At 32.4% G+C, this 67168-nt stretch overlaps 1 protein-coding gene and 1 long non-coding RNA gene across 2 annotated transcripts; both read left to right on the top strand.

The window, feature by feature from the left end:
- The first annotated feature begins 6441 nt into the window (after positions 1–6441).
- LOC123659069 (cytochrome P450 6j1-like) lies at positions 6442–40082 on the top strand. Its single transcript, XM_045594338.1, has 9 exons — positions 6442–6733; positions 13381–13579; positions 16793–17101; positions 18129–18247; positions 30493–30591; positions 33530–33742; positions 34499–34638; positions 35070–35181; positions 39521–40082. Exons 1-9 carry the CDS (start codon positions 6442–6444, stop codon positions 39700–39702), a joined length of 1665 nt encoding a protein of 554 aa, XP_045450294.1. The 3' UTR covers positions 39703–40082.
- On the top strand, positions 22316–23211 carry LOC123659070. The gene is made up of 2 exons (XR_006743972.1): positions 22316–22407; positions 22955–23211. It is a non-coding gene; the product is annotated as an uncharacterized LOC123659070 (long non-coding RNA).
- Positions 40083–67168: the final 27086 nt, after the last annotated feature.

Below are 67168 nucleotides of genomic sequence, written 5' to 3'. Positions count from 1 at the left end.
CTTAGCAACATTCATTTTTATTAATGTATATAGATATAGATAAATAATTGCAAGTTGTGTAGTAGCAGTCAGGTGCTTAAGTTCTTTAATATATCCGAAAGTTGGTTTGTTTCTTTTATTTTTAACGGCTCACGGCCTTAAAGGACGTTAACGTATTTTCATCCCGTAAAAAGAATTAGTTCCTTAGAGATTAGGCAGAAACTTTACAAGACAGCGTCTCCAAGTTTGATAGGCATTATGCATAATTTTCTTGTTGGCAGATCCAGTATTTGAACAGAAAAATCGCTTTCCTTTAAAACAAAATTCTTACAAAATCGAGTGTGCTTTATTTATTTATTTATTTTATTTATTTATTTTATTTATTTATTCTTAATGTACACCAAAATACAGACACATATAAAGAAAAATACAATACAATTTGTACAAAGGCGATCTTATCGCTAAATAGCGATTTCTTCCAGATAACCTTTAGGTACTGGACACGATACAGTAGCAGCGGTTAGAAGTGTGCACAAATTAAGGAGAAAAAAATCAATATTAAAAAGATAAAAACTACGATATGATAGACTTATATAATTATTAAAGAAAAAAAAAAACATAAATAAGTACATATTTTAGTGTATAATATATAATATATATTTACACACAAAATCGAGTGCGCTTTAGACCACACGACTGAGGTAAAACTTACGAAACGTAACTCTCAACTCTCCACTCCAATAACTCTCTCAACTTCCGTTCGCCTCGCCCGATCACACTTTCGTCACGCATTCACAAACTTACTCCCCAAGTAAAGCGTGCGAAAAGAAATTTTACTTCAAAAATAATGTTGTATTTTTCCATTCACCATTTAATCTACTCCATGTGTGAACCTGACAAACAACGTCTGTTGTAACAGCAATTAATTCTGACAGTATTAACATATCTTGAATTCTGAGTAAAAGGGATATATGTTGCAAGAGTGAGCTCATGGCTTGATCGAGAGTTTAAATGTTAACATCCTAATAAACGTGCATTACAACATACAAATACATATACATCATAAAATTGTACCAGGGACGGCTTTACGAAACGTTATTTGTTGATTTTTCTGTTATATAATAGACATGTATGTAACAATAATTTTGAAGATGAGTAAACCCTAGTGGAGGCCGTTTAGTGTGTGGCGTTTTTTTTAAAAAAGAATGTGACCATAGAAAATTAAAGATATTTTTTTTTCAATTAAGAATTTTTGCCATAATCCCACACAGATTTTGCATCACAATTATTGCGATTCCCGATACACCATTTACTTCCTACTGGGCCGTTTAACGTAAGGTGTTTATTAAAATTAAATACTGTATTAGATTACACTAAGAATCTTTCTCAAAATTATTTTATCGTTTTTATACCTATTAATTGTTGTTGTAATAAACTCTTCCTGTGGGTCGGTCGTAAGAGGCGACTAAGGGATAACACAGTTCCACTACCACCTTGGAACTTAAAAAGCCGACTGATGGCGGGATAAACATACAACTGCTGGCTTTCAAATACATAGGTCGAAGACCGGCAGCAGCGTCTTCGGCGCGATAAAGGCAGCCCTGCGGTCACCAACCCGCCTGCCCAGCGTGGTGACTAAGGGCAAATAACATAAGTTCACTTCATTTTTGGCGCGAACTTGTGGAGGCCTATGTTCAGCAGTGGACTGTCAAAGGATGAAATGATGATGATGATGATGATGATGATGATGATGATGACTTATTAATTGAAATATATGTGGCTAGTGATAGTTACGGTATTTTATGCTGCATTAATTTTTAACGGTAACTCGGGGAAACCCAAGAGTTTTTGTATGCATTAGCCTTTTTCTTACAGACGTATTATATTGGTTTGTATGTAAATAAACAAAACAGGTCCAATACTTTTTAGTTGAAAATATACTAACCGTTTTAATGAAAAAGTAATAATAATATGAGTACGCATAATTTGTTATTGAAATCAACTAAGACTACTTTTTTCTTGTCAATCTATGTTGAGTCAACACTTATGGGAGCCGCTGCTACGATTGAATCCATAACGGTGGTAAGTTTAACAATGAACTCAAACTTATCTACAAATGTGACCATCAAACACAAATTAAGCCTTAACTGTTTATGTCTGTGGAATCAAACCCCTACATTGTATTTAGCACTGATAAAGACAGACTTGTATTAACCTGTTGTGAGTGTGACATCACAACACAGGATTAGTTATCTAATATTTACCGAACTACAGTTCACTGACAGAGAATTTCAATGTGCTTCTTATAGTAATATCTACAATTCAACAACTAGTTCTCAATACTACGGCCGCCGGATCATTGAGGCATTACATAAGCAGCCGTCAGTAGGTCATCGCTTTCAAGTTTATATTTGCAATGCGATTAACCGCAGACTATAATAATACAATATCAGCATAACTAAAGTGTACGTATCTACAAATTAAATGTATTTGTATTTTCGAATTAATTACTATGAAAATAGGGTTCAATTTTGATGTTATTCTCGAGTAGATATGTCTTTCCTTTTTTTAAGTTAAATGCTTAGTTTTCTAATAGATTTTGCTCAATAACTATTTGTGTGTTAATGAAATACATTTAATTTGACCCGGATGAATTAATATTGAATTGTGCATGTCATGATGATTTTAAAACACCTTCTAGAAAAGTCACAACTGGACAGTGAATTTCTTAAAAATGAATTATATAATTATCGCATACAAAGGCGGCTTCAGATATTTGCATAAATATGCAAAAACACTTTACGTTCGTTGTTTTTAAAGTAATAACCATTAATAAATTCTATAATTTTCAATATCTGACTCGAATTGTTATGCGTAATTATTATAGTTACGCATAATAAAGTTTGCTGTTTATTAAAAAACCAAACAGAATTAAAAAAAATTGAAATTTGGGCCAAAAATTCAAGTAAAAAATTGGTTATCTGTAAAGTTGGTTTACGGATGATAGTTTAACGTAACAACGTCATAACAAAACATCTCCTCGGACGCACACGCCAATCGAGTGGAAGGGAGATAGATGCGGCGCAAGCGTACAATGAGCGTAACGGGACAATGAGTCATCCTTTTTCATGTATGCAGCCGTTCATCGATTTATTAGACATTGTCACGTCAAAGTTTTGACTTGTTCAAAACAAAAAGTTTAAATATATAAAAAATAGGTCTTTTGTTAATATGCAATTACTATATACTCGTATCTATAACATTACCTTAATTAATATCAGTTGTGTGACATTTTCCTCAAAAATCTAGCGTCATTGCCTCTTAGTTGTGGTCTGTACTTGAGCTACGTAACCCGTCCTTAAATTACGAAATGAACCAATTTATTTACAAATATCTTCGAAAGCTTAGTATACTAAACTTATCAATAGCATTATCTACATTTTTCATGATCATTTAATCTTATAGGTGTTCGTGTTTGAATTTTGAGTTATTTAGTTCTTCAGAAAGTAGTATCCAGACTACTTGGCAAAACTGTAAGTTGTCCTTATACAAATTCAACCAATCAGCGGCTATCGTAAAAACTCATCATACTTTTTTTTTAATTTGATATATAGAATCTGCTCCTCCGATCGTTATACATATATAGTAAATGTAATTTCAAATTGTTTTAAGCGTTAATATAGTCTTAAAAGCGCACGATTTTATTATTTCAAAACCCAGTATCTAACAAGTAGTATTTCAGCCCACTACAGTAGAGTATTAATCGTTTATACCAATGCGCTTATATGCTGTCATTACTCATTGATGCGTTTTCTTTTCTATTTTTAGTCAATTATTAACTATTCAGTTCTTCATATTTTTGGCGTGTATGAAAATTTAAATGTCTACGATTTTTGTGACTCTACAAATAACTCATAAAATTCAAACTCTCTTGAATTTATTCTAATATTTTAAAAAAAGAGTACATTCAAACGTGGTTAAGCGTTTAAAATCAGTATGTAATATGTATTTATGTGTTTGCAATAACGTTACTCGCGCTAAGTACATACAAAGTGCACCGGCGACCGATTGACACACAATTACTAGGGTTGATGAGCTGGAATTAAAAGCTAAAATTTTGTACCTTTAATATTAATGTGGGGCTGACATATTTATTTTATTGTTTTACGTATTTATTTGGAGGTATATAATATACTATGATGGATAGACATTTAAAACATTTGATTTGACATAACCTAGGTTTTACACAACCCAACATAGTTTCCAATTTTATAATAAGACATGGAATGAACTTGTAAAATGTAGAAAAAACAACAACAACATTTATTTAAAATTTATTTTATTGTTCATAAAATATAATCTATGACAAATATTAAGCTCGGTAATAATATATTATATTCTATCCAAAGACTAAAAACTAATGTACATTAATTCGGACTAAAATCACAACGCCAATAAACCATTAGTAAGTGAGATTTTTTCAGACAGTTGCCAGCCCTACCTAACAAACTAACGCATGTTAGACTAAGCAAGCAATCATTACAAAACTCCTTAAGCGGTATTTGTATTCAATCAAATATTTTAAATTGAGGTAGGGCACAGCAGGAAATTTTCTGCTAAAAATATGGAGCAGCCCGACGGGGGTAGTACATCGATCTTACAGAAGGAAATATGGAAGAACTCTGTCCGCCCATATTTTTTACACGATAAGTAATCTTCAACATGTCATATACTAAAACCTTCTCCGAAACACGCTGCATCTTATTGTATAAGTATTATTCCAATCTGTTCAGTAGTTTTCGCAGTATAACCGAACAAAAAACCGGCTCTCCATTTATTAGTATCAAAGATTAGTAGTAGTACTGGGTGGCTACGGTACTAAAGAATGTAGCTACACCCTCTCTTCCCGTGGGCGTCGTAAGAGGCGACTAAGGGATAACACAGTTCCGCTACCACCTTGGAACTTAAAAAGCCGACCGGTGGCGGGATAACCATCCAACTGCTGGCTTTGAAATACACTGGCCGAAGACGGGCAGCAGCGTCTTTGGTGCGACAAAGTCAGCCCTGCGGTCACCAACTCGCTTGCCTAGTGTGGTGACTATGGGCAAAACACACGAGTTCACGTTTTTTTGGCGTAAACTTGTGGAGGCCTATGTCCAGCAGTGGACTGTATAGGCTGTAATGATGATGATGATGAAAGATAAGTATAATATAAAGATATAGATATAAATATGTCAATATAATTAAGTCAATATAATTAAGTCAATATAATAAAGTTAATGTTGTAGTTACTGTATCTATTCTTTTTTATTAATGCTTGCAGAAATAACTATCCTTTTTACATCACAAAATGTGGCAAACGAGTGTACTGTCTGCATGATGGATACCGAAGCTTATGGAGCATTCCCTCTTCTCCTCTTCTCTGGACTCTATTCTCTCACATCATCTAAAATACTAAATAAACCGCTATTTAATAAAAAACAAGTTGTTTCATCATAATGAGTAAAAGTCGCTGTTCCTTAAACAGATGAAAGGCATATGACATCCGACTTATATCTAGATGTTAGTGTTAATACGAAGAACTATTCTTTATTTATCTTTATTATATTCTTTAAGGTAAGAATGGGTGGGATTAACTGTCAGTCATGTGAAACGGTGCTAGATAGATGAAGGTTGTCTGAAAAATTATTTGTGTTATCCATGTCTAGATAAATTATATCTACACTTAAAATAAAACTGTTCCAGGTCCAACTAAGTATATTGATCATATTTTGACAATTCTTTTGTTACTTTTTTGGTTTTCACTTTTCCTTTTTACTTTGGCTCCATTATCGTGTAAAACTGTAGTTTTTAATATGTAGGTTGTAACATTAACACCACATGTTCGAGGGTTACGCAAAGACATAATTTAAACCTAAATACAAAAAAAAAATAGAGAAAATAAGAAATTGTTTTTAAGTGTTTTATTTAAAGACAAAACGGATGAATGGTCAACCCAGCGATGTGAATCGGGCTTAAAACTAGTTCGCCGAAAATCGCATCGCTCTGCGGCCGGACAATCTTTAAACTTTCACTCTTACAGCATCGAGTTGCGCGTGTTTTGTTAACACATTCGGCCACTGCGCATGCGTGGGCTGTGGTCTCGTGCGCGCCAAATTCACTATTGTCGCATTTTTTATTTCTTGCTATTTGTTGCGAATTATTCTTGCGTGTTAATTTTGTCTAATAAAAGTCTATTTTAAAACTTAATTATAATTGATAAAATACTCTGTAATTTGTTTCGTTTGAGTTTTATGTTAATTAAAAAAAATAAAAAATAATAAGGCTGAATAAAATTTTACTTCAGTTCAAAATAATTTAAAAATGAAATATTTAGCGCCTACTGAAAAAGTGAAATACGAAATAAAATAAACGAAAATTTAAATTTAAATGTATAAAATAATGTGACGAAAAAACGTGAAAATGTTCGGTTTTAAAAATAGTTTGACTCAATCGGTGATATTTTTGTTGTGGATTTTACAAAACTTTACATCCGGAAGTGAAACACTTACATGCATATTGACGTTTTTAATATATATAAATTTAGTGTTATGTGTGCTTATGTATGATTATGATTACTGGGTGAACCGAGGTGTGTTCTCTCCCCCGGCTCTGCCTGTGGTAGGGCATATCGGATCTGTGGTAGCTGGGAAAGAGCAAAATGGAATATTCTTTAAAAGAATTTACGACAAATATAAGGATAAAAGGATATTAGGTATGTATGTTTTGCGTTTAGACTTACTGATCTGAAGAACTTTGTATCTCTAAAATCGTTAATTTTCTTTTCTTTTCTTTTTCGTTTTTGTTAATTTTCTTTCATATAGGAGTATTTTCATTTATATATTTATTATATATACAACTAGTTGTGCTCGCGACTTCGTCCGCGTTTTAATGCGAATTGAACAAAATAGATATTGTTCGATTCGCAGTTATAAAAAATCTAAAATAAAAGTAACCTAAGTTACTCCTTATTACAATTAGCTAGCCCCGTCAAAATCGACCCAGCCGTTTCAGAGATTAGCCGGAATAAACAGTCAGACAGACACAGAGAGAAATTTTTTAAAAAATATGTTATTTTGGTGTACCATGTACCATGTATACATACATATGAATTTAATAAAAAGCGGTTATTTTAATATTACAAACAGACCCTCCAATTTTATTTATTCGTATAGATATGTCATGACTTTGTTAGACGTGCTGTGATAAGTACGAGTACAGAATAGAACTTAAAGTATATTACGTAACATAACACACGTTAATGCTTTTGTAAAAATCGTCATGCCGTTCAGGACAAACATTCGTACATAGATCACACGCGACAATCGCTTTGGTGTAGTGGTGCGAGTGGTCGCCTACAACACAGATAGTTTGCGGCTTCTGGTATTTGTACAAATATTTCTTTCCGGTTTGGATGTCGGTTCTTGTGGATGTCCCCACCGTGCTTCGTAGAGTACGTTAAGCCGTCGGTCCCGGTTGTTATCATAGATACCTGATAGCGATCGTTACTCATAGTATAGAACATATCTGCCAACTCGCAGTGGAGCAGCGTGGTGGATTAAGCTCTGATACTTCTCCTACACGGAGAAAGAGGCCTATGCCTAACAGTGGGATGTTTACAACCTGAATGCGTGAATATGATATATATATATATATATATATATATATATATATATATATATATATATATATATATATATATATATATATATATATATAAAATACGCAAGCGCAGTGGTTATAGGTATTTTTTTTTTCTTGTGGTTATAGGTATTGGCTGATGCATATTGATGGTCATTGGTTTGATCCACTTAATAAAAATTCTAAACATCATATTATTATACTCTGGTTGAATTTTAAAATATATAATTTTAAGTAATATTATATATAAAATTCTCGTGTCACAATGTTAGTTATCATACTCCTGCGAAACGGCTGGACCGATTTTTATGAAATTTTGTGTGTATATCGCGCATGTCTGAGAATCGGCCAACATCTAGTTTCATACCCCTAAGTTATAAGGGGGGGATTAAGGGGGTTAATAATATATATGACAAAACAACGTTTGCTGGGTCAGCTAGTATATCTATAAATTTAAATGTAAATTTACTTCGGGCTTGCGGTGATACATTTCGAAAGCTATTTTTAGGGATATCAATAGGTTTAACTGCTAACCCAATGTAGAGCAGCACATCGGATGAGGCTACAACATCCTTCATTCAAGAAATAGAAATATGAAAAACGATATCTATAGCGTGTTAGGTTATTTTATATTATATGTTTAACGTCCATAATAATCTGTTTTTAACGGACTAGTATTCCTAAGTTAAACCTAAGTTAAATAATTAGGTAGTAGTAACTTGATGCCTGTGTTGTACCGCACTCAGATTCGGCGTTACATATTACATCAATGTACGAGAATGTAATTGAACTCACGATCCTCGGAGTTAAATGTAGGGTCACTGCCACATGTGTCGAAATAAAATTAATACTGACTTTACAAAAAATAATGCAGTTCGAGTTATGTTAGTTTGTATGTGGATGCAGCACGACTGCTAAAGTACCTCGAGCTTACAGAAGATTGTACTAGTTTGTTTTTTATTCACAAATGTCAATAATTTATAGTTGTTAAAAATTATATATTTTATTCAATTAACTGACTTATCAAAAAAATGTACCTTTTTATAATTTATTTTATTTAAATTTACGAACTAGTTTCGTAAAGTCTAAACGTCAAAATCATATAATATACTTTACATAATTCGAAAGTTTTTATACATTTTTATACTATTTGTCCATACCCAAAGAAACATATATGTCCACAAACCCCCCCTTTCTTTTAAACCAAGCTCGCCTACTTCATTATCGTTACGCTCTGAAACTGTTCTACATTACGTTATATACGTAATCATTGTCATAATAGAATTGACGATTAACAAGATATTATATACGGGTTTACTTGTGTCTAATTTTGATACTTTTTGAAGTAAAACTTCTTTACGAGCGCTTGACTTGGGGAGTAAGCTGGTGAATGCTTGACGAGAGCGTTATGAAAAGTGTGAACGGGCGAGGCGAAAGGAGCAAGAGAGAGAGCACACATTTTTTCTCTCTTTCTCTCATAGCAAGTTACGTTTTGTGTATCTAAGACACAGTGCAGGCCTATTGTGCAGAAGTTTTACTTCAGTCGTGTTGTCTAAAGCACACCCTTTTTTTTCCTATTAGACCATTAAATTTTGTAATTAACGTATACAGATCATCATTACAGCCTATACAGTCCACTGCTGGACATAGGCCTCCACAAGTTTACGTCAAAAATAACGTGAACTCTTGTGTTTTGCCCATAGTCACCACGCTGGGCAGGCGGGTTGGTGACCGCAGGGCTGGCTTTGTCGCACCGAAGACGCTGCTGCCCGTCTTCGGCCTGTGTATTTCAAAGCCAGCAGTTGGATGGTTATCCCGCCATCGGTCGGCTTCTTAAGTTCCAAGGTGGTTGTGGAACCTTGTTATCCCTTAGTCGCCTCTTACGACACCCACGGGAAGAGAGGGGGTGGCTAAATTCTTTAGTGCCGTAGCCACACAGCACGTATACAGATAAACTTTTTAAATTTATAATGTTTATTAGATACGTAATTTAAACATCTGTTGAGATCAATGACAACTGATCCACAACGATAAATTCTCGCATTCATTTTTATTAGCTAATGTTAGTGTCTAGTAGTTTTGAAATTATTAAAAATATTTAATTGTTCATTTCGACAGCTCTATAAATAATAATTATGGTAGTCTGTATATAGATGAGCATCTAAAGAAAAAATTACATAATTGCTACATTACTAAAAGCCATTTTAAATAAATTTATATATTTTTAAGCTCACAATAGTAGTAGAAATATGATACGAAGTTATTTTTGAGTGGTTTTCCCTGAAAACAATATGTTAATTTGGAGCGATTATTACTTTTACACGATTTTGACGATTTCGTTTTCTCTCGTAATGATATAGGCCACATCACTCAGTTATAACGTAGCATTGTACTGATGAAATTGAGTTTTGGAGTTTAAAAACAAATGAAAAATCAGATATTCCTATTTATAATTCTATGTCATTCTCTTTTATACATATACATACGTGTTTGTTTCTTTATCGTGACGTATTTTCGTTTCATCGAGTTTCGAACCATAGTATATGGCAACGTTAATCAAACAGATATACGCTAGAGGTGGCAGTCTCTTAACTAATTCGTAACTAAACACCGTTAATATGATTGCTAAACTCAACAGTGTGATTAAATAACACAGTCTGACTGTATAAAGCTAACCAAGAATTGAAAAGGTTTTATTTAGAAGAAATATTAAAAAAAATATTTAATTTTAATTTTATGTATAGGAATTGGTAAATAACTTTAAATGTCGTTTCTTTATTTTTCAGGTAGGTAAGGGTTTTTATAATTTAGTTTTGTATCATAATGTATAAAAAAAAATGTATGATAAAATCTTTGTTTTTTCAGAGCAACACATTGTATAATTTTCCGATTCCAATTTTAAGTGATCAACTAATGTCTTATTTATATATATTCAAAGTTAATTTAAAAAGTTTAAAGATAATGCTTTTTTATTTGATGCTTTCTAAAAGTGAAATAGAAGAGAATTGGCGTGAGTTTGCGTTTTGGTAGAGTATGTGTGCTGCACATACGTGTACAGTCATAATTTATATTGTAAAATATCAAGTTAACAGAGTTAAATTGAGAATTTTCCGAATAATATATTTATTTCTCTATAATGATTTAATGTAAAGAGTAAAGGATATAATTATGTGAAAAGCACAAAGCTGTACATGAAATAAATAAATAAAAAAGGTAAATTAAATACTGAATGACGGGAGGATACTTAAGTTAAAACAAATATTAATTTAGGAACAATACAAATTTTATTTTATTAATTATAATTTTTAATTTTGGCAATAAACATTAGTTATTATTTATCATAAAGATAAACAAAGTTAATATATATTTAATAATAAATACAAAGTCAAAAATAATTATAAAGTTTTGTTACGCTTTTTTCGATCTCTATCCTATCCCGCTATGAACTTCGATCCAAAAGATATTAAAATCAGTCAAATAATTTCTTGACAATCTTGACAGTTATCATAGACATTTAATTGAGATTGTTACAATATCTATAGTTTTTCGCTAACTTTCAGTCGAGCGGCGTTGATTAAACTTAAGCTCTGGTCCAATATAAAGCAGAGACTTGCGTGTACGGCTTTCTCTTCATACATGAGAACATAACAACATATTATAATAGTACACTTTATAAAGATTAATTTAGAACATTAGAGGCAAAAAATGTTGAAAGAAAATGTATGCATTTTCCTTGTTTGCAAACCGCTCTGTTGACTGAAACATCTCGGCGATTTGTGTTTAAAATTCATCTCATGCGCTGTGGCGAAGGAAGCATCCCGAGGAAAACCGCATTTCATGTGTCGGGAACATGTATATTGGCGAATCTGCTGCGAGGTCTAGTGAATCGAGCAACGTATCTTTACAAACAGCTGAGAAATGTTGCGAAGTATGTTTAGAATAGTAACTTATACGTGTTTAAAATATTATTGTTTGTATAAAAATGTCTTATAATATTTAGTCGCTTCGCGTCTTCATTTTTCATTTTAACTATGTGCTTTGACCATATAGTTCTAGTGAATTAGACAGCCTTTTCAAATTGACTAGTTGAAGCTCCGTATTTTATTATTATACACTTTGATTTGAATTAAGTTATCAGAACAGGCGTTCTTATTGATTCGCAGTATTTCTATCTGGTTAGAATAAAATTATTTGTAAAACGTGTGTTCTTCACAAACTAGCACATTTATTGTATTAAAAGGACAAGTGTATATATAATTTCTACTCCGCTAATCAAATAAATTCGTACTATCCTCCTTTCATAAATAACATACATACATAGACCCAAATACACAACAATCGTTACTTATATGATGAAGTTATGTTTGTTTTAATGGGTTTTAGTTGTGTTAAGTGAGTGAAGACGATCTAAGTAATGTTATGTAGGACGGAGGACACGGAGGAGATTGATCGGTGCGACCGAGATTAGGACGTGAATTTAATTACGAGGACGAACTAAGCTGAAGGAATTTCATCGCCAGTTCTAAGCGTGTATTATTGTAAATTTATATACACAAAAGCGGAAGGTCATTCACTCGTGATAGTGACGAAGTATCGAGATTTTTTTTTAATTTTTCGAAATATACTGAAGTTAAAAAGTATATATTAAACGATTCGTTAGATTAATTCGTTCAATTTAAAAAAAAAATGTCTTGTTCGAAATTGAACGATTCGGCTTAAAAGGAAACTTAAGTAAGGGATTTAAGGAGAATCTATCTGTAAAGCAAAATAAGAGGATAACGGATGTGACAAAACATTAATATGTGATATATATGTTAATGTTTTTTGTGTAATCTTGTTATTTATGATTTAAGTACTTTAAGTCACATTTTTGACTAGACGCTGTATAGAATTAAAGTCACAGTTTTGACTAGACGCTGTATAGTAGGTCATCGGATCATGTTCAAATTTAAATAGGACAACATGACAAGTATCAGTTTTGGAATAAAAAACCGGCGAAGTGCGAGTTGGAATCGCACACTCAGGGTTCCGTATAAACTGATTTATTAAAAATATTTTTATTATATGATGTAACTAAAAATTTATGCTTCATAAGGTTTTCTATTTATAAGGTTATAACACCATCTTTTGTATATCACCAGGAAAGGGATATCCACATAAACATTACGTAAACGGAAAAAAATCGTAAAACGGGAACAATATTTTTCAATAGTCCATCATTATGTTTGAATTGAAAGCGAAGGTTACACGATTTTGCATCAATTATAAACATACATGAACACAATTCAATATTTTCAGTGAACAAAAACATGAATATTTTATAGACAAACTTTACAGAAATATAAATATACATAATAATAACAATGTCAATTTGTATGTATTTATCTGTTATATAGTTAATGGTATCTTGAGTTCGTTTTAATAGCAGTAAAGTTGTCTGGTGGAGATCGCTACATACTTAGCGATAAGGACGCGATATTGCATATTACAAGTTTCCTCCTAGTAATTGAGCCTTTTGTTTTGTAACACCTAATAACATGGTCTGAATTAAAGTATTTTATTATTCTTATTAAAACGTTTAAATATATATACACTAACTCTATACTCTATATTTTGACTTTTCACAGCCAAATTTTGTGAATCCTAATTCCATTTATTATTTCGTATTTTTGTACCACTTTCTAAATCAGTTCATATGAAAACGCTAATATATTTTTTCAGGCGTTCACCAATTCTATCGTCGAACGCTCGTGGTCTGCGACCCTGAGCTCATAAAGCGAATGTGCGTGAATGACTTCGCTCATTTCACAGACAGAGGGTTCTTCTTCGATAGGGAAGTGGACCCTCTGGCCGAGTCTGTGCTCTATCTGCGAGGGAATGAGTGGAAAAAACTAAGAGCTAAAATATCACCGATATTCTCGTAAGTGATTATTGGTTATTTATTTTTTATTAAAATAAATGATTTCTAAAGTTTTAGATTAACCTTTTTCCTTTCACCTTTAAGGTGAATTTATATTTGACTGTCGTATCGTGTCGTGTCTGTCATGATGTGATGGCTAGCATTTACATTATTATGTCGTGTTCTAACGCATCAGAACGATCATAGAACGATATTTTGAATCAATACAGCCGCAGCTCTAGAAAAGGTCAAACGGTTGAAATGATCTCCTATGAGTCATCGGATTCTGATTCAGATTTTGAAGAAGATATTCAATATTTAATGCTCGCAACTCTTAAAAAAAAAAGGAAAGAGAAGGAGATTTTGGAATTATCCAATCAATAGACAAATATTATATTGTTTATGTTTAATATTATAAAAAGCATTAAATTGTCGTACAATTTCAATTAAGTCATCTATTTTTAGGTGCCAAATAAACTATTATTTTACAATTTACGTAAATAAACAAGCGACGCTGATGCGTCATAACACAACACTGTTCACATCAATCTGACCCGTTCAGCACCTTTTCAGTTCAGTTTCAGCACCCCCCGCAACCCGCTTATCTGACGCGATTCGGGATCGGTTCTGATGCGACACATCAGAAGCCATCACGACATGACATCAAAACATCAATCACACATCACAACACATCAATGAAAACGTTGTCATATAAAATGTATGATACCGATTCTATTCTGATGCGACACGACACGATACGTCAGTCAAATATAAATCCGCCTTAAAGTTTCATATATTACTGTAATGGTAACTAAAGAAGTTTTACTTCAGTCGTGTGGTCTAAAGCATACTCGTTATGTAATTTTTTATTAAAATCTCAATAGACTAAATTAGTTCAAATTAATATGTACGATTTTATTTTTGTATTACCCACACATTAGGAATTCTAAACATTTTTGAATATCATATCAAAAATTGACCGCTCCAGCGGGGTTCGACCCCGCGTCTCCGACTGACCGTGTCGGCGCTCTAGCCAATTAAGCTATGGAACGAACGTTCCATAGTTTAATTGGCTAGGAGCGGTCAATTTTTGATATGATATTCAAAAATATTTAGTTCAAATTAAATATTTTACGACGCAAATGTCTATCAAGTTGCTGAGGAAGTAATATAAAATAATATTCAATTTCTTCAATCACATAATGATTGTAACGTGATCCAAATATCATGTTACAGTTTTCTCTTCACGTTTCATAACACTTGCTTTGAATACTTCAATAAGTATTTTAAGAGCCATTTCACAAAAATCGGTAACAATCCGCGAAATTGTAATATTTTGACGTCGTTAATCTCAGTGTTGGATGCAATAATGTAATTTATATTCTTGAAATATAATAGAGCAACCTTTGTTGTAGTCCATAGTCAGATCAGAATTTTGATTTATATTATGTGTATAAAATTATTAACCTTTTCATCAGCCTCCTCCCTGGGTAAACGGTCGCAATGTGTACTTTGAAGTCCTACTTTTCAATAACCTCTACGTTAAAACAATTTTAAAAAAATATCATAATATGTGGAATATAATTTTGTTGTCCACTATCATAGATTTTTATTCCATTTGTATCTCTATTAAACGATAAAAAAAATTTAAAGTTACGAATATTTTCCAAATAAGTACAAATTTAAAAGCGATATTTCTCTTAGAAAACTAAGAAATTTTAACGAACTATCTTCATCAAAGTAAACTTACATCATTAAGGAATACAAAAAAATAATAATTAAAAGATGTAATTATTTTTAATACATTTTATATTAAATAATAAAAAGATAGTATATATTGCCACGCATCAAGCCCGGTAAATCAGTCGAGCGCTAGCGCTCTTAGAGGTAAGGTCCACGCCAAATTCTGCGCAGCCGTCTCTTTCGCTCACACGCGCCAAGCGCCTGTTGTTATAGCGGATAAAACGCATTTGATACTTTCATAATAAAATAAACATATTACGAAAATGACTGTAAAATAATATAATGATAATTTCTGTAAACAAATGTATAATTTAATTTTCTTTTCTCACACTATCAATACAAATAGGCATTTCAATCTGTTTGTCTTGTTATTTGTTAATTAATATGTTTGTCGGTGTCGATGTCATTAAATACTTTTTTATTCATATCGTAAATATTAGATTCATTCGTAAACTGAAAAAACTAAATCAATTTAAAAAAATTGTTTCATAAAATTGATTTTTTTAATTTTATTTTAAATTTATTGACTGTTGTTATATAACATACTTGAAATTTTTAACAAATTAATTATGTAAAAAACATTTTATACCATAGTTATAATTTTTATTATACATCAGAAAATGATCACGATGGTTTTTTGGTTGTCACACTATACGTACTAGCACAAAGATCGCGCGGCTCGTACGACTCGCGCGATGCGACCAAATTTACCTAAACTTGCAGAGCGTAAAATTGTGAAATGGCTCTTAAAAGATTTGTCTACTTTTTTTCTTTGATTGATTAAAGATTATTGTTTGATCGATGAAAATAAATAGGAATTAAACTTTGATGAGCTTTTTTGAGCAAAATAATGAATGCTCTTATGATATTTGTACCCTCACGGAATACTGCGTCAACTCGATTTGTCGTAGATATACAGAGTAATAGACGTAGTGACGCCGCGTTGGCGCAGCGGTTACGGTCATGGATTGTGCCTGTTGCGCTGGCGGTTGCGGGTTCGATCTCCGCACATGACAAACATTTGTATTGGCCATACAGGTGTTTGCCGTGGTCTGGGTGTCTGTGCAGTCCTTGTGGGTCTCCCCACCGTGCCTCGGAGAGCACGTTAAGCCGTCGGTCCCGGTTGTTATCATGTACACCTGATAGCCATCGTTACTCATAGTAGGGAATATATCCGTCAACCCGCATTGGAGCAGCGTGGCGGATTAAGCTCTGGTCCTTCTCCTACATGGGGAAAGAGGCCTATGGCCAATAGTGGGATATTACAGGCTGAAGCGATACAGAGTAGTATCTAGAGAAAAAATGTCAATCATTGCTGTTTGGTAAGCTCCATAGTACGAAACACAACATTAAGACAATTCAAACAAAATGAGTTATTTGATCTTAAAACTGAAAATCAGTTGACGTATTTCTAGGAAGTGTCGATAACTAAGAATTGGAAATATTACTATTAATATACTCAGTAAAATTTAATTACTTTATATATTTCAGACCTATAAAATTGAAGGGAATGCTACCAATAATAGAGAACACAGCGAAGGAATTCGTTCAGCGAATACGAAAACTATTAACGAATGACAAAACGAAAGCTAATACAGAATCTAATGATAATAAAAATAACAATAACGATGATAATTCAACAGTGGTAGATTCTGAAGAACTGGTTGGGAGGTATACCGCCGATGCAATAGTACCTTGCGCCTTTGGAGTCAAGAGTCATGTGATGGATAACCCTAATGATCCATTTGCAGTTGCTCTTGGAGCCTTCTATGAATTATCGTTTTATAATATTTTTGAAAAGTATGTTTTTTTCTATTATTTTAAAGATATTAGAAGTTCTTAGACTATAGATAGTGTGAATAGTTCTTATTCCTTAGTTGTATTAGAGCCTGTTTGTAATAGATAGCGTGGCCTCTGATGAAGGTGATGAAAAAGTGTAAATACAGCAAAAAATACTGTAACATATAGAATTAGTGTAACAAAGTCGCAACATAGTTGAAATCTTAAGGCTTGTTTAGTAAAAAAAGAACCATTACATATTATCTACTTATTTGTAGAAGTAAATCTTTCGTTGTATTCAAATAAATTTAAGCTCAGTTGCTAGATTCAACAAACAATTCGTTTTGTGAAGTTGTCTTGTTCGGAATGAAATAGTTTGTTCGGAAAAATGATCGTTTTTGAATTAATCTCTTAGTTGCAGTTATTTTATATTTGATTAAAACTCGTTAATTCCATCAACGCGTTTTGTTAAATTAGACTAGCTTGACAATCACAAGTTTTCCTGATGTGGAAAAACTTTTAATTGAGGTAGGGCACAGCAGGAAATTTCTGCTCAAAATATGAGCAGCCTGACTGGGGTAATACCTTGACCTTACAGAAGACCACAGCTAAATAATACTGTTTACAAGAAGTGTTGTATACCTGTTGGTGAGTAGGTGACCAGAGCTCTTGGGGGGGGGGGGGGGGGGGATTGGGGATGGGGTCGGCAACGCGCTTACGATGCTTTAAGTGTTGCAGGCGTTTATAAGCTACGGTAATCGCTTACCATAAGGTGTGCCGTACGCTTGTTTGCCGATCTAGTTGTATAAAAAAATTTTCACATATTGGTTTTAAAAGTTTAAGACGAGATATTTACCATTTGTTTTTGGTTAAGTTCCTAATTATATTTGCGCAAAAGTCTATGCAGAATAATTTGAGGATTACATACTATTATACTACTACTATAGTACTATAGTCTACATCATACGAATCACATATAAATCATAGTTTTAGTATCGGTAGTCATTTGTTATTAGTTCAGAAATGAAAACTCAAAATATTTTTTCAGAACGATGCGACACTTATGGCCGACGTTCGTGTTGTTCTTTAAAATGCGAACGATTCCAAAGAAAACTCATGATTTCTTTTACAACATTGTGACGAACGTCATCAAGGATAGGAAAAATGGTAAGAACATTGTTTTTACACGCTTTTTTCTTACATTCACCTGTACGTTTGTAAACGACTCATTTGGACTTCATTTTGACCCACTTCAAACGTTCAGATTTCATTTAAACTTAGTGGATTTATCGAGGGGCCGGTGACAATACACTAATTTGATAAAATTATTCCATTATCATAATTAGGATGGTCAGGATTAAATGATTTTTCTTTTAGGTTGGTTTATTTATTTCGGCGTATTTGTTTTTAGTTTTTTAAAACTATTATTACATTATTTATACTAAAGTGCTTAAGTCAATTGTATTGAAACATTTGCAAACTTCCCAATACATGGTTTGCCGTGACCATTGACTTTCTAGTCTTCTCACCACATAATCGACGTAATGGAAATCCAAATCGAATCAGAAATTTGGTAAATAATTTCCCAACCATGAGCAACGATCATTATTTTATTGCTATCAGGTATTTCTGATAGCAACCGGTACTGGCCACTTCACGTGATCTTCATGACATGGTGGATTGAATTTCAGAGATATAAACAAAGACAAGACAAACAAAATATGTGCACGAACTAAAACATCATTACAATGAAACAACTTTTTCAGACTTTATCGCGGTTTATTAAGTTTTTTAAACGCTCGACGTTTCGGATACTTTACAGCAACCATGGTCACGGGAGGACTCTCATGATCATATATCTTTCTTGTTATTTAAGTTCAATTCCATTGGTTAGCCTCGTTTTTAAATAACCTACTTTCAATATAAGGAAGAGGTTCCCATTTTAAATGTATTTTTTGTGTGTTACTTTATAACTTTTAATGGGTGTAACGAATTAACGATTATGATGTTACGAGTATATTATTCGAAATCGGGTGCTTTTTCCGCTCTTCCACTTAAATTTGACGCGTAGATTTTGAATCATTTTGATTGGATGTAAATTGAAGTCAGTTAATTTCGTTTGAATTTAAAAACAATTCGTCGAAGTTTGACCATAATTGGTTTAAACTATAAGTTTGAATATTAAACAATACAGTATACATGCGTGTGTCAAATACAAGGTATGCGTATGTATTTTTTATGCATTATTAAAAAAAAAATAGCATTCTGCATTCCTTCTCTATGTAAACTATAAGTGTGCGAAATTTCATACTCCAATAGGCCGCACAATTTTCGTAAAAGCCCCAAAGTTTTTGCTTCACGTATTAATATATAGATTGACGTTTTGCTTTCATTACGAGCATCTTGTAATAAATTATCACTTTTGGCAAGTTAAAATTATAGTTATATTACGATCGTAAATCTAAATAACATTAAAAAGAAATAAGATAACGAGTTCCAGTCGCAAAGTTTCCAGTCCGTCTTATCTTAATGGATATTTAGGTCTTTAAATAAGTCGATCGTATATAACCATAAATTAAATTGCTGAAATGAATCTTGTATACTTAGTTTCAGACCAAGAGAGATAGGTGCGAGCTCACGTTTTTTTTCTCTCTTTCTCTCATAGCCAGTTACGTTTCGTATATCTAAGACACGGTGCAGCCCTATTGTGCAGAAGTTTTGCTTTAGTTGTGTGGTCTAAAGCGCATTCGTTTTTTTGATAGCGGTCTTTTAGCGGTATTTCGCTCTGTGGAAGAAAATAAATCTGTCCTAATTGAGGAATATTGCATAATTATTATCCCGGGACCAAAAGTGCTCTTGCGCTATTCTTGACTGTAACCTATTTGTGTGCAAAATTTTTCTACTCATAAATTGTAAAAAAAGAAATGACCAACTAATTGTTATTAGTACTGGGTAATGACTAAAGTTCCGATTCTAAAGTTGACCTTGGTAAAACCGACCATCCAACGATTCCTTTAAAACCGCACAGAACAACAGAACGTAGAACTTTTAGTGGGAAAGTTTTCTTTGAAGCGAACTAGTTTTAAATCCTCTAAAGATAGTTCGAGAATCAGTTGGAAGTGAACGGATTTGACTCATTGGGTATACGATACTATAGTATACGAGTATTAGCACTACAAAAATAGTGAACCAGCGCTGTCACTTAACTTAGACACGCGCTTTGACTAATTAACTCATAATAATTTATGACTATGTTCAAAAGAATTTTACTAAAACACTCAATAGGCCGGAAATTAGTCCGAAACTTACCATTAATACTTTTTTTACATTACCAGGTCGGCAAATAAGCGTACGGCTCACCTGATGGTAAGCGATTACCGTCCTTCTCTTACTTTACTTACCCAGTCGTGCTGCTCCTGAATTTGGGGCTGTAACGCGCTTGCGATGCTTCTGGTGTTGCAGGCGTTTATAGGCTACGGTGATCACTTACTAACAGGCGAAACGTGTGATTGTTGGTAACCTCCGTTGTTACACAAAAATATACTAAAATATCTTTATTATAATAATTTTTTTTACTCTTTTTAACCAACTTCAGAAAAGGAGGAGGTTACTCAATTCGACCGTATATTTTTTTTATGTATGTTCGGGGATAACTCCGTCGATTTTGATAATTCTTTTATTGTTGGGAAGGAGATATCCCTAGTTTGGTACCTTTATAAAGAAACCAGAATCTGATGATGGGATCCCAGAGAAATCGAGGGAAAGTCTCGAAAATCCGCATAACTTTTTATTGGGTATACCGATTTTGATGATTTTTAATTTAATCGAAAGCCGATGTTTGTCACGTTTAAATTTCATCGAGATCTAATTATAACTTTTTGAGTAATCCTTGATAACGCGTAGTCACTTGACTATTTTTTGGTCTACCTACGTTGTATTACTTGTCGATATAATTGAAGTCGGTTTTTTTTCATATAGTTTATTAGACATTATACATATTTACAATTCACAACTTAAGAACTAAATATTTACAGATAGTTTTTTTTTTATAATTAAATAATAAATAATGTTAATAATCGCCTCTCACTCAACGGTAATTCTATTGTTCAGAAGTTTTACTTCAGTCGTGTGGTTAAAACATATTTACTTTTTAAACTTTTTTTTGATGTTTATATTTTTTTCCTTTTTAGTGTCTTTGTTAGTGTGTTATTTTATAATAATTATTTAACATTTTTTAAAAATTTTATTCTGTCATAAATACCGTAAAAATTTACCCTAGACATAAGGGGCTACCCGGCCGAATTTACTGTTTTTACATTCCTTATAGTATGCTTGAACGTTGAATAAACAATAAAGTTCTAAAGACAATATTTTAGCTTGATAATTGATCTGTAATTGTGTCTACTGATATATTGAAAAATTTACCTTATCACGAGAAAATGAATTTTTCGTGAACGCTTTTCTCGGTCTAAAATCCGTATAAACTCGCTAATTATGCAACGCATAGACATGAAACTTTAACCAGTAGTGAATAATGCATTACTCTTCAATACTGTCTGCCAATTTTTCAATTAAATAGATAATTTTTGAGAAATCTGTAATATTGAATTTCGTAAGTAAACCGGGCAAGCGGGTGTCTGCGCGGGCGACGAGGAGCATTCGCCTCTCGGCCGTTGTATGAGGAGCTTGTGTCGTTTGATGCGACGCGCGCGCATTTATTGTTTATTATTTTATTTTTATTGACCCCACAATTTTGACATTTGTGTGATAGGACACTGTAGACACTTTAGTTTTACAAGTGAACGAAAGGACGCATTTACTTATTTGCTTGTGCAAATACTGTTTATTTAGTTTTATAAGCGAGCGAAAGGACGAAATAACTACCTATTTGTTTACTTGTGTAAATTGAATATGCCGAAAGTATCAAAAGTGAAATGATATCAGCAACAAAGGCTCACGGAAATAAAAATCGCAGTGTAAGTACTTAATTACGTACTGATTTTTTATCGTAATTTTATATTGTATTGTAAGTTTATTACAATACAATAGAACGTATTAATAAAATTAATATAATATCAATTAAATTTACTAAAATTTACAATATAAATAATCATCTTATTATTTTATTTACAGAGCTCAAAGAAAAAGACAGGTACTACAACAACTCGATGGAAATATAGAAAACCAAGATTTAACTTCAGAAAATTGTCAACTTCGAACTTGCGATTTCACACAGTAAGTAAAATATGCTAAGAGTCACACCGCATTATTAGACACTTCCTGACTGGGCTTTGCGGACTTGGTGCGGTTATAAAAAAAGTAAATCGGTATGTGAACCCGACTGCTTAAATCGCTGTGGTGATTTAAAATCTAGATTGAGTACTGGACTTGTTTATCTTTCTTTTCAGTTTTTATGCAGTCGGTTTTTATTTATTTCTTTTAATTTCCTTTTTTTACTTAGGATTAGTTTAAATGAAAAATGAGTACCTAGCCAGGAAGTGACATTTTAATCGTAGGCATCGATTACGTAATAGTATAAGTTTTGTGTGTTATATGTATGTGTGTATGTAATTAAGTATGTATGTATGTATGTATGTTATATTGTGTATTCTTTTTGTCTTTATTCATACTATCTAATGAAATGACAGACCTACTTATAATCGACGAATAAAGTATTTGTATATGTATATTATTTATGAATGTATGTTTTAGTGTGTCAAACATACCTATATAGTACCAAAAAAATGCAGCAATAAGTGTACTAGTATTTGTTTGCGTGGATGTGTGTGTAGATATGTCTTTGTGTTATCTTAATTCAATGTGTACAAAATGTAAAATATGTTATTATCTTAGTAAATGTATATTTTTTTCTAGGACTACCTTCAAAAAAGTGCCACAAGGTCTAGATTTAACTACGCCTATGGCACATAAGAATAAGTTTGCAGAGTCAACTAATGGGTTTAATTCAACCTATTGTCAGGGATTAGAAAGTGAAGAAAAAGAGGTATTTCCATTTTAGTTATCACTGTATTATTTTACCTTTCACATTTTCATTCTGGTAAACAAATAAAATATGTGTTCAACTTTTTGTTCTCGATTCAGTTATTTTTTTAATTTCAGTATACTGTTACTGAGGAAACGGAAGAAATTATATCCGATAAACACGTCGGAAGGAAGATTGTGGCCATATCTCAATTCAAAAATTACTCAACTTTTGTAAACATGGCCATCTAGCGTATTCATCGAATGATATAATACTAACAGGAGAAAATCAAAATAGTCTGATATCATTATTTACTTTTCAGTGTAAAATGTATAACGTAACTCTTACAATCGAAAATGATATCTGTGAAGACAATTATTTAAATTTGAATGCATGTGCAGTAGCTGGTACCATCGCAATAGGATGTGGCCGGTCACAACTTGAAGAAGTGTTGTCGGCTATAAATTTGCCTAGTTTCACTGAAAATACATACGACCACAATCACAAGGTTATTGGCAAACATCGTCATCTCATTGAGGTGAAATGTCCCATTACAGCGCATAGAATCGGCATAGACGAAGCTATTAGGAAGAAAAAAATAACCGTCTGGAAAATAAATAAGAATGGTCAATACCACATTAATAAAAATTGGTATTACCAAATTCAAGGTCAATTACATGTAACACAAAGCAAAAAATGTATATATACGGTATGGGGCAGTGAAAATGAATCGCTAAGAATCGAAATTATTAATAAAGACGATAATTTTTGGCAGAAGGAAATAAAACAAAAGTTGACAAAATTCTATATTGACTGCATACTTCAAAAACTGATTGATCCGAACACATTATTTAAGAAATATACTCAAATAAAAGCAAAAATGTAACCGATTCATATTTAAAAATAAAAATCACAATTTTAAATCAATGAGTGTATGTTTAATCATGTGTACTCAATATAATAATTGTGTTTGCAGGCAAACGAAAAAAAACCGACTTCAGTTATATCGACAAGTAATAAAACGCAGGTAGACAAAAAATTAGTCAAGTAAATACGCATTATCAAAGATTACTCCAAAAGTTGTAATCAGATCTCGATGAAATTTAAATGTGACCACATGATAAACATCGGCTTTCGATTAAATCAAAAATTGTCAAAATCGGTACATTAAAAAGTTATGCGGATTTTCGAGTTTTCCTCGATTTCTCTGGGATCCCATCATCAGATCCTAGTTTACTTATCATGGTACCATACCTAAGATATCTCCTTTCCAACAAAAAAAAAGAATTATCAAAATCGGTCGATAAACGACGAAGTTATCCCCGAACATACATAAAAAAAGGTCCTCCTCCTTTTTTGAAGTCGGTTAAAAAGAGTAGGATTTTTTTAATTTATTCGGCCCGCTGACTAGTGGTCTCTTTACAATCGACTATTTGGCTAGTCGGCCAAAGCTATAATCAGCACATCTATACTAATTAAATTACTTACCAACAAATAGATATCCAGGTATTTCTTTTTAGTCCATCCCTAATTGCAAATTAACTCTGTAGCGTATTTAAATAATTTGCAAAGTTAGTATTCACATATATTTAGAAGTGAATTATAAATAAAATATATTTAGGTATTTTAATCTGTTTGCGTTATCAACTCTCGGCCTATAAAATCGATTGATGACTGCGCGTTGTAATAATACGCAACAAATCCGCTAGATGTCTTATTTTACCTCACGCGCTTAAATACGTAAAAGTTGTCAGGTGAAGAGCGGAAAGGGGGCGGTCAAGCGAGTTGAAACGCGCGAGGTCATTCAGATAGGGTACGCCCTTAAAGTTATCTCAAAAAACGTTACACTCGAAATACTGTTCTGAGTTTACGGAAGTTATTAAATTCATATTAAATTAACGCCTAAATTGATTAACTCTAAATAAATATAATAAAATAAGCATAATCATTTTTAATAAATATTCACTACTATTACTATTTACCTAAATTTATTCAAGACATAATTATTTTAATATTATTCATAATTAAATAATTCGTTGGATAAGTATAGCTGTCTATTCAAAATTTATTATGTCGTATAAAAAAAGAAAATTAAATTATCCGATTATTAAATACTTTCTATATATTAAAATCTGTATGTATATAACGTGTACGGTTTACTGCACACTCAGCAATTTAATGTCAATGACCTATATAACAAACATACTTTAAATTATCACAATAAATTCAGTGTTTAATCGATTTTCAATTTGTTTTGGTTATTCATTAACTTTCTTTCACGTGTCGAGTCTCACTCATATATATTTTGTGCACATTGCAATACGAATAAATTCATACATTGCAACTAGAATCAGGGCGGGAATCATACACTCAGGCATGTCTCACGGGTGGATAGCGCTATTTGACGGATGAAGGTATCCAACACATAAGTTTATGATTTTTTTTTACCATCGAATTGTAGTATAAGACATTTATATGCATGCATCTATATCTTGTAGTTTATCAATTTGAGGAGAAACAGGTCCTGGTGGCCAATTTTAGCTCCTGTGCTTAAAGTGTATTAGTAACCTATTTGCCATATATACGACGCGTTGGCGCAACGGTCATAGAACTGGTTTTTGGCTGTTGTGCTGGCGGTTACGGGTTCGATCCCTGCACATGACAAACATGTTAATTGGCAATATATCTGGATGTTTGTGTAGTCCTTGGGGGTCTTCCCACCGTGCCTCGGAGAGCACCTTATATTAGTCCCGGTTGTTATCATGTACACCTGATAGCGATCGTTACTCATAGTAGGGAATATATACGCCAACCCGCATTGGAGCAGCGTGGTGGCTTAAGCTCTGATCCTTCTCCTACAAGGGGAAAGAGGCCTATGCCCAGCAGTGGGATATTACAGACTGAAGCAAATTGTCACATAAGCCTTATCAAAAATTGGTTATGGTTATCTCTCAAACTCATATACAGGAAGCAGGATCAGGCTAATAGAGTTTAGAGGATATTGGTGCTACAAATTCCAAATCAAATATTCGTAAAGGCAAATAAGTGATAAAGGAAATGAGTCGGTCTCTAGATTGCGAAGTATATCGTGTTACGCTATTAGATTCGGTGAACCAATTCACTTTTTATTCCGTTAGCAATCTACTCGTCAATTACTCCACACGGGCGCAAACAAAATAGTTTTTACCAATTAGGTTAAAAAGAAATGTCAAAAGAATTCATTCACATTAATTACTGAATGCTTTTTTTACATACAAGTCCAATTTCTATGTTCAGAAAATGATTCGTTTTGCTCACGAATGACACGATAAAAACTTTACTTTATTAAAATGGTTTAAGAACACTCTTAAATTGAAATTAAATAAATAGTATAATAAACAAATAGTGTAATATTAACAAATAGTAAATATAAACAACAAAATGTATAATAAATATTGTTAATCTAACATCGGATTTAGAATGAAGACTGATGCATGCATACACACACACACACAAATACACACACATAAATACACACACACACACACACACACCCATAAGCACACACATGCACACACACACACACATACACAGGCACACACATGCAAACAAGTGCAAATACGTATATGTAGGCGGTTAATTCCACTGATCTCAAGTATTGTGTTCCTGTGGTTCGGGATAAGGTCGGCAACACAACACATAAACAACACGTCAGAACAAAGTATAGATGATTTAACAATTCATGTACTTTATATATTAAAATAATTTCTGTAGAAAGTTAAATTGAATAAAAAACGAGTGTGCTTTCTATCTAACTTATATTTCCCTCTTAACTTCCGTTCGTCTCCTCCGATTATGCTTTTCGTAACGCTCTCGTCATGAATTCACCAGCTTACTCCCCAAGTCAAGCGGGCGTAAAGAACTTTTATTTCAATAGTATAATTTATTTAAATGTTTGCGTCTAAAGGACTTTCTAAAGCGTTCTCGAACTATATAATTATATTAGGTCCTTTGTTTTTTTTTACTACATTATTAACGTCTCATTCAATTTGAATATGTAAATTGGTAAATCTAGCATATTCTAATACATCTAAAGCATTTTCAAGCGATAAAATTCTCCTCATTTCAATTTTATAAGTATTTTTCACTGACTTTATTTTTTTATTAACTGCCCTTTATTAAAATGTTGTTAAAGTTAAAATTACAATATTTATTTACATATGTTATAGAAGACCAAGACAATGTAGATTATCAGATTAATACGGTAATCGAAATTGTTCAATATTGTAAAGCACTAATGCATAAGTTATACAATAAATTAAAGACAAAAATAATTGTAAAACTGATTTCAATTACACCGACAAGTAATACAACGTAGGTAGACGAAAAAAATAGTCAAATAAATAGTCAGATCTCAATTAAATTTAAATGGGACCACATGACACGTAACACGCTTTAATTAAGAAAAAAAAAAATCATCGAAATTCGTCCACCCAGTTAAAAGTTCTGAAGTAACATTCATAAAAAAATAGAATCGAATTGAGAACTACCTTCTCTTTTTGGGAGTCGGTTAAAAGTAGTTCGATTTGAGAAAAAAAATATTTTACTTTTTTTTATTTTTACTAGCTCTGCACACATTGCTTTGGCCGTATGGATTCAATGTTTTTGTCTAATACGTTTTATGATAACGTAGCATTCTTTTAGTGAAAGAATTTTCATAATGGGTCACGTGATTAGTCAACCATACTCAAACAAAATTAAATTTGCTATAAAAATACCTATATTATCACAATAAATACTTTAACCATCGTCAATATTTCTCTAACATAAATAAAAATAATTTAAATTAATAATCGCTCGACAATGTTTATATGAAGAAATAATTGTATCTGACAGGATAAACGAAAAATAACCACAAAAGAAAAAAATAAATAGAAAATGATAGATCTCTCGATAAAAGGGCGTTTTATAAAAGGTTCAATAAAGTACATTAATAAGTACAATGTTCTCACAAATAAATGTCTGTAAATAATTTTATCGGAGAACAAATAAGTATAGGTTTCCTTAACAAATATAACATCGAGGCTGATTGAGGTCGGTTCTGTGTTTGACATCTGAAATGGTCGATACTAACCTTTTTAAATCGTATTTTCGCTTACGAAAACGGTCTATTTTGAAATTAAATTGCATTTTATACACATTATTTGTTTTGGAGATATTTTTATCGTTTCAATTTATAGTAGGCTATTTCTTAAAAAAGAGTATCATAATGTTATGTTAGATTAATTTCAAATGGTTCATAGTTCCCTTGTAGAAATTATCCTAAAAGTTTAAATTTGGAGATGAACATTTATAATATACACGCCTATATACGTTCTTCTATTCCTAAGATATTTAAACCAATGCTTTTATTTTAAAAGTAGAACAGCCAACTGATGTACATATCCGTATTATTTTGCTACAAATATATATGATACATATTACATACAACTTAGGCTAGAATCGTACTCACACGTCAGGAGTAGAAACTAGAATTACTGTCGACTACGCTTACGTTGCAGTCAAGTATGTTGGTATTGTTTATTACTTCTCTGGGACAGGATACAAATGAACCAATACTTGGCAAAAGTTTTTTAATTTCTTAAATTGATCAATTTGCTTTTATACAATTAATTATTTATGATTTTCGCTATTGTTGTATTCTGTTAAGATATTACTTCGATTTGGATGATATCGAGAAGTTTTATTGCAGTTAGAAAACATGATGTTCCGAGCCAAATTTTTATTTCTTTATCAGCCAAATACTTTTCTGGAAAGTTATTGGGCGTTGTAGATACTAATTTCTACATTAAATATAACAATGATTTTCATTTTAGTAACCGTTTATTAAAATTAATAAAGATTAATTTTAGTTTGTTTTTAATAATATATCAATCTCTAATTTTGGTTTTCATATCACTCTTTTGGCAAGCAAGCGTGTCGGAGTTTTATATGTAGTACTGTTGGTTTATAAATCTGACGCTGTTGCGTTAGCACTGCTGTTTCCTACACCTTCATTACTTTAAAGTTTCTCACCCCAGCCTCAGTCAAAAATTTAATTATTTCGCAGTAACTAAATCAAATTAACAATCAATTATAAAAAAATATTTTTTTAAAACGATAATAAAGGACCGCGATCTGACAGTACGGTGCATCAGATAGTAGGCGGATACCGTAGCTTATTGAGGCCTGAAACATCAGAACAATCTTTCTTTTACACATCTTTATCACTTTTGGAGAATCCCACGCTCGAGTCTCGAGAGATAATCTTTAAAGGGAGTTTATTAACCGACAGAACGGACTAGGGCATACCGAAAAGGAGGAGGTTACTCAATTCGATCGTGTATATATGATCGGGGATAACTTCGTCGTTTATGAACTGATTTTGATAAACTTTAGTACCATAATAAGGAAACCAGAATCTGATGATGGAATTCCAGAGAAATCGAGGGAAACCCTCGAAAATCGTAGTGACGACTAGTGCGTTTGTTAATTTTTTTCGTCTAGTTACGTTGTATTACTTGTTAATGTAATTGAAGTCGGTTTCTTTCATTTGCGAGCAAACAGAATTATTCCATAATCTGCTTTATTGATACAATTTAAAATACGTTTCATTTGAAGGTATATGTCGAAATGTCAATGTCAGCCTTCTAGCTGTAATAGGCAAAATCCGACATAGAATACTGAAATCGGCTAATAATCTTATATTAAATGTTTTCAGCTTGTTGTACTAATTTTGGACACTAAATCCTTCACATCATTTCGGCTCATATCCAATTACCAAATTTTTAGTGTGAGTAAATATGTCCAATTAGTAAGAAAACGTTTATTTTGTGTAAGCGAATAAATTTTCTGTTGAGGATATAGTTTTCAAAGATGATTTCATTACAAAAGGAAAATTAACATGTAGTATATAACTTTCTATGGACAGGGAAGTTCCATGAGAATTTTTTTACATGCGTATCGCTAATCGGCCCTCGGTAGATTAAATCTGTGTTGAGAGAGTTTGATCAAGACTGCACTTACTGCGAAGTATATAGCAACTTGTACCTCTTGTATTAATCTTTTTTTTACCGTTGAAGTATTTTATGTATAAAAAAAAAAACATGCTAAAGTTTTAAATATAAAACGCTCATATACACATAGACACACAAACAAATACACACAATTACAAAATGACCAATATATATTAATCTACCGAATTTAATAGCTTGAAACATCTATTTTTTCAATAATTTTGTTTCTGTTTTGTTTGTGTGTAAATCAAATTAATTTGTGAGTAGTTTTTTTTTAAATTACGAACATTAAAAATACTGCATATTTCATCTATTATTCCCCATATATCATATATCATATCCCAATGAGTAGGATAAAATTACATTTTAAATATCATTTCGTTATATAATTACAGGTGTACAAGAAAAACGCGGCGATTTCATAGACATGATGATGGCTCTAAGGTCAGAAGACAAGCCTGAACTTGAAGACAAGGAGAACGATGTTAAGATAAGTAAGTACTAGATCTAGGATCGTAGTAAACCTAAAATCTATACTAATATTATAAAGCTGAAAACTTCTTTGCTTGAAATATACTTATCTCTGGTACTACTGGTCCGAATTGAAGAATTAATTTTTTGTTGGATTGTCTATTTACCGAGGGAGACTGTGAGATAAAATATACTAAAAGCCTATATTAATATAATATAGCCTATATTATATGTTTCGCATACCCGCAGTGGGGCAGCGTGGTGGATTAAGCTCCGATCCGATAAGATTTTTTAACACAGAGAAAGAGGCCTATGCCCAGCTGTGGGATGTTACAAGCTGAATTAGTCAGTCAGTAATATTTTAGTAAATTTTTCCCTCAAATTAACGCGGATAAAACCGCGCGCCGTGGGAGTCTAAAATAGATAATATAAAGTACTTAATACTGAATAATTAAGATTGATATCAATTTCAAAGATAAGTTTGACAGTTAGAGTTAGACAGTGAAGAGGTCGTTGAAATGGAGTTTATTGCCCTTAAGCAATTTGTAAATAGAAGGGTGATCTTGAAAAACTGCCACGACAAAAGTTTTAAGAAGTAATAATTTTCAGATAAATGTGAAATTTTGCACGTAAGAATTTTTATGATTGCCATTATTTTGAAAAAGTATTTTTCTTAAACAGTATTATTCCCAAATGAAGCTATTTTGATAAAGTATTTTTCTTAAATAGTATTCCCAAATGTAGCAGTAATATTTGCAAATGATTTTATTTAAAATTCACATCAGAATAATTATGATGTGTTGGATGTATTATAGTAAGAACAGTCAGTATCAAAATTTTCAGAAAGTGCCCCAATACAGCGGGAAATATCTCTTGGTTGGGAGTAGGCTTTAATTGATATTAAAATTATGAATTACTTAAAGCTAAAATGCTAAATAAATTGCAATTATTTTAATCAATCAATACGTATAATAATAATGTAGCGGATCGCTGTTTGTACATGGAAGATATATGAGAAAAAATATTATGGGAACATTTAACAACTCAAACAGCACCCAAAACAATTATTGTTAGAATTTTTGTCTGTAATTATTTGATGTAATTTATTGTATCTGATTAAGATGTATTTTTTATTATTATATTGTGGTAATTTTCACTTAATTTAACTGACTTAATTTAGTGTTAGTTTCATGTCAATCGGTTCATAAATAAAAAAGTTATGTCAATTTAAAGAATTACGTTGAAAATCCAAATCCAAAATAAACCATAAGATATATCCAAAAAATGTTGTCCAAAGTCACTATTCCACGTGGACGAAGTCGCGGGCACAGCAATACTTAATAATATCATAAATGAAATGACTCAAATATGAACAGTGCACGAGCTTTTATAATCAAATAAAGCTCGTGCGAAATCCGCACTAATCGTATCCTTGTTCGATGTAAGCTCGTACGTGACGTATTACTTGTTATACGAGCTTTGGTAATGCAATGGTAAATATTTTTGAATCTCGTTTTTAAATTACGACGTATTTTTAAGATTTGATTATTATTTAATGTAAGTAAATATGTTATCTTTTGTAAAAACAGAAATTGAAAACAATATTTGGAATATTCAAAACTGCACGCCTTCACGCTCTTCTTTATAACTATTATTTAGCGCCCTCTAGTAGCTTTTTTAGGAACTAATGACCGACAATACACGATTTTAAGATCGACTACTTGGTTTGGATCTTGCAGGTAATCACAGATGGCTCTGATTCACATCGATATTTTACTATGGTAGATACCTACTTATTGTACGAAATTGAAGATTTTTTTCAGCCCTTATATTCAATAGGGTTCTTAGTTTTCTGACAAAACAAAAATAAAAACAGCTTATGTCGTCAAGGGTTCCCCGTACATCTATAATGTTGACGTCCAACTCAACTAATATCATTCATAAAACTTCAAATGATATTTAACTTATAGTTTGATGTGTATTCTGGACAAAAGTCTGTATTTTATAGTATTTTAATGCATTATTATAAAAATATAGAGGTTTAAGAGTAAGCGTTTTCCAAATTTTTCGTGCGTGCAACAATTCGTCAACATATTCGTACTCTGAAACGTAAGATAATAGAAGTGTAGGTTAAAGTTTTTTTACACTGACTTTTAAAAAAGGGGCCTCCCCCTTTCTCAATTCGACTCTATTTTATAACTTTTTACTAAGTGTATTAATTTTAACAATTATATTATTAATCGAAATCTGGTGCTTGGTAATCTTTAATAATTCGATTTTAATTAATATATTTTACGATTACCTTTCACAATTTTCGACAGTTACATCGACAAGTATTTACACAATTTGAAGGTTTCTTTCGTTTGCGTGCAAACAAAAATATGCTTACGAACTATTCAATTTTAAACAAGGTGTATTCAAAATATAGTCTAGGAGCCGGGCATTCATAATAAGATTGTCTAAAAAGATACTTCGAAGTATCAGTTACCGTAGTATGTGGCTACGGTACTAAAAAATATAGCCACCCCCTCTCTTCCCGTGGGTATCGTAAGAGGCGACTAAGGGATAACATAGTTCCGCTACCACCTTGGAACTTAAAAAGCCGACTGGTGGCAGGATAACCATCCAACTGCTGGCTTTGAAATACACAGGCCGAAGACGGGCAGCAGCGTCTTCGGTGCGACAAAACCAACCCTGCGGTCACCAACCCGCCTGCCCAGCGTGGTGACTATGGGAAAAACACACGAGTTCACGTTATTTTTGGCGTAAACTTGTGGAGGCCTATGTCCAGCAAAGGACTGTATAGGCTGTAATGATGATGATGATAAATTTCGATATTTAGGTAAACGTTAGACATAGCAGTTCGTGGTTGATAGTACTCTGTTTCTAATAATTTGATTTTAAGTACTTTAACAATCATAAACCTTAAAACTAAAAAAAACAATAAAATAACTGTTTTAGCGGATATGATAATAGCAGCAAATGCTTTTATAATATTCCTCGGAGGTTACGAAACTACATCCTCCACATTAGCATTTCTTTTCCTGGAACTGGCCTCTCATCAAGACGTCCAAGATAAGATGAGGATGGAGATCAAGGAAGTATACCAGAAGTATGGTAAGATGAGCTATGAAATGTTGCAGGATTTGACGTATATGGATATGGTTATACAAGGTGAGTGATGGTGGTAGATTATTATTTAAAAGTATATATTATGGTAAAGGGTGTTTGGTTCTAATTCTAGTGTTCTTTTAAACCAGATAGAATTTTGGCTTGAAAAAATAATACGAAAAGCTTAATTTCCATCAAACATTTTTTTATTCGAAAGATCAAGGCATATTCATTGAAAAAAGTTTTTGGGCATATAGTCGCCGTAGCTGTTAATGTAAAGGTATCACTGATTCAGAATGTAGCTTCTAGAGAAGAAGCGCTAAGAAATCTCGATCAATTAATATCAACTGGACTAGCTCTACTTACTTATAAAATCAAAATCTAAATTAAATTATAACCAAAATAGCTGTATTTAAATAGGCTTCAGATTCAAATAGGCTACAAAAGAATTATCAAATCGTCATTTTTTACTTGAAATTTTAAAAGTGATTATTATTTTTAATAAGCTACCACCGATTCTGAATTTAGATTCTGCAGGGAAGGACCGGCAACAAACTCCACAGTATTCTTAAATTAATATATAAACTGTGTTTTAGTGCAAAATTAGAGTAATATCTTGCATGAAATACAGCGTCACTAAGTCACAGTGAACTCGGGAACCGCCGAGTGTACCCGAGCGAGAAAGATACAGACAGCTGCTCTTTGCTGTTCACACAATGAAGTTTTTTTAATTATTTTAGAATACCTAATGAATCAACCTGCGATAATGAAAAATATACATTACATTGTTCTATTATGTATATTGAACGCTAATTACAGAAATACTGCGCCTCTATCCTCCCTTCCCCACCATACAACGGCTATGTACTAAGGATTACGAAATCCCTGGAACTGATGTGGTGCTTCAAAAGGATACTATCGTAGTGTTCCCTACGCTTGGTTTACATAGAGATGAAAAGGTACTGAGAAATATAATAAAATAAATAAAAAAATACAATTAAATAAGTATCTATATCATTTGCATGTAAGATATCGATTAAGTTAGCATAATTTTGTTCGGTGGACGCACGTCTGCATTAGGGATACTAAGTTAGAACAATTGGTTTCCTTAATGTAAGCTGCAGTAGTGTAGGTACCAAGTAACGATTATTAGCAAAAATAAAAATTGGAATAACATAAGCAAGGACATTATAAGCCTGTGGATATATCTTATATATATATATATATATATATATCACCCACATTGGAGTGATGCGTATCCGCATAATGGATTAAGCTCTAATTCTTCTCGTACACGGGAAAAGAGGCCTATGCCCGTGGGATATTACAGGCTGAAGCGTATATATTAAAATATTCTTGTATTGATATAGTAAATTTTGTTGTTCCCCAGTACTTTCCTGACGCGGATTCATTCCGTCCGTCCCGCTGGTCTGGTGGGGCTGAAGGTCGGCTCGCGGCTGGCGTGTATTCACCTTTTGGGGACGGACCACGGTATTGCGTTGGTAAGTTACGTATTATTTTAGACCTTCTTTCAGATGGAGCGCAATAAGGAGGACCTTTAGGTCAATGCTCTTAAAGAGCTTGAAATTAAAAGAAAACACTGAGTGACAACCATTCGACGGCTTTTTTGAGGTAGGGTACAGCAGGAAATGGCTTTCTCAAAATCTTGAGCAGTCCGACTGGGAAGTACCTCGACTTTACAGAAGATCACAGCAAAATAATACTACTTTTAAGCAGTGTTGTGTTCCTGTGGTGAGCTCCTGGGGGGGATTGGGGGTAAGGTCGGCAACGCGCGTGCGATGCTTTTGGTGTTGCAGGTGTCTATAAGCTACGGCAATCGCGAACCATCAGGTGAGCCGTGCGTTTGTTTGACGACCTAGTCGTGTATAAAATAAAGAATGAAATTCATTAAGACGACCGTTCTAGTGTAGTGGTGCGCGTGCAGCGTAGGAGACTAAACATCGGCGGTTGCAGGTTCAATTCCCGCCCTCAGGGTGGATATTTGTATTTGTACAAATATGTCTTCCAGTTTGGATGTCTGTCATTGCGGACCACAGCGTGTTGCGTGCCTAGGAGAGCACGTTATCTTGCCAGTACAGGTTGTTATCATAGATACCTTATAACGATCTTTACTTATAGTAGGGAACATATCCGCCAACCCGTAGTGGAACAGCGTGGTGCATTAAGATCCAACCATTCTTCTACATGGAGAGTTCTTTCTTCTATGTCTAGCAGTGGAATGTTATAGGTTGAATAAAAAAAAAGTTTATCAGGGAACTCCACATTAAAATAGAAACATTCTTTATCTAAGAGAAAAGGAAGGAAAAAAAAACTATTACTAGTAATCACTATTATTTAAAAAAAATCTTTAAAACCTAAGCTTCCCTTGCCCAGTAGTGTTATATTTACAATTAATTCTACTACAGTAGTAACTCGACACAATACAGTGTCATCTGCAACACAAATGGCCAAACTGCATTAATTTCATTCAAATTGTCAAAGTTTGTACATAACTAAATAAGGTTACGGTTGGATCTTAACTTGGGTGTGTAACTTCGTTATTAACCACGGACGTTTTATTTGAGATTAAATTTGAATTAATTAATGAAATATGATTTATCGTACATCAAGAATTACAAGTAACTAAGGTTATGCGGACAGTAAAACGCTTAGTATACAAACGGGACCTCGTCGCTAACAGAGTGTACACCCACACACACACACACACACACACACAAACAAATATAAAAGGTAATATCATCTCTATTATTATCGTTCATATGCAGAATTGACGAGACGTAAGAAAAATAATTATATTGATTTTCAAACAATTCGTATTTCAAATTTTATAATAACAAGAAATGTATCAGGAATTAATCGTTCTCAGAAATAATTATTACTGTAATACTATAAGAATATTCATATATTAAGTATGTATGTCAAAGTAGGATTATCGTCAAAATTACGTAGAATTTTTCGAAAATATTTGTTTTGTCAGTCTATGCTTAGCATATAATTTTTAATTCAACTTTATTTTTTATATTGAGTAATTTGAATATAATTTAAAAGGACAACATTTGAAGTGTGAACCTGTAATTTAGTATAGTTAGTATATGATATATGAAATATCTATTCAAAATAATGTTAGAGTTAAACGGCTTTAGTATAGTTTCGACATTTTGACTGTTATATAGGTCTGAGTGTTGATGGGAACTGTCTATCAGCGACAAATTTAAAATAAAACTGAGGGAAACTTGAACAAATGATTTATTTGACCAAAACTAACTATGATTAGTGAAACCTCTGCTCTATGGCTGATCAATGCACCCAAAAAAAGACATTAATATCCAAATACTAAACAATCAAGGGTACAACCGTTCTGGCGTGCGTGCGTGGTTTGCGTGTTCAATTCCCGCTCGGGATGGATGGAGGTTACAAATATTTCTTTCCGGTTTGGATGCCTGTCCTTGTGGGTCTCCCCACCGTGCCTTAATTTAATTTATTTATTTAATAGACACACCATCGACACATCATAAAAAAATTGCAAATAGAAATACAAAGCTAGACATAGGTACAATACAGTATGATTTGTCTTTTAAGGTGTATACAGCAATTATTATACAATAGTTAGTGCGCCTTGGAGAGCACGTTAAAACGTCGTTCCCGTTTATTAATATAGACACCTTATAACGATCGTTAAAAATAGTAGGGAATATATCCACCAATTCGCAGTGGAGTTGTGTGGTGTATTAAGTTCCAAGTAGTGTATTCAGCTCCAATCCTTCCCTTACATGGAGAAAGAGCCCAGCTGTGGGATGTTGCAGATTGAATCGTATATCTTAATAAGTTGTACATTATTCTATTTGCAATTTAATATGCAACGTTTATTGAATTTTTATTATAACTATTAGTGACTAAGTTAAGTTATCGTTGCTAGGAATTCTTTGTAAGCGCTATTGATATGGTCTCTGGCGTCGTGTTACAAAAATAGGAATTTGTTTTGTATTGGAGTAAATTCTTTATTGTTTCGACGTAAGGACGATTTTCGCTTGTATTTTAAAACAAATTGAAATATCGCGAGCAATACTTGGAAGGAAACGTTAAACTGCTTATTCAGAATATTTGAATATTTTAATATTAGAACCGACTTTAAAGAAGTCAGTTCCTAGTTTCTTTTATTTGTTAAAATGTTTGTCTTGTAAATTAATTTTATTTCTAAATTCGATGAAACTCATATATCATTAAGTTAATAAGAATCGCAGTCTGTTAATATAATTTATTTTTGTTGTTAATTGACTTTGTTTTGGAGAGCACGTAAAACCGTTGATACCATTTGTTTTCATAGATCTTTACTCATGTTAGGTATACTACCCGCTAACATGCAGTGCAACAGCGTAGTGGATAAAATCCCAGAGAATTCCTTTCCAGCAGTGGGACGATTACATGTTGATTCAGTTTTGCTTATAAACATTCATCTGCACATGCTCAATATATTTATGATCTTATATTGAAATAACGCCATCTGTATCTGATTATTGAAATATATGACAAGAAAGCGGATTTTATTCAAATTTTAAACTAGAACTGTTCATTAATAGCCTGTATATATCTAATCCACCAATATTTTTAATTATTGAAATGATAAAGGTAAAACGCAATTTTCACTAAAGAAAAATCGTGCTCCATAACTTAATTAACTACCAAATACCCGCTAATTAAAAATAAACAAACGCCGCAGAGGTCTTAAGGACAATTTGTTAGGACTTTCGGAAGAAACAAACACAAACATACTAAGAACTACAAACAGCCGTGATTCCTTTACAAATAAACATAGCAAACACGTACTGCTTGTAAAAGTCTCAGAGGAAAGATTACTTGGTCTGTGAATATAAGTTGAAATGAACTTAACCGAAATAATAAGTATAAAATCAAAATCGAAAATCATTTTTGAATCTTTATTTTACAAATTAAAAGCAATTAGTTTTAACCAATTAATTTTATTTAAAAGTGGAGTTACCAACGATTCTGAATGTAGATTTCGTCAAAAATTAGCAAAAAATTCCAAAGTTTTCAAAAAAAACCTGTTATAGTTTTACTATCATTTCACTTCTAGTTTGAGGCATTTTTGTCTAAGCGGTGCCAGCCAGTGGTACAACCACTGCGTTAGTGGATACCTACCAAAAGTAACGATCAAAGTACAACCATGCTTTAGTGGGTAATTTACCTACCAAAAGTAACGATCCCTATTAGGAGTCTATGAAATCAACCGTGTCCGATTATTTTACGTGATCCCTGAGACATAGTATAGAGACTCAGTTGAGAAACAAATATTTGTCCAAATGGATACGTATGAGGTGAGGAAAAGCAGAAAATGATGTGTATCTGTTGTAGAGTTACTCGAATTTCTCAAAATGGTGAGTGTTAGTACCAAAAGTAGAGTGGATAACGGGCTTGTGATCATCCCGGTGTTGCTACGCATATAGGTTAGAGTAACCCATTAGGCTCAATGTATTGTTACTCATCACTCTAGTGTTTAAACAAACTTTCATTACAATCTTGTAATAATTGTAGCAAATTCAGAAACTTCTTATATTATTAAAAATTTAACTTATATATATTTGATTGCGTTTTCAACCCCACTCCTCATCCTCCCCAGGAGCTCTGACAACCTTTTAAACCGCAGAAACACAACACTGCTTGACAACAGTTATACTTAGCTGTAGGTTTCTATAAGTTTGTGGTACTTCCACAGTTCTTTTGCTCCAAATTTGAAGCAAGATACCTCAATAAATATTAATATAATAAGAGTATTATCTCTTATTTATTATAACATTGTTTCAGGTAAAAGATTCGCATTAAATCAGATGAAGTGTTGTCTAGTTGAGCTGCTCTCACACCTGCGAGTTACACCAAACAAAGAGAGCGGAACATTCGCCGAGCGAACCAAGCCCTTTGAAGTGAACAACCGAGCACCAATGACCTTACACCCCGCTGATTCTAAAATAGCCATCAGTTTATTATGATATGTGATAATTGTGTTTACTCGCAAAAGAAAAAAAAAAACCGACTTTGATTTACAAGTAATATAACGTGGGTAGTTCGAAAAAATATTATATACTCAAAAAGATAACTCAAAGATTACTCGTAGTTGATAAAATTTAAATGGAACCACGTGACAGGCACCAGCTTTCGATTAAAAATAGAATCATCAAAATCAGTACTCAAGTAAAAAGTCAAATTGAGAACATACTTCTTGTTGAAGTCGGTTAAAATAAATAAAAGACCAAAATGAGAGTTTTGCTATTCTCCTAAGATACGTTTAAATATCACTGTACCTAGAGATGTTTTGTACGCTTAACTTGTGTTAATTGTATAAATAAATAAAATTACCCGTAATAAATGATATTGTCGTTTTATTTTATTTCTATAAAAATACTTATAATGGATGATAACTACTTCTCTTCTTTTTTGACTTAACATAGCAAAAGAGTCAAATTATTTTTTGACTGTATTATATATGTTATTTTTTGAATGTCAAATTATTATTAAAAATTGTCTTCCTTTTTCCTACCGAGCATTTTCAATAATTATATATTGTCAGGGAGTAAGAAAAACCACAAGTTTTAATTACTTGAATATTTGTTTTAATATTAATTACATACAATCTTATAGCGGCTAGTGACTCAGATGACATTTCTAAGACTACTCAAAACATAGACATTAGCATATCAATAAATATTAAATGCTTACATGCAGAAAAAAACCGATCAAGTGCGAGTCGGACTCGCGCACGAAGGTTTCCATACTATTATTATCTATAAAAACGGCAAAATAATTATGTCTGTTGTATGGGAACCACTTTTGAATGTTGATTTTATTCTGTTTTTTAGTACTTTTAGTGATAGCGGCAATAGAACTATCAAGGTTCATGAGATACAGCCTGGTGACAGACGGACGGACGGACGGACAGCGGAGACATAGTAATAGGGTCGCGTTTTACCCTTTGGATACGGAACACTAACTCACGGAACCTCGTTCATTTAAACACTTGTTGATATAAATTTACATTCGATTAATGTCTTAACAGGTATAACATCTAGAATATTTACTGTAAATGAAATTGAGTAAATTGGTAAAAATTAAAAAGGATACTACAATTATGGTGATCCAAATGCCTCCTTGGTACATATAAGCCATATATTGTTAGTTATCTTTACTTGAGAGACCGCTTCAATTCGCTACTGCTGTTAAAATCATGTGTGGCTTCAGCACAACGTCAAAGAAGATTACATATAGAGCCGAAATGACAATTGAGGTTAATGTGTTTGCGTAATAAAGAATTTAATTTTTTATTTAACACCTTATTGCACATTTGAAACTATGTACATAAGGAAAATAAAAATATTATTATTAAAAAAATGCAAAGGCGGCCTTATGATTAATAGTGATAAGGCCGCCTTATAATTTATTTTAATGTACATTAGAAAAGGGAAGAAAAGAAGGAAAATAATTTTTATTTGATGACAACTAATAACAATAATACTTAAAAATAACAATGTATTGTTAAACCAGACAAAAAAAATGTGGATAGCCTCACACTCAACAGTCCATAGGATATGAAACCTTTTTTGGTTACACATACAGCACAATCGCACAGAAGATCACAGCTAAATAATACTGTTTTCAAGCAGTATTGTGTTCCTGTTGGTGAGTAAGGTGACCAGAGCTCCTGGGGGGGATTGGGGATTGAGTCGGCAACGCGCTTGCGATGCTTCTGGTGTTGCAGTTGTCTATAAGCTACGGTAATCACTTACCATCAGGTGAGCCGTACGCTTATTTGCCGACCTAGTGACATAAATCGCAAATTATAACTATCTCAAAAACTTTGAGATTTTACTACATAAAGAACATATCAAATTTATTGTAAATTTCTTCAAAGCAATACCTGGCACAATACATTCTAGTCTTGTATGCGAGATCACGGAGCTTTCCGAATCAAACCGCAGTACCTAGAGGTTTCCTCGCACGTTTCGATAAGATTCGTATAATACTTGCATAATATAAACTGTCTTCGGCTAGGAATCTTCCAATTTCACGCACTCCTTATTTCCTTTTTGATTTTGATGCCTTTATGTTACTGTCATGTTTTTAACTTACAGGAAATATCAGAACTTTTATATCTTATACATAAGATTTTCGTGTCACAATGTTACTTGCAATACTTTTCCGAAACGGCTGAACCGATTTTTATGAAATTTTGTGTGTATATATATATATATATATTGGCTGTGTGGTTACGGTAGTACAGAATATAGCCACATCCTTTCTTCCCGTGGATGTGGTAATAGGCGACTAAGGGATACGACAGTTCCACTACCACCTTGGAACTTCAAAAGCCGACCGATGGCGGAATAACCATCCATAAACTATATCTGTTTTCAGTAATTCGTCGTTTGCCTCCAATTTTTGTACTTTGTTATTAAGTATAATTTTTGATATTATGAGTAATATATCAGTGCGTAAGTAAATTATTTATTTATTTAAGATATTTCCACCAGTCTACCTATAAATGTCATTCAGATGTGTCAAGTAATTTTACGTCAGCTGACGAAGATCATCACAGCGTCTGGAAGTGTAAAAATGTTACTCAGAGCGAAAACTTTTCCCACGCAACAAAAGAGCTTGCAAGACATTCTTGGTACAGATATGATATGAAATTACAATGTGTCCTAAGTTTGTTTAGTTTACAAATCCCTACTAATATTATATGTGAATGTAAGTTTGTTGGTGACGCTTTCACGCGAAAATTGCTTAACCGATCATCATGAAACTTTGCACACATATTCTTGGAGGTATTAGAAGTAACATAGTATACTTTTTATTAAAAAACAAAAACTGAATGTGAGCGAATCCGCGGGTAAAAGCTAGTATACATATATACGTATTAATTTATATCTTTGTACTCATATTGCCATGGTTTATCTGACCTCTATGTTAACTAAATAGTGTAAAACTCTTACAGTATATGCCTGGCTTGGTTTTTTAACCGACTTCAAAAAAGGAGGAGGTTCACAATCGACTGAATTTTTTATATGTGTTACATCCTAACTTTTTACTGCGTATACCGATTTTGATGATTCTTTATTTTAATCGAATGCTGAAAGGCTATCTGGAAATCTGGTCGAAATCAGATAAGTTGTTTTATAATATCATAATTATATTATCCTATTTTAATTATATTTTTGAATACTTCGTATTTAAATTGCTTTTTTTTTTCATTTGCGAGCAAGCATAATTATAATAAGAATAAGTTAAATAATATTCGACAAATGAAGAAAGAAATATATAACGAATATTAATTTAAAACGATTTGAAATAATGAAACAACTGTTATTATAAATTATTGTAAATAATTAAAACAACGGCGTCTTTTTAGTGAGCTCAGGTTCACGTCGTTAATATTTAAATTGTAACAATCGCTCGCACTGTTATAAGTTCCGCTGATTCGTGTGGTCCTGAATGGGATCGACGTAACGTGCAAATGTAAACTTTCTGATTAATATTCGATGAGATTTGTGGCAGTTAAATTAAGAGATTGTCTAGGAATGGTTGAGGCACAACTTTGCTACAATGTATATTTTTCGCTAAAGCAGTGCTTATGTACTTCGTCGTCTCTTCATACATATAATAAATATATACTAGTGGACGCCAAGTTGTCGAAATTCGACCATAATTATATTTCAATTGTAAGTTTCAACATTATTAAGGTTCTGTTTTCAAAGACTATACTTCTATAATAATAAACAAAAGTGTGTCCAATACATAGTGGTGTGTGTACTGTTCTTTTTTATTAATTTAACGTATTTTTTATGCATAGCTTTATAAAAATATTAGCATTCTGCACTCCTTCTCTATATAAACTATTAGTGTGCGAAATTTCATACTCCTCCGTCTGCGCATTTTTTGTGAAAATATGTACAGTTTTTGTTTTACGTATATGTGTTTAATGTTATTGATATTTATTATTTTAATTTTAAATCAACCTCAATAACGTTTCTTGTATATTTTAATAAGATCTATTAGATGAGGATGTATGGTTTAAGCCAGCCTTTTCTTCTAATGAATAAGTAAAAAAATAAACCATTTATACTCAATGTCGTGTAGAATGTGATTTCCGTGTCGGTGATCTGTACACACGCAAAATATTATAAGTGTCGAGACCATAACAACAACAACAACAACAATCTGTAGTTCTGTACAAATATTCATGAAAAACGGGGACGAATCTGCGTCAGATATCACATTAACTACAAAAACAATTTGACAAATGAAGAATTTCCTCATGCTTGCAGGTACGATAATTAATCTACACAAGAAAATATAGTTCAGAAGAAATCTATTCAATGCAAATAAGACACCGCACCTGCGCCTTCGCTGCTCAAAAACAAACGTCACAGGCAGAATTCTTTGAGACCGCTCAAAAGAAGCGGTTCCAAACGAGGACATTTCAAAAGTAGGTTTTACCATTCCTTTCATGTCAGCCACCAACACTTACCTATCGTAATTGCAATCTTACGCCATGAAAGAGGAGATAAAAATGTGTCCCGTTTAGTCATTGTGGACGATCCTTTAATGTCTGGGGTGTACTTACGTGTAGCTTGGTGTATTGTTTATTTTTCGCCTGTTCAATATTTCTTCAGCGAATATGCACGGTTACGCGCTCGAATCTTTGAGCAAACGTGTTACAAAATTTGTACAGTCAAACGTGTTTCTGTTGATATCCTCAATACTAAAGCCATTTAATAAGATTTGGTTTGTGAAATGACTAGTTTTGAGGATTAGAACTTGCACCTTTAGTACAGTCTTTTCTCTATAGTAAAAGTTCATGTGAAGCGTATTGCCTATGGTCCCCCATGGTTTCCCATATTATCTATGGTCATATATTCGAGTCGGTTTCTATATTCAAAAAGTTATTCTTTTATCTCACGAACTGTTGAATTTCGAAAACGACATGTTCGAAATAAAATGTTTCATAAGGAAACCCGTATCGCTTTAATATTTCTTGAGTGTAAGACTTTTCAACAATCATAACTATTTACTTAGTTTCAATAAATACTAAAAATTGACATATACGTCGTAATTATTTATAATTACTCGTGTCATATTACATAAAACATTTTTTTTAAAGTTTACATTTAAAAGCATTGTGTTGACATTTTTACATGAGAAACACTAAAAAGGTCAGTGGCCACTAATTATGCCTCTCGACAAGTTTTGCTAAACAATGCATTATTATTTACTTATAATAAAAAAAAAAAAAAAAAAACAATACTGAACACGTGTATCTGTTTATTTGAGTTCAATCAGTCGCGCGTCTAACGTTCTTTTTAACCGACTTCCAAAAAAGGAGAAGGTTCACAATTCGAATAAATTTTATAAAATTTATAATATCTTAGAACTTTTGACTGGGTTGACCGATTTCGATGATTTTTTTTTAATCGAAAGGAAATAATGATTATGTATGTATTAATTCTTTACCGTATTATATTTTCATCCAGTTATCGTGGTTAGACATTTTTTTTATTAAATTTAATTTTATGACTTTTTTTCATAATAATTATCATGATTAACAATTTGATTCGATTTAAAGAAAATGATATTTAAATAAAAAGTAAAAACAGTAAATTCTTTTGTTAGATGTGGCACAATTTTGGAGTTTTACAAATAAAATTTTTACACTGTCACGACTTACATTATCTGGCTAAGCTTTAAAAAATCAAGGCACAGTAAGAACTCATAATAGTGACTTGTAATTTTTGTAAACCGCAGGTCCCATGTTACAAACGTTTTCAATAATCCATATACCTGTGGTTTTTCCTATTCCTGATAGACATTTGACAAATTGTATGGAGCTTACTTCAAAATTCTATCTCTAGTAAGCAAATTCAGAGATAGACCGAAAATTGGAACTTGCTTTTTGAAATGGTTGGTGATACTGTGATTAACATACAAATGACTCAGAGTGGGAATCAAAGTCGCTAATGTCGGTATTAAGGTAACTTACATTTATGTTCCAGAGCGGTCGTTGAAAAACAATTCTACCCTACAATGTATTTGTTCATTATTTAAAATTATATATTATGGGTATTTAAAAGAGAAAAATTACGACTACCCTCCGATATAATTATTTTTTACTGAATTATTTTTGTTAACTATAAAATTTATGTCATGGTATAAAAAAATACTAAAAACATATTTAAAAAGGTCTTATCGGAATATAAAACAATAGAATTGCTTTTGTCAAAGTTCAGCATTTTAAAATTTGTTTCGAATTTCGATTTGTCAGCGGTGTCATGATACGCGCTGCAGTTGTTTTGCTTCAATAACATTTTATAATTATCATCCACATTAGCAATCAACATTTTATAATTATAAACGTGTGCCGTGTGCTCCGTGTTGAAGTTTAAGAGAAATAGTAACTATTTACAAGAGTTGATAATAGTATTAAAGTGAAATAAGTCCAATTAAAGTGAGTATACGGATAAATCAAATTTTTATTATGTTTTAAATTTTATAATTACAAATATATACGCTAGGTTTAAATGCATATATAAATTTTAAGGATTTATTTTTCTAGTTTATTTTTTTTTGCAAGAAAATAAGTCTTTTACCCACTTAAATTACTTACGTTGTGCCATTGAAATGTATGTACACAAACATTATAATTATTTTAAATTAATAAAAATAAAAAAGTTATATATAATTATTGGTGCTAAGTACCGTGTTAATATACATATATTGTCAATATTTTGTTTTTTAGTGGTTTTTAAGTAGTTTTGTTACACTTACTGTAATAAAAAAATATCAATGTGCTTCTATTTCTGTTTTTAGAAAGACTAAAAAGGTGTGTTACATTGATAAAATAGACAAAACTATTTTAAGTTATAATTGCATAAATAGTTTAGGGCACGTGTCACTAGTTGTGTATGAAGTTTCTCCTGCACATGAGTTACGAATAGATTTTAACAGCAGGAGATATAATAGGCCATATGACCTGGTTATCCTAAATTAATAAAAACAATTGTTAGATTTATATTTCCGAATAGAAATATTTCATAAATATAGTTTAATTCGATCGTATAACATAATAAAAATTAAAAAATCTTATGTGTTCGGTACTGTTCTATCCGTCGAATAGCGTTATCCACAACTGCTGAAACAGACCCTTGATAGAAAATGCTAAAAGTAAGGTTATGTTGTAATGAATACTCAAATAAATAGTGATTTTTTTATTTTATTTTAAGGAATTACTTCTTTTTAGATATATAAAAATGATTGATAGTGATGAAGAACACGATGATATAATAAGATTATTTGATAATGAACAAAATAAGGTGTTTTCCTGCACACTAAGAAAGGGTGAGTAATACTTGTGTATTTTCATTTTTTTCTATATCATCATTACAGCCTATACAGTCCACTGCTGGACATAGGCCTCCACAAGTTTACGCCAAAATTAACGTGAACTCATGTGTTTTGCCCAAAGTCACCATGCTGGGCAGCCGGGATGGTGACCGCAGTTCTGGCTTTGTCACACCGAAGACGCTGCTGCCCGTCTTCGGCCTGTGTATTTCAAAGCCAGCAGTTGGATGGTTATCCCGCCACCGGTCGGCTTTTTAAGTTCCGAGGTGTTAGCGGAACTGTGTTATCCCTTAGTCGCCTCTTATGACACCCACGGGCAGAGAGGGGGTGGCTATATTCTTTAGTACCGTAGCCACACAGTACACCGTAGCCACACAGAATTTTTTTCTATATACAAAATCAAAATAATTATTTTCGAATATACTTGAAAAGCACCTTCGAATCGTCGTTTTTAAGATCGTTAAAAGTGGAACTACCACCGATTCGGAACGTAGATTTTGCCTTTGAAAAATTACGTACGAAGAACAGGGAAGAAATTCCGCAGTTATTCTTAAAAAAATTGACTGTGTTTTAATACAAAATTGTTAAATGATTTTGTATTTATTTTTTATATATACATTTTAACTATTATAACTTCCAAACTATTGTGTCGTGGTATAGTAGAGTTGTAATGCGTAACTTACATATATAGCTTATAAGCGTTGTATGCTGTGCAAAAACGTAATTTTGAGTTCTTTCTTGACGGTGCTGTCATATGAATTTGTTACGATATAGCAAGTAAGTTTGACTGTTCTGCGCATCGTTGGAATCGTATCTAGTTTCATACGGGTTTATAAACTTGGTATTACCATAAACTAAAATCAACTACGATGTTTCTAAGGTTTAATTATCAAAAATAAAAGCTTTCGAAATTCCATAGCCATTAATGTTATGATTTATATGTAGAACAGGTTATTTATATATATGTGCACGAACTAACCCACGAGCTTGGTGGTAGAATTAGTGATGAAACAACTACTAACAGACATGGTACATATCTCGTTTTATAAGTCGTAGTTTACAAATCATTCTTTTTTACAGATATTATTGTCGAAGACTTCAGTGAAGATGGAGACACCGAGCTTAAAGCGACATCGGGTTCACATACAAGTATCTCGTTAATGCTACCTGCGGCGTTTTATGATATAGATAATAACGTGAAACTTTTAGAACGATGCCGACCTCTCAGTATTAAGCTCGTTGATTGTAACAAGTTTCCCTGCTATAGTAAAAAACGTACTAATTCAAATAAACATAGTCATCACAATTCAAAAAGTTCTATGCGAGAATCAGATTGTATAGAAATATTGTCATCCGATGAAAATGATATTTATGATACAATTGTAGAAAGAACAGTTTCAAAAGATATTGCGGATATTAATGAGGAATTTAATATATCGCGTTTTATAGCTTATACCCCAGTATTAGAAAATAATTTAAGGAATACTGAAACAAAATATAAAATAAACAGTTGGCAAAATACAAACACATCACACGTGGACGACAATGGAAACTGTGACAGAGTCTTGGAGAAATATAGTACAGAGGATTTTGATATAAATAATATTAGAATGCATCGCGTAAATGATAATATTTGTCTATCCAAAAAACAAAATAAAAGTAAAAAGCGTAGTGCAGTTGAAGGGAATTATATTCAAGATAATAAAGAAATGGATTTTGAAGTTACAAAGAAAAATAGGAAAATTGATAGCAAGTCATGTAAAAGAAGGATAAGCTCTCAAAACTTTACCCAGAACTATCTGGAGGAGACTTATATAGATAAGTTAAATGCTTATACGAAACTTATTAATAAAGCATATACAAATTTGCAAACTCAGAAACCACTTGTATGCAAAAAATATATTGAGAGTAATGATACAGTAAAATATTGTGAAGATAAAAATAAACTCAAACCTAAAACACATATTACGAATAAACCAGAAACTGTGAAATCGAAAGATGGCAACGATGACACAAAAAAGCACATAAATAGTTCTATGAGAGTAAAAAAGGATACTTCGCCCATAGCGCGTGATTTAAAATATGAAGGTTATGAAAAAGAAGCTATAAATAAAAGCCTCAAAAATGATTTTGTGCAAGTTCTGAGAACAAAATATGACAATGATGCTATTAAAAGATTCTACAGAGATTGTAAGAAGGAAACAAAATGCCCTACTGATAAAGTATCGCAAAACCACGGTCCATATTCACCTATTTTACCTTGTCCACCGCAAATAAATCAAAGTAATAACCCAAAAGCAAAAAATACCACTCTCCAAGCTCCACTGTCTTCATTTGTCAAACATACAATAGACAATGAATATAATGATGGTGTATGTACAAATCAATTTTATAGTGCAAATAGAGTAATCCCACATTATCATAATGAAATGATACAGAGAACAAAAACAGTTAAATCTTCTAATGTATATCAAAATATTTCTAAAAAATCACCTGTAAGTCTAGAAAATATGCAAAAACACAATGAAAATGTAGTTTGTGAAGGAAACGATTATTTAAAAAACCAAAGTAAACTTAAACAAACCAAAATAGTAGATGGTCATTTTGGAGATATTAGTGACATTGCTAACAAAAATCATAAAAAACCAGCTGTGAGTCAGCTTAGTTTAACAAATAGTGATATACCAAATATGAATACAAACAACTGTATTCCTAATTATAATAGTAACCATGAACTAGATAATATGCTTAAAGAAAGTATAGCCAGAGGAGTAAGTATACCGTATGAGTTACTTATATCATCAGAAGCAAATAATGGAAGTAAATACGATTCCACTGAAATGAATAAGATGTCTGTTACACCCGGTTGGAAACCACAATATCCATATTGCAATGATGCAACGTCAACCTTTCCAGTTCAAAATATCATATCCAATCGGAATAATTTTCAGCCTAATGACTTTACTGTATATGCTAATCGTTGTAATGCTCTACCTTATAAGCAAAATTGTATTCACAGTGGTGTTAATCCTAACTATTTTGATAACAAAATTTGTAATTATGAATTATCGCAACCCCGAATTGGTAATAGTCAAACTGTAAATACACCTTACATTAATAACAATTATATTAATAATGTTGAAAGCACTTTAAATATTAATCATGGGAATAGAAATCCACCAAAATTCCGCGAACGGTTGCCGGCAAATGGAAATCCATATCACGTACAAAGTAAAATAATAAGTACTTCGAATGAGAAATATTCGACGTTGAAGCAACATTTAGAGCGAGCACCATTAAAAGTAAGTCCATTCACTCAGGGTAAATCTACTATCATGTATGCAAAAAGTAACTAACGGATGAATAAGAAGGACATTAATAATACCCAACTCAACAAACAAAATAAAAAAACAACAGTTGCAAATAAATATATAACGTTAATAAGTGACAGTAATTTTAATACTGGTAAAGAAAAAGTAATAACTGCACTGGTGGCAACAGATTATGAGACTCAAAAGGCAATAAGAAAGGAGAATAATACTAACCGTACATTCGGGGGAGGAATAATGAGTTGTGAAAGTAAGTACAAATATATAACACAGTTACCGAATCAGCCACTACAAGTAGTGAATAAACCAGATATCGAAAACACAGCTAATGGTTGATTAGGTCAATCACTCTCAAACACTCTATTTGATACCGAGATAGTAAAAACCTTTTGAGTCACTAGGTAACATTAAACTGTATGATAAAAGACACAGTCAACTAGAACCTCAAAGAAATGTTATTGACGATTCAACATCATCTGAAAGATTAAAAAAAGGAAACCAAGCAACGAAGAAAGTTTTTTAAATGAAAGAGAATACAGACAACGCGAACGTCAGTCTTTTACGAAAAACAAGAAATTAGACAATAACATTGTGTAATTCATTGTAATATGAAGCTAGATTATATAAATGTGCGTCGGTAGAATAAGTTTATTGAACGACTATAAGAACGGCATAATTCTCACTTCTTATTTGCAAATTCTTTGCTTCCATGGTTTTTGTACAGGGCGTTAAAATATTGCGGGTTATTTTTAGTATTTATCACTCTATAGTTGTTGACTTACAGCGACCATTGGCGCTTTAAAAGAAGAGTTAGTTGTTGTAAATGAATATAACATGAGTTTGCATTTTTTTTCCAATTTCTTTATTTCCAAAGTCAACTAACTTAACCTAACAAAAGACTGAAGCCTAAGTGGATTCACAGTCTGAAATAATAGTTACAACAACAATATTTTCAACATAAATTTAGAAAATTTTCGAACAAAACTATTTCCTGTCCGCAACTCATGCATGATGTGGAAAGTATGTCACTGTTGCTGAGCGCTTTTTATCCGTGCTGATACCTATAACACGGATAAAAAGAGGTTTTAGTGGCTATGTAGAATTGAGTTATATAACACGGACAAAAAGAGGTTTTAGTGGCTATGTAGAATTGAGTTTCTATTGTCTGAATATTGGGTCTAACCCTCTAATGGCTATGTAACTAGTCGTAGAAAGAATTAATTTATATTTTAGACGACTGGTGAAATGTTTTGTCTAGCACAAAGGTAGCTTAAGAAAGTTTTTTTTAGGAAAGCTAAATCTTATATACCAATTTGTTTTTTTTTGTGTTAAAATTATTCCCGAAATATACTAAGGTTTATAGTAATCGTAACGTTTTGTTAGAATTAATGTTATGACTAAAAGTTTTTTTTATATATTTGTTTGCAAGCATAGTAAACTTTTTTTTTATAGGTTTAAGACATAAACTTTTGTTATTTTATTTTTGTTTCAATTTTGTATAGAATGAACTAAATAGTTGCGTTGTTGCTTTGTTAAATTTCTTATTGTTTACCAGCTGACTTATTTCTATGATTGAATTTGACGTTTTTCAATTCATATCTTTAAATTATCGCATACCATAAAATGTGGGTATTTCGATAAATTCTTCTACTTTTGACGCTGGCTTTAAAATAAAGAACAATTTATTATTTTTTGACTTTAACTTTTGTTTTAATTTTGATTATTATACGAGTATGTTATTAAAAAGACCTTACAACAAGTTTTTTATTACATTTTCTTTGTACTAAAAATAGGCAATATTCGTCAAAACTTTATATTTGACAATTTATGTTAAAAAAATATAATGCTGTATATTCGGTCCCAATAATATTGTTTCTCATATATCTTTCATGTACAGACACCGACTCGTTACATTTTTATTATATGATGAGATGAAGCATTGAATAAATAAATAAATATATAAAAATTTGAAGCTACTCCACAGATTACTAAATATCGAAGGTCATAAAAATAAATGAACGTTTTTATAAAGATTAACTTCAAGAAATTGACAAAGACATGTCATTTCTTAAGCGAAAACCGTCCCTGATCCAGAAGATTTATCCCGGGACGTCGCGGGACGTTAAGATTTATGCCGGCCACATCGCAGATGGCTTCTACGCATTAAGATGTACTAAGTTATAAATATAACGCCGGGAATACATGCAAGGTTGTCGGATCTTATTGTTTATGATACCCTTGTGTGTAGTGCATACATTTGTGTAATTGTATTTTTAACAGACTTCGAAAAGGAGGTTCTCTATTCGACTGTATTTTTTTTGTGTGTTAGCTCATGAATTTTTTTGGATGAACTGATTTTGATTATTTTTTTATTTGAAAGTTGGTGCTTGTTGTGGTCCCTCATAATTGAGCAAGATATGACCAGTACTTTTTGAGTTATATTTAATAATGCGTATTTGATGATGTTTTTTTCCGAGTACCCACGTTGGTGATGTTCTATTTTTTTACTTTTTGATGTAATTTGAAGTAGTTTTCTTTTGTTAACAAATACATTTTTTTTTGTTTTTAGAAAGAATACGTGTATATTGATTTTTTGCGCAGTGAAGTGTTAAATTAAGTACACAGGATATGTGCTGTGTTTATTGTTGTTATTTCAGTAAGTTTATTATATCAGAGATGTTTGATATGTTTTATATATTTATATATTTGGATTTTTGTAATTTAGTAACACATTTTATACTTCTAAATATACAGTATTTTGTTATATTTATTTTTTATAAAATTCTCGTGTAACAATGTTAGTTGCCATACTCTTCTGAAACGGCTGGACCGATTTTATGAAATTTTTTTGTGCATATCGAGTAGGTCTGAGAATCGGCCGACATCTGTTTTTCATACCCCCAAGTTATAAGAGGGAGGAATTAAGAGGGTTAATAACATATCAAATATAAGATAAAATAACGTTTCCGGGGTCAGCTAGTATAACACAATATAATCTTTATACAGCATGTATCCAAGGCTCAAGAATATGAGTTTGTATGGATTCAGACCTGAATAAACAGAAGGACAGCTAACGATATTTATGTTTCTAGTGTTATTTGTGATATTTACATAATTTCGTGTTTATCATAAGTATCGCTTTAATGTGAATTATGATTTAATCCTTTAATTTTACACATTAAGACATTTCTAAATATAAATTTATTAGATTCCCTCGTAAATGTAATCCTACTACTTAATTGATTCAAGACTTCTGGTAAACAATATGTCAGGTACATATTACATTAAATAATTTTTATTTATACTTCCTAGGTGGTAAACAATCATACGGCCAACCTGATGGTAGGCCTATAGACGACTGCAACCAGAAACATAGCAAACGCGTTATCGATCCTGTCCCTGATCCCCCCCCCCCCCCCCAATGAGCTATGGACACCTTATTCGTTACAGGAACACAACGCTATTTGAGAATAGTATTATTTGGATATCTATTTGTAATGTTGAGTTACTTTACTAATGAGAGTTACTTTCCCAGTCGGGTTCTAAATTTTGAGCAGATTGTTTCCTGCTGTTTGCTACTTCAACTAAAATAATAAAACGCGAAATGTTAAATTGATTTTACGTACGTAATTGGAACAGCAGTGCATATACATGATACAAGTTGAAGAAGCAGTTACGATATAAATCTAGTATAATCTTACGAGATTATGTACCAAAGATATATGCAAACTCTCGTGTTGGAGATAATGTATTTCTAATGCAACAGAGGCAAGTGTCGCATTGCGCTGTGGTAGTTAAATTCGTGCAATAATGGACAATATTACCGAATCTGGAAATTTACTGAAAATAGCTATCTAAAGTAAAATTGGTTTTTATCACAAGTTTAAAGTTACATGGTAGTTATAGAAGATAGTTTTTATTGAGAGGTTTTTATTTTATTTTTATACTACATGTTATTGTGTCATTAATTTGCTGGTAAGAAAAAATGATTGTTTTTTCTATTTAAATAGCATTCATAGTCACAGTTCAATTTAAACTGAAATATTAGTATTACAATTTTGAAAAAATGACAAAAAAGTATTGACTAGATCCAGAGTTTAATTCACCACGCTGGTCGATTAGATGGTAAGTGGATATTTTTCCCAGGAGTAATCGTAACTATCAGATGTGACGATATCACTATGATAACAACCGCAACTGATAGGCTTCATGCAAATTTGACTCGGAATAGGAAGACTCATAGGTCACTCGGTCCAGAAACAAATATTTGTAAAAATGTGTTTATCTGTCCCGGGAAAAAACTGATCCCACGACAAAGGCACTTTTTCTTTTTCCTTTTCGTACCACTGCACCAGAATAGCTTTAACTGAAACAATATTTTTAAAATAGCGGTCAGCTGTAAAAGCATGCCCAAGTCTCTGATACAAATTTAATACGTATATTACTTAAAATAAACTTGAAACCTCGTACGCTATAGGCACGTCACAGAAGCCTGAAGTAATATCAAGAATATGAATTCCTAGCGATTCGTCTCCCCTATCTCATAAATTTTATATTAAATTCTGGCTTAGTTTTCAACCCGCTTTAGTTTGCTCAAACGGTGACCTAGAGTTATGCCTTAGACTGGTATTTTCAGAAACTGTACATTTTGAAGATGAGCTTGTAATTAATTTTATATATGTCGTTCGAAATAGCTCATGAGTTTGTTAGACGTGCTGTGACAAGTATAGAGTAGTGAAGTAATTTACGTAACAAACAACGTTTATCAAAATCTTCGTGTTACTCAGACATGTATTTGTATAGGTCATACGAATATTCGTCAAATTCTGGAAGTTTCTGCTTGTATTTTGTGCATGTCTCCGGACCCACATAAATTCTGCTTAAGTAGTATTCCTCCATTCAGTAGGAAGATATATGATATTGAGCTAATTACCTATATAAATGTCATTTAAATACGTAATTCAATAATTGTATTAATACCGCGCGGCACAGTTAGTTAACAATAAAATAAAAAAGGTTAAATAAAATTAATTTCAATTAACAACTATATCATTCAATTTTGTATTTATATATTAATAAAAAAAAATCTAAGTGAGAGATTTTTTATATTAACTGCGTGTCTTTTGCCTTTTCGATCCATTTTCTTTGGACATTTTTTATTATCTCGTCTTGTCAACGCTTCGTCGGTTCCTCTCTTCATTTTAGCCTAATAAGCCTTCTCAAGTTGTAATCTTTTTCGTACACTCTGTATTTATGCAACCAATGTAGCTTAATTGTATTTTAACTTCATTGTGTTGTATGAGTATACCTTATTTAATACAATTCTTCTTTTTATTTCTAGTTTTTTTTACATTCAGTTTACTTCTTTTTAAAGGTTTTTTATTTATTTCATAACTTTATCACTTAATTATTTGATAACATACACAGGTCATCTGTTCCTATGGTAGGCAACTTAATACTTGTGTTATATGTAACAGCTGACTGATATTACCGGATATTTTTTTTTATAAATATGCATAGAAATAATACAAATATAAATATATAAATACCAATATTACAACCAGACTCGGGCGGGAATAAATACCTCAGACTCAACGGCCAACACAAGGATTATCTACTGTGTCGGGAGTCCGGAAACATACTCAATACATAAGCATAAACGCCCAGACCACGGCAAATATCTGTATGGCCAATAAAAACGTTTGCCATGTTCGATGATCGAACCCGCAACCGCCAGTGCAACAGCCAGAAATCAGTGCTGTGACCGCTGCACCAACGCGTTGTCAATCGATCCATATCGAATCGAAGCTACAACCCCTGGAGTAGAAAGCAGGGCAGCAGTACGAACTGCGGCAACGAGCTTGTCTACCTTAAATATACAAAATAGTTTATAGATTATAATAAAGTAAACTGCGTTTTTTAACCGACTTCAAAATGGGCAACATGAATTCACGACATTTTTGGTGCGACTGTGGACTGTGATAGGCTGAAATAATGGTGATGATGAAGCGAATAAAGTAAAAACACTTAAAGTTTTAGTTATAAAAAATAATCAAAAATATTAATTTTTTATTAACAGATTTTTTTATATGCTCATTTGCTAATTAAAAGAACATTAACTAGTTAATGGAATATAAAAAAAAAATATTCCTGAAAACCTGGTTCATGGCTTATAAGTGTTTAAAACATTTCCAGGTTTATATTTACTAAATTATTGATATATAAAATAGTGTTCGGAAACGGAACGAAGTCTTCTGGATCTGTGCTAAAAATGGGCGTTCCACAGGGATCGATTCTGGGACTATTTCTTTTTTTAATATATATAAAGTATCTGCCATTTTATGTTAAATATATTTGTGATATAGTGCTATTTGCAGATGACACTTCTCTAATATTTAAATTTGATAGGAAAAAAGTAAATTATGATGACGTAAACGCTTCTTTGTCGCGAATTCAAGATTGGTTTAAAATAAACAACTTGGTTTTGAACGTCAAAAAAACCAAGTGCGTTGTGTTTTCGTTACCTAGTGTTAAGCATCCAAATTATAATTTTATAATAAATAACGAGAGGCTTATTGTCAATGATACTACAGTTTTCTTAGGGATACATTTGGACTCAAAACTTCAGTGAAATTCCCATTTGTCATCCTTGAATGGTAGACTCAGCTCCGCGGTATTCGCAGTTAGAAAAGTACGACAACTGACCGACGTTGCAACTGCACGCTTAATATATTTTAGCTATTTCCATAGTGTTATGTCTTACGGCCTGTTACTGTGGGGTAATGCTGCAGATATTGAGACTATATTTATCTTGCAAAAAAGGGCTATTCGCGGCATTTACGATCTTGGAGCTACGGGATGTTTTCCAAAAGGTGGACATATTAACGATCGCGTCGCAGTATATTTATAACAATATTATGTATACCCACCCAAATATTCATTGTTTTGAAATAAATAGTAATAATCGCATTGTAAACACGAGAAGAAATAACAAAATTGTAACTCCAAGTTTTCGACTGCGCAAAGTAATCGTTTCCTTTCTGGGTCATGGTATTCGCATTTATAATAAAATACCACAAACGATTTTGGAATTGTCTCAACATAAATTTAAAGTTTTTATTAAAAAAAAATTAATAGATAAAGCTTATTACTCGGTGCAGGATTACATAGTTGATAAAGATGTGTGGACTTAGTGACGCTGTATTTCCTGCAACATGTTTCTAATTTTGTACTAAAACACAGTTTATAATATTATTTTCAAAAGAGTAACAGAATCTACATTCCGAATCGGTGGTAGCTTCACTTTTACAAAAATAATAATTTGTTTTTAAAGTTTTAATTTGTAAAATGACGATTCGAAAGTGCTCTTGGAGCCTATTTGAATAAAGCTATTTTTGATTTTGATTTTTTGATTTTTTTAGATAGAAATATTTTAACATTTCAACAGCCGGTTGTCCTTTGACAAAACATCTAAAGGATAAAAGAAAAATTGTTTCTATTCTAAAAATAGAAATTAATATTCTTTCACATTTTTAACTTCAGGGTATATTTTTTCATGAAATTTACAAGGAAAGGCCCTCGAGATAAAGATATCTCAAGGCCTTCATTTATTCCATTAATGAATAGATGAATTCATAAATGAAATTATTTTTTTAACGGGATAAAAATATAAAACATCCAAAAGTAAAATATTTTGTTTTATAATATTAAGATATAAAAAATAGAATTAGGAAATTTATTTTATAATTTTTTTTAACGTAAAGATTAATAGAAGTTTAAGACAGGACGAGGATTACAAATATTTTTCGTTTATGCGGGACATAGGTAATAGATAAAAGTTAGTTATCGAGTTGCACCAGATTTTGAACAAGACATTTTCTGCTGTGCTTGACCTCAAGATATGGTATGGATATAATTGTATCACAATTTTGATAGCAGTATATTGTTACTGTATTAATTGTAAGAAAAAAAATTATGTATAATTAAGCGCAATACTCGAGGCCCGCTGGACTGGGGACCGACTCGCCCTACTAACTAGTTACATTGTAAAAGGTACTTATGTGTTCAAAAAATTAAGAAATTTGCGCAGAAAATGTAACGTATATGTATATGTAACGATTATTTGAATTTTACGGGTTTTATAGTTATCAAAGCATGATAACGCACGATAACGATTGCACACCGGCTTCCACTTATATTTTTTATATCACCCTAAGTCAGTTGAAGTCTAAATATAGTGAGCTATACGCAAACCTACCTAATAATTCACAATTTGCCATTTTTAAACAGTACATTCAAACGAATTCCGTCTAACAAACCAAAACTCTGACAGCTAAATAAAGCTGTGACTTTATGATCGCTATTCCACAGGGCTGCGAACTTTTCAAACGTGAACCTCTAGTTGGTAGCAATAAAACGTTCATTCCGTTCAATTTATAATTTATAACAGTTCATTCATTCATGTTCACATTGAACTCGTAATCTTTTTACTTTTATTAATAATATTAGTTCGTTAAATAAGATGAAAAAACAAACTATACTAAATAGCCCGTTGGCGCAGTGTGAAGTGACTATTATTTATACTAATTGTACGCACCACTTAGGCGCGACGATTGATTCGTTAAGTCGTTCACTCGTTCGCTCAATGATTCGACGTGAGCGCCACCTCGCGACGCCCTGTTCGCGACAAGACGTTAACGCGTGATTAGATTTCGTTGCGCGTCAGTGACTTTCAGCTCGTTCTCGCTCATTAGTCTAGTTATCGTTAATATATTGCCGACCGGTGTCTGATCGGGTGATATTAGAGAGCCCAGGAATATATCACCAGCCCAGCTCCATTGACGGTAAGTGGCTGCTACGCCTCCATCATCCGCTCATCTGCATCTCAAATAAGTCCAATTTTCTCCATCATACCCATCTCCGTGGGTAAGCGCCCCCGCTCAACATACTCATCTTTGCGTGTGACCACTCCCCGCGGTTACACTAATATTTATTATTTAATAATAATTAATTAAGTTAGGTACTTTAATGTCAGAACCATTAATAATATTAAAAACAAGGACGTAACACTTTTTAAATCAATTTTCTTACGAAAATAAAAGAAGAGGCATTGTAAAGTTAAAAATGATTCCCAAAGGTTCGCGTCTTTCCGCACCACACTTGTGTGCATAGTCCCTTGAATATATGATCTTCACATTGTGGAGAGATCTTTAATAGGAAATTGGTCACTGGATATTTTAGGTCACAAAATGAAATATCCTGCTCGAATTCTGGAATAGTCTGATTAGGGAAGTAACCCGACTTTATAGAAGAACACAGCCAAATAATTCTGCTCTCAAATAGTGTTATGTTCTTATCGTAAGCTAGAGCTCGTGAGGAGAGTCGGGGACACGGTTGGCAACGCGCTTGCGATGTTTTAGTGTTACAGGCGTATATTGGCTACGGTAATCGTTTACCATTTTGTTTTCATCACAAGGTAATTTGCAGTTATTAAATAACTAGCGACCCACTCCGGTTTCGCAGGGTTGCAAAACTATCAGTTTTCTTCTGCTATATTATGCATGTATAATACGTATAAGCCTTCCTCTAAAATGACTCTATTTATTAAAGAAAACCGCATCAAAACCCGTTGCATAGTTTTAAAGATCTAAGCATATATACAGCAGGAAGCGACTTTGTTTTTTACTATGTAATGATGATAACACAAATAAATTAAATTTTCATATCACTTTCGATGTAATCTTGTTAAATTATTAACCCGATTGGAAATTTATATTTCGAAGAGAAACGACTAAGCTGTGTGGCTACGGCAGTAAAGGATATAGCCACCCTCTTCCTGTGGCTGTCGTAAGAGGCGACTAAGGGATAACACAGTTCCACTACCACCTTGGAACCTAAAAAGCAGATCGATGGCGGGATAACCAGCCAACTGCTGGTTTTGATATACACATGTCGAAGACCGGCAGCAGCGTCTTCTATGCGACAAAGCCAGCCCTCCGATCACCAACCCGCTTGTCCAGCGTGGTGTCTATGGGCAACACACATGAGTTCACGCCATTTTTGACGCGAACATGCAGAGACTTATGTCCAGCAGTGGACTGCGATAGGCTGAAATGATGGATCTTTTGTTATTTTAGAAATAAAAAAAATGTTTTTGGCTTCCTAGTGATATAAAAATCTAAATTCAATTTCCTTAATTGTAATCTGGATGATAATAAAAATGTTATTAAAATTAAGCTTCATTTAAGGTTTTCCACCTTATTACGGATTCTCAGTTTCGATGTAATCTTATTAAATTATTAATCCGATTGAAATTTATATTTAGAAGAGAAAATGACTAATTATTTATGAAATTAGGACGCTACGAAATCAGTTATTTTTTTAAAATTATTTAGATAGGAAATTGGCTCATTTCATTATGTTCAGATAAAATTATTTTTAAGGTTACGCTTGTGTATTCGTTTGCGTAAAAATTTTCAACCGTTACTTAAAAAAAAATTACATTTGAAAATCAATTAATTAAGAACTTCTAAATCTTAATCGTAATTGAATACAAAATTAAAAATTAAAATATATGTACATGCTTTACATCCGATGAAATTGGAGATTTTTTCATTACATTGTTCTCTCAAATCATTATGTTATTTTGTTATCACAGATTTCATTAATAAAAATTGTTTAATTGTATTAGATTATATAACCTGTAAAACTAAACTTTAAGTAAAATTTTTATTATATTAAAAATAATTATTGAACATCGCTCGCTTGCTTCAGCCTATAATATCCCACTACTGGGCATAGGCTACTTTCCCCATGTAGAAAAAGGATCAGAGCTTAATCCACCAAGCTGCTCCAATGCGGGTTGGCGGATATATTCTCTACTATGAGTATAGATCGCTATCAGGTATACATGACAACTACCGGGACAGACAGCTTAACGTGCTCTCCGAGGCACGGTGGGGAGACCCCACAAGTACTAACAACTAGACTGGAAATAAATACTCGTATTTATATAAACACAACTATCCACTACAAAAATTACAACAAAGTGTTCGTCATACATAATTATGTGTAATTAATTTATTAAGTCAAGCGATGTCACGTCATGATCAAAACTCGTTAATATAGTATCTAAGTTAATGGTAATAAAGGGACCATCCAGTTATAGAACAGTGATAACACGATCCCACTCGTTATAAAATGATCGGATCCAAGTTTGAAACTAAACAAACTCGACGAATCGATCACACTTCGGGTGACTTAAACTGCGATTAATTTAATTCAATATCAAATTCGAATTCGACGCCTAACTTCAATTGTGTTTCGGAAAACGTTTGTTCTTAAACATTGATTAATGTGTATTGTTGTTAATTTTGTTTCCATGAAGGTCGCCTCTATTAAAATAATTTTAGAATCATTCATCAGCATCAGTTCAGCCTATTGCAGTCCACTGCTGGACATAGGCCTCCCCAATTTCGCGCCAGACATCCCGGTTTTCCGCAATCCTCATTCAGCCTACACCGGCAATCTTACATAGTTCGTCGGTCCAACGGGCCGGAGGACGTCCCACACTGCGTTTTCCAAGACGCGGTCTCCACTCCAGGACCCGTCTGCTCCAACGGCCATCGGTCCTGCGACACAGATGACCAGCCCACTCTGCCACTTGCTAATTCTGTGGGCTATGTTAGAATCATTAAAATAATTTAATTTTTGTGCATTAATTATTAATTTGGGCACTACACTAGATTATAAAAACTATTGACCAGATGGTCGGGCCTATTGTTGATCTTTTGACGGAGGATTCGAATAAAGCTTATACCGAATCTCTGGGTACCTTTTTTGCCGACCGATGCTGACGAGCAAAGCGAGAGGATAAAAGCTTCTGTGCACAAGCTTATCTCTCTTCTTCTTACCTGTCGACTCTTGTCATTACTTCGGTTGGACTCGTTAACCAATTATTGTAATTTTGTGTTTATTCCGTGGTTAATTGTTTTCTTTGTGATTGTAACTCGGCATTGTAATTCAATAAGTAAACTTTGAAACTTTTTGGTAATTACATTTTATTGTTAAATGGTTTGATTTGGTTATTTTGTGTATTCGATTTGTGTTTAATGTTTATCACTTCTGCTTCCTAAAAATAATAAAATATCCTTTATAAATAAAAATAAATCTTTGAAATGTATGTGTGTGATTTTTTTTACATTACTAGGTCGGCAAATAAGCGTATTCTATAGACGCCTGCAATACCAGAAGCATCGCAAGCGCTTTGCCGATCTCACCCCCAATCTCCTAAGTCATTTGTACTGCATAAAATATTTGTCCCCTACCCCCCCAGGAGCTCTGGTAGCCTTACTTATCACAGGAACACAACACTACTTGAAAGCAGTATTATTTAGTTGTGATCTTCTGTATGGTCAATGTACTTCCCCAGTCGAGCTGCTCCAGATTTTTAATATGCTCCTTTTGTGCCCTACTTCAGTATTGAGAGTATATTTACTGAGATAGTAGGTTGTAAAGTATCATGCTATAATCTAGCTAAGAGAGAAGTAATAAATATATTATGTACTATTAAAATTCTGAGAGGTGTCAAAAGTTAAAGCGGGTCAACTGAGGGTCGTCTCGTAGGTCAGATCTTACCTGTCAGGTATGGACAAGAATAATAAGTAGATCTGAAGTTTCAGGGTCGGATACAAATATAAGTACAATATTATAAGCATTTCAAACGACTTCATCTTATTACTTTATTAATATAATAATTCTGTTTGTTTGCAAATGAAAATAAACCGACTTCAATTACATCAACAAATACAAAAACGTCGTCATCTTTGTCTAAACGGGGTCATCTTTGAGAGACGCCAGCTCGTCAAGTTGATAATTAAATTTGATATAATCTACTTAAAATAATTTCTATGATCACGAAATGTATTTCACTTCTGCGAGAATTACCTTAAGCCCTGAATATTCCAAAAACATCAGCCAATAATCTCTAAGGCTACCCAAAGAAGTTAATACTTTTCCTTCCACACTTCCTCCACTTCAGAATTGCCATCTTTTAATAAGAATATCTTTGCACGTATTGATACTCAATCGTTTGAATGGCTATAAATGGTTCAGAATGACCGATTATGAGAGGTATCTTTAACAAAAAATCTAAAGCGAACAATTCGTTTTTTTAATTAGTTTTTTTTTAATTAGTTTGGCAAAAAAGTTTCACTTCTGACATGTTTACTTTGTATGAACGCATTTTTTTTTAAATATTTTAACGCATAAAATCTGGTTTCGGCTTTATATTAATTCTGATATGATGCCCTAAAGGGCCGGAGATTATCTTTTTTAATTGGCACATGCTTTGCATGAAACTTAACGTACGTTTATGAAGTTAGGTGTAATTATATTTTAAATCTGGTTATTGTGGGTCAAGCGCTAGTGGTTCGGATGTGGTTACTGATTATAGCCCTTCGTTTAAAAATGCCTTTCTGTGAAAAAATTACGAAACCAACTCATGTACCCTGTAAATTTGCCAGATAACAAAGCTAACTATAATACTAAATAATATGTATCCTACTTTGTGTTGATCAAAATTCTCAGAGTTAGAGAAACATTTTAGAATAATAGCAAAGGATAAGTCAAGAGTGATACATACTATTCTAGGGCAGACGTTTCTGCACAGCGTGACTGACGCTTGAAAATGTCTGAAAGGTTAGTTAAAATAGTCATTTCAGGATGTTGAACTATAGCTTTTAAAAGCTTACATCATTTTCTTGAACATCTTCATATACGTATGTACCTGTTCCTATAATAAATTGTAACTAATAAAAAAAAAACTGCTCTGACGGTCATGGGTTCGTTTCCCGCTTGGAGTGGATACTTGTATTCATACCAAAATTTATTTTCGGTCTGGTCGTTAGTCTTTGTAGGTCTCCCCACCGTACCTCGGTGAGCACGTTAAGCTGTCGGTCCCGGTTGTTATCATGTACACCTGATAGCGATCGTTACTCATAGTAGGGATTATATCCGCCAATCCGCATTGGAGCAGCGTGTGGATTAAGCTATGATCCTTCTTACAGGCTGAAGTGAAGCGCAATAAAAGTGTTAATCAACACCTGAAATGTAGTATTAAGTTAGCCTACCTTAAAAATAGACGTAAATCTATAAAAAAGACCACCCAACAATAACTTTTAAAATACTGTAAGTTATGCCAAATTAAAATCTGTAGATAGGTAAAGAATTCTTCCTATTTCTAAATGATCCTTATCCTTGTCCACTTTTACATTTTCATTTTAATTTATCATTTTCTCAATGACTTTTGCTAAATGAATTTAGATTTCACTGGGGATAAACTAATAAAGGAACAAAGTAAGACAGAAAATAAGGGAAACTTTCATGATAAAGTACTTTTGCGACGATAAATAAGAACGTTTAAAAATAAAATACAGTAAATACAAACCAATTTAGCGGAATACAAAAAAGTAGTGGCGCTGCCAAGAACGCTGTGTTGTGTAACAGTTCTCTTATTGTGTTGCTTAATTTATTTATCTTTTTCTATTGAATTAGGAATGTATTTGTATTTATCGTATTGTAATCAGAGTTTTATTAATTTTCAGATATATGATTAAAATTGCAACCAGTTAATTATTAATTACATTTTTGGTTTAATTGCTTTCACTAGTGCCAATACAGGATAGATGATTTTGCCAATGTCACGTGGAACGGAGAAATAGAGATAAGAAAGAGATAGCAGTAAGGATTACAACCTCAATAGACTTTTAGAATCCGGTCCAAAAGAGAAGTATTTTTGAAGTAAAATTTCATACGTACGCTTGACTTATTGGGACGCTTGGCTTAGTAAATGCGTGACGAGAGCGTTACGAAAAGTATGTTCGTGCGAGGTGAATGAAAATTGAGAGGGTTATATAAGTTATATGGATCTAAAGAAGTTTTGCTTCAGTCGTGTGGTCTAAAGTACACTTGTTTTTTTATTAAAATTTCACCCAGTAGCTACAGCCGGTTTCTGTTAATAAGTCTATTACAATATTAAGGAAAAGAAGAGAAAAAGAACATTTATTTTTTTATTTACGTATCGTAAATATTAAGTGCAAATCTTTATTTTACTCTCACAGAAACCACAGTAAATTAAAATTTAATTTTTTTCAAATAACTTTTCATTCCTAATTGATGTAGAAATATTAAATTTTAATTAAAATATTATTGCGGAGATAATTACTGGTATCGAAATTGAAATGTAAACAAAAGGATATTTGATAATGTAACATGAACTTGGCATAACATAAAATATGATAATCTAAATTTTCAGAATTCAGAAGTGTCGTAAAAATGTCAGAGCTTTTTCACGTCACCGTAAAGTGTCGGTGTGATCTGTCACGAGCGTAGCAGCGCACTCTCAACCAATTAATCAAAATTTACTTTATAGGTATGTAGGATTGCTGTTTTAGAATGTCCTCGTGCCAAAATGTTCTATGATAATTCGAGAACTACCGGATTAGAAATGTTGGTTTTAGTGCGGATAACCGGCAAAAACTCAACATAAAATAATAAAATTAAATCAGATCTTAAGTTTCAAATTAGATTTATTAGAATTTAGAAATTTTAAATTGTAGAAATTGTAATATTAATGAATTATTAATTTTAATACTTTTATAGGGATAACGCCATCTATAAGCAGGAAGCAAAATCTTATCTTCTTACGTAACTCCTGCATTGATTTTTTCATATGCTATTTAAATGAAAACGTTCGTATTACTTAGTAAACTTTTGAAAACTATTTGGATAATATCCAAATCGCCGGAGGCATTGAAGATACGGATTTTCCGCTAAAACTTCGAAATGGCCGATGAATCTCCCTCTTTGATTTAATGCCTGCCAAGCACTGATACATAAATATATCGATGCTGCCAAAACTTGTTCTGCATCTTAGAAATCGGTTGTCATATTTATATTTTCGATTTTATTGAAATGAAAAAATTCAAACTTTTCAGTTGCATCTAAAGTTAACTAAGTTTGAACTGAAGCACTTGCCTACATTTGTTGTTGGTAAGAGCATCGCAATATAAGAGGAGAGAAGGGATTCAAACTACCTTGTTGTTCTACAGATACGTGGATAGTTTCTCTACCATGAGTTACGATTGCTACCAGGTGTCTTCCGTAACAACAACCAGCATTCTCCGAGGCACGCTGAGGATCTACAAGTACGTATTATAAGGGAAAAATGTATAATATATGCATGTACTTATTTATCAAAACAGTTCTTATCATTAGTTGTTCTGTAGTCAAATTTCAATCACAAGTGCTTTGTTCATTTGCAATCGAAATTATTTCAAAATATATGACGTACTGAGACTAAATATTAAATTAATAAAATATTTTTTGTATTAATAAATGAATTTGATGTATTTTTTTTTTATTATTTCACTTTATACGTAGCGAAGCACGTACCGGGTCGCTAGTACACTATAATTTTTATTTTCACGCATTGCAAATATAAATATCTGATAGATAAAATGGAGTTTGACGGTGAAACAAGTAATTTAATACAGATCTTTAAGTATGTAGTTCTAATTATAATAAAATTACTTCAATTGAGTTAAGGTTTAAATAAATTGATAAATAAGATTTGTTGAATTTTATAATTGAGGATCCTACCCATCAAAACGAAATAGATTATAATATTGATTCAAGTTCCTAACTGTGTCGTTATATGTCACTGACATAATTAGATCGT

The sequence above is a fragment of the Melitaea cinxia genome, chromosome 13 (assembly GCF_905220565.1).
Source record: "Melitaea cinxia chromosome 13, ilMelCinx1.1, whole genome shotgun sequence".
In the NCBI taxonomy this organism is placed as follows: Eukaryota; Metazoa; Arthropoda; class Insecta; order Lepidoptera; family Nymphalidae; genus Melitaea; species Melitaea cinxia.
Note: the sequence above shows the minus strand (reverse complement) of the source record. Positions and strands in the feature narration are given on the sequence as shown.

Excerpts from the sequence above, each read along its gene's own strand:
- LOC123659069 (XM_045594338.1), top strand. The coding sequence starts at position 6,442 with ATGTTCGGTTTTAAAAATAGTTTGACTCAATCGGTGATATTTTTGTTG. Across the intron at positions 6,734-13,380 it reads TAAGGATAAAAGGATATTAG|GCGTTCACCAATTCTATCGT; the intron begins GTATGTATGTTT and ends ATATTTTTTCAG. Across the intron at positions 18,248-30,492 it reads CATCAAGGATAGGAAAAATG|GTGTACAAGAAAAACGCGGC; the intron begins GTAAGAACATTG and ends ATATAATTACAG.